The sequence below is a fragment of the Schistocerca americana genome, chromosome 8 (assembly GCF_021461395.2).
Source record: "Schistocerca americana isolate TAMUIC-IGC-003095 chromosome 8, iqSchAmer2.1, whole genome shotgun sequence".
Taxonomy (NCBI): Eukaryota; Metazoa; Arthropoda; class Insecta; order Orthoptera; family Acrididae; genus Schistocerca; species Schistocerca americana.
Window position 1 is genome coordinate 63,369,058 of NC_060126.1, and position 72,089 is coordinate 63,441,146.

Consider the following 72,089-nt stretch of genomic DNA (forward strand, 5'->3'; position numbering starts at 1 on the left):
ATTAGGAACCCATGTCCAGAAATGTACCGTTTTGATGCTACAGCTGTTTGAAAACATGTTTGCTAGGTTGGGTTTGCAACGGGGTACTCACGGAGGGGGATGCTTATGTCGGACTGCCTGACGTCATTTCACTTCTGTCCTACCTGTCTCACCCGGTTCAAGCCTCATCCACGTGTGGAAGTTACAGGTACTGGCGCCTGCCAGTAGGCCACCCCCTCTGCAGCAAAAGTGACTTTGTACGCTGTTCAGAGGCGGAATGTATCGCAGTGTTCTCTGTTATTCAGTGATCGCGACTGGTTGGCATCATCGTCAGTGGAGACTATCGAAGTAGCTGCTGTCTCCTATGAATGCGACGCTCTGCTGCCATGGTGGATGACTTTTTCCCGACACAGGTTTTCATCCACAGTTGATTTTTCTCCCGTATACCAAAAACGTAGTGCACGCCGCAGTCATCAGCCATGCCGGAGGCTGTGGTCTGACCCCGTTTGCTCCAGTGAGCTTCAAGCTGGCGTTACAGAAGCAGGCTTGCAGCGAACCGTGCCGTCCGCTGTTTATCACCAGTAACCGCAGCGCCGACAACAAAAATGTTCAAATGTGTTTGAAATCTTATGAGACTTAACTGCTAAGGTCATCAGTCCCTAAGCTTACACACTACTTAACCTAAGTTATCCTAAGGACAAACACACACACCCATGCCCGAGGGAGGACTCGAACCTCCGCTGGGACAAGCCGCACAGTCCATGAGCGCAGCCAACCAACGTCACCATAGCAACCTCCGGGCAGGCGCCTGTCTACACCAGCACGCTCCAGCGACCGTGGCTGAGTACATCACAAGAGGCCACTGACTGCCTCTCCAGCTCGATTCCGTCACTGTAACTGTTCAGTGATGGATACAGAAATGTCTTAAGGAGGGGACGCTTCAACATATCTTGAGCTATCTTTACTTATACCGTACTGGAAAATAATCAAATCACATGCAAAGATTAAGATAGTTTTATTTAAACTGATTATAGACATACACAAGACAATGCCATCATATGATATAAAAAAGTTACAATCGTGGTTCTCTTCCTTAAATGATGAATTCTGTGCGCCTATTCTTCCCGGCAAATTGGTCAACTACATCGTCAATAGGACAATCAATGTCAGGGTGAGTATTCAACAGAGCTAAGCCGTTCCTTTTTAGTGCATTCGATAGAGGGCCTATATAGTAACAATGCGTTTTTAGGAATCTTCTCGAAAGTCACTATTTCCGGAGATATTTGATGATGATGATGATGATGATGTTTGGTTTGTTGGCGCTAAACTGCGCGGTTATCAGCGCCCGAACAAATTGCCAACTTTTGATCAGTCCAATCTCGCCACTTTGATGAATGATGATGAAATGATGTGGACAACACAAACACCCAGTCATCCCGAGGCATGTGAAAATCCCTGACCCCCCCGGGAAGGAGATATACATGCCAATAGCTTCCCACATCTAACTCCTGTTTCCAGTTAGCTATGGGAAACTATTGTTATGTTATTAGCAAAAATATTGCTACGAGTTCCTGGGCCCCAAAGGTAGACCCACACTCTATTAAGCAGCTAGTCACATTATTTTGCATCGTCAGTGTTGCGTTTATTTTCGAACGCTGTCAGGGGATATTGTTACGAGTCACATAACAATATTTTTATTGAGAAATTACTATGAATTACTATTGATGACTCTCTCTCTTGACTAATCTTCACTCTTGCACTTGCTACAACTAGGACTTTTTACTTATTCATTCTTCAGTCTTAATATCTTTGCTTCTGAATGTAAACTATCGTCCTATTCGGCGAATAGTCCGTATTTATAACGCTACGTAGCGGTGATTCTCTGTACAAGAAAACAGTAGAATATTTGTGACTTTTCTCGAACAAATGCCAGACGTGTCAAGATCACTAAAGCGGCTGCGACTTCTCCCTTAGGTATGTGTTAGCTATCTATGTGCCAGGCAGAACCGTGTAACATACGACGGCACGGACGCGCATGCTACATAGGAAAGTATACTCGATAACTCGATTCAGTCGAGTCGACTGACGAAAGAAAGGAACGAATAGCGTTCGGGCTGACTGGCGAGGGCGGCGCGGGTGGCAATGCAGGCGGCGCCGCTAGGGGAAGCGAGCGCCCCACGCACTCCGGGAATGTATCCGCCATTGCAACTGCTATGAATAGACTTTCTTTCTCTTTAACCAGCGATTTCTTTACGATGGACCACCCGTGCGACTCCTGACACCATCACCACCACAACCACCACTACCAGTCCAGTCCATGTCACACCATTGTCGTTATGGACCCGACCTCTGCAACTTAAACACTGCAAAATAATGTCGCATGGCTGGTATTCTCGACGCATAAACAATCGATCTCAGACGCTGACAGTAGTGGGAATATTTTAGGGCCATTAACACTGATGGACACTATTTGTAATGTTGACTAGCCGTCAACACTCTCCAACAAGCGGTCAATACATCAACGATCTAACAATGTTATTATGCGAGGGTTGCCCAGAAATTAATGCACATCATTTTTTTCTACAACAGTTCTTTATTGAACATAATGAGAATTACACTCACGAAAGAATGGCGTTTTATATACACACACTATTTTTGCACGTAAACTCCATCCCGTTTTATGTCCTTCCTCCTGCACAAAGGAAGGACGTGTATGATTTATCCGTTCTAATCATTGCGCTGGTGGCGGAGCCAGTACTTCACTGTGACAATCACCTCCTCACCCACTCAAAATGTCTTCCACGAATGGCATTCTGTTATGGCGTCTATCCACGAACGCCAACATCAGCTCGCTGCAGCGTGTCAGGTGCGACAGCCGCGGATGGTCTCCACGACCGCTACAAATCGTGGAGCTCCGCCGAACCGCCTTCTGCTGACCTCACCCTCCGTGCCCAGCGGCTAACTGTTCTTCTGTCGACAGCAGATGCTCCATAGACTTTGCACAAACGTTTGTGAACATTCCCCACAGTTTCTCTCTCTGCAGTGAGAAATTCAATTTCGGCACGTTGCTTGTTACGTACATGACCTACAGACGCCATTCTGAAACTGTCTTGCAGCTACGCTATCTGTCGGAAGTGACGGAAACTTGGCGCGCTCACTCAGGAGACTTCAGATAATACATAAGTAACGTTTTTCAGTCGTAGTATTGATTTCGGCTGAGGAAAAAAGAAATGCGGTGCATCACTTTCTGGGCAGCCCTCGTACATTTGAGAGCCCCTGTAAACGGGCACTGGCTGGGCTTCGAACAAACCAGTGTGAGAAAACGCTTTTCAGTCACAGAGGTGCTGAGTCGCTTTAGTACTTGTTCATCAGATTCTGAGCAGCCGAGTTGGTGCATCTTCGGTCTGGCGAAAAGTGAGCTGAAATTTGGCGTACCCCTCCGTACTCTGACATCAGTATCGGGTTGCTTTCCACCACCTTGTATTTACTATGGAGACAGAGTTGGTTGTAGAGGGCAAAGCTGAGGGCCGGTGTCAGCCAGGTGGGCTTCACCCCGTAGCAGGTGCCACGGCGCTGCTGAGGTGGGCCGGTCCGTGCCTTGCGGCGACCACCTGGTGACTGGCTCCCAGCCCGCCGGATGGCCGCTGGAGGCCGCAGTCGGCCATTCAGTATCGACGCGGCGGTCCGGCCGGGCTTTACTTCCGCCGTGTCGCGCGTGCAGAGGGTGCCGGCACATCAAAGCCGGCGGCCGCGGGCCCCGCCCGGCGAAAAGCCTGCCCGAGCCTTAACCTGACCGCGGCTCACGCCTCGCTCCAGTCAACACCATCCATACAGCTTCCGCCCGAACTGCTCTTGCAGCTGAGAACCTCACGTTTGCAGGAAGTACGTTTTATGATTTACAGCTGACAGACCAAGTACCCAATACGGCATATGGCATAACATTTTAATTATTATTATTAACGTTAACTCCCTCTTGAGGAGAGCGTTAAAATACAATCAATTTTCATGGTATTTTTTTCTGTCTCTTTCTATTTTCTACCCAAAAACCTCTCATATATTCACTGAGTTTCTTTTTTCTCTTTTCTGTCCTTTCCTGTTTTCTTCTCTTCGGGTGTTTGCTGAAATGTCTGTTTTCTGATTTTTACTCTCTATTTCTCCGTGTGTGTCATGTCTTCTGTGGAGATGTTCAGCTTCTTGAGGTCTTCCATGATTTCCTTTACCCAATTGGTTTTCATTGTATCAGCTGACACTACGTTAAAAAATTTCTTGATCAATGTTTTTTTCGTTTATCTTGTGTATGTGTCCGTGGAACTTTGCCTTTCTTTTCGGTGTTGTTTGTAATCGTTTTTGTCTCTTCGTACAGTTCTTTTGTCGGTCTCTTTATCCAGATCCTCTCTTTCCGCACTAGTCCGTTGATCTTTCTCATTATTTCTCTCTCTTGTTTTCCATCTCCTTAATTTTCATCCTTCCTTTGATTGCTGTTCTTTTTTAGGCATACAAGCCCTCTGATAAGACTAGTCTACTGGCCAGCTGTTGTGGCCGAGCGGTTCTAGGCGCTTCAGTCTGAAACCGCGCGACCGCTACGGTCGCAGTTTCGAATCCTGCCTCGGCATGAATGTGTGTGATGTGCTTAGGTGTCCATAGTGTTCAGAGCCATTTAAAGTACTGTACTGTAGTGTCTTGAATTCGCATTGATCGAAATACTACTCTTGTTGTACTGGTTCCACTTAAATTTGTATGGTTCTTGTAGTCTTATGATCCTTTCATCATTGGATGCTCTGTTCAGTCCTGTTCCTGTGTTCTTTCGCAGGTATCTGAAACTATCTACTTGTGACATTCTTCCGTACTTTGTTACCAGCAGGTGTCTGTCTTTGGATCTTCTGTCCATGTGTTGCGTTTTTTGATATGAGATTTGTGGTCCTGGTTTGGCTGAGATTTCGTGTACTCCCTCTAGAGCTTTTCTGTTACTTGTTATGATGGCTATACCATCAGCAAAGGCCAGAAATTTTACGTTGACGATTCTATCCTTGTCTCTCCCCATCTTTACTCCATTAACTCCTTTCTCTGAAGGTCTGTTTATTTTCTCCAAAACTGATTTAATAGAACGGATGACAGATCATCTACCAGCCTCATTCCTGTCCAGATTTCGAATGGTACCGAGATCGCTCCCACAGACTTCATTTTGGATGTTGTATTTATTAATGTTTCCCGTATTATCTTCTGGTTTATTTGTCACCATTTCTGATAGTGTGTTGAAAAGTGTTTCTCCATCGACGGAATCGTTGGCTTTCTTGATTCCGAAAATACGTCAAGTACCGAACATAAAACTTTGTCTTGTTCTTTGTTCTATGCTACAGGTTCACCCTGCTCTTTCTCCCCTACTGTTGATCATAATAATGGACACGGTCACCACAGATCTTCAGAAATTGGCACCATGGACACTTGTGTATGCTGATGATGTCCTGCGACTTTCTGAAGACAAGACCGAGCATGGAAGAAGCGTATTCAGCAAGTCAAACTACGCCTCAGTATCTACAACTACATTAACGTCACACTCCGTAAATGTGTGTGGCGGAGGGTACTTCTGAACGGTAACTGATCTCCCCTTCCCTATTCCACTCGCAAATGGAGCGTGCGAAGAGTGAATGTCAGTAAATATGTAGATTAGTTCTAATTTCTCGGATTTTCTTGCTGTATTCATTTGTGCGATGTATGTTGAATGAAGTAATATGTTGCCAGAGTTTTCGCGGAAAGTGTTCTCGCGAAATCTAAATAGCAACGGTCTCTGGTAAAATCTGTCACTGAAGTTCTTCAGTACCTGTTAAGGGTCCCATGGTGGCGAACAATACTCAAGTATCGGTCGAACAAGTGTCTTGCGACCCACTTCCTTCGTGGATGAGTTACATTCCCTTAATGTTCTTCCCGTGAAACTCAGTCTGGCATCTGCTTTTCCTAATAATTGTTTTATCGTCATTCCACTTAAGGTCGTTCCGGATAGTTGCTCCCAAGTATTTTACGGTATACACTGTTTCCAGAAATTTGTCATCAATAATGCAGTTGTGGCTTCATTTTCCTATGTGTGCGCAATATGTTACTTTTCTTCACGTTTAGAGTGAACTGCCATAGCCTGCACCATTCATCAATCCTCTGCAGGTTATTCTGCAAATCAATACTGTCTTCTTGCGTCGCCACTATCTTATAGACTACTACATCACCTACGAAGAGTCTTCTCTCGTTCCTGAAATCAATAACCGCATTAGCAATATATCTCTTAAATGGGGGTCGCGCGGGATTAGCCGAGCGGTCGAGGGCGCAGCAGTCATGGACTGTGATGCTGGTCCTGGCGGAGGTTCGAGTCCTCCCTCGGGCATGGGTGTGTGAGTTTATCCATAAGATAATTTAGGTTAAGTAGTCTGTAAGTTTAAAGACTGATGGACTTAGCAGTTAAGTCCCATAAGATTTCACACGCATTTGAAAAAAAAAAATTTTTTTTTCTTAAATTGGGGACAGTGGTGGGTGAGACTTGTGACAGAAGATCCCGGACCGATCAAAGTCGAAAATTTAGCACTCTGCAATCCGCCAGGCTGTTTCATCCAAGCAGAAGCAGAAGTAGAGTAAAGACTCGCTGTAATGGAGATCAAAATGCTTCCGTCGACACCCAGAATGAGACATCACGATCGTGTGTGCAGTTAAGAAATTCGCAGGCGGTACGCAGTGGGAGTTATCACTGAGGAGATGAGGCAAAGCCGTCTACGGTGGTGTGGACACGTACGTGCAACAGATTACGACACAACGACAATATTCAGATCCTCTTTGAAAGTCGATGGGAAACGACTTACTGGGAGGCCGAGACAACGCTGGCTCCGTGTCTTTGATATATTTGTTTTATTTTCCTACATAACGTGGTCTAATTAGGCCCATCAGGCCCTCTTTTACACGGGTCCTGTGTTTGACACATATAGTATACATTACATCATAGTTACCTGCTACAATAACAGTTTAGTATGACAACTAGTATTAAAATGATCTGGGTGTCTGCAGTGGCGGTGTGACAAAATTATACTATGAATCAAGAAAGTTGATGCTGCCGTTACTTTTACTACTGGAGCTGCCGCCAGTAATAGTGTTGGTATTAATAATAATAATAATAATAATAATAATAATAGTAATGACAACAGCTATCGCGTTAATAACAATAACGACAGGGGCAGATAGAAGAAGAACTTATAGGTCTAAGAAATAGATGTTTTCTGATACATCGAGTTTTGGGAAGGAAAATGCATCGGCTGATAGTAGTGGGAAAAGAGGAAGGTCAGTTTGGAAATAGAGATATACAAGGGCAACGAGGGGAACGATAATCTTGTTGTTGCTTTTGTAGATATATCATTAACTGTCTTCAGCAGCTGGAGATATTATTCAATTCTCTCATATAATGCGAGAGGTTATTCCAGAGTCGGCTTCCTGCTACTGAAAAGGGCTTCCAGAGAGTATTTAAACGATGGAGTGTGACAGAACGAATGTTGCTCTGATGGGAACGGGTGTTCTTGCTGTGTTGCTCAGACAAGAGCAATAAGGTCGAGAAGAGATATTAGAGATAGGGTTCATTGATAAGACAGTACAGAAAATAGAGTGTATGAAATCTCTGCACGCAGGCAGAATAGCTCTGTATACGGAGTCCAACATCACAGATATAACGAACACAGACATTCATAAGCTGCTCCAGACGTTGTGAGCTTTCCTGAGGAAGGCTTTGCAGGACAATATCACAATAATCAGTAACTGGAAGTACAAGTGTTTGTACAAGTTCCATTTTCAGATCAAGAGAGAAGACCTTTTTATATTTTTGTAGTGCGTGGAGAGATGCTGTTGTTTTCTTACACGTTGTAGTCACGTGAACAGTCCAATTCAGACTCTTTGCTGAAGGAGGGAAGTTGATATTTCTCCCACTTACAGTCAAAGATGGCAGGTATTACCGGTATTTCGAGCTAATAAACCTAGAATAGCCAACCAGGGAGGAAGGAAGGAAGGTTACTCTTTAAAGGCCTGAAATCGGGTGCGTCTTTCCAAAGGTACCATCCCGGCATTTGCTTTAAGCGATTAAGACAAAGCACGGGAGATCTAAATCTGGACTGAGATTCGAAACGTTGTCCCCTTGAATACGAGCGCAGTGTGCGCCACCTCGCCCAGACAGTGTGAACACCATTTCTCCAGTTCGGTGGATTTTATTCGATGGAGATCAGGATTGAGCACGCGTCAAGCGGAGACAGGGAGCAGAGAGAGCGGACCCCGCCGCACTACAGGGCAAACACTGAGGGAGAAGAGCAAGAGGTACAACCTACAGTTACGTAAGGCCCAAATAATAATAATAATAATAATAATAATAATAATAATAATAATAATAATAATAATAATATCCACATGTATAATCCTTTATTTTGTCTGCCTCTCTCATACGGCGGAGACATTGAACAGAGAAATACACTACTGGCCATTAAAATTGCTACACCACGAAGATGACGTGCTACAGATGCGAAATTTAACCGACCGGCAGAAGATGCTCTGATATGCAAATGATTAGCTTTTCAGATCATTCACACAAGGTTTGCGCCAGTGACGATACCTGCAACGTGCTGACATGAGGGAAGTTTCCAACCGATTTCTCATACACAAACAGCAGTTGACAGGCGTTGCCTGGTGAAACGTTGTTGTGATGCCTGATGTAAGGAGAAGAAATGCGTACCATCACGTTTCCGACTCGGATAAAGGTCGGATTGTAGCCTATCACGATTGCGGTTTATCGTATCGCGACAATTCTGCTCGCGTTGGTCGAGATCCAATGACTGTTAGCAGAATACGGAATCGGTGAGTTCAGGAGGGCAATACGGAACGCTGTGCCGGATCCCAACGGCCTCGTATCACTAGCAGTCGAGATGACACGCATCCGCATGGCTGTAACGGATCGTGCAGCCACGTCTCGATCCCTGAGTCAACAGATGGGGACGTTTGCTAGAGAACAACCATCTGCACGAACAGTTCGACGACGTTTGCAGTAGCATGGACTATCAGCTCGGAGACCATGGCTGCGGTTACTCTTGACGGTGCATCACAGACAGGAGCGCCTGTGATGGTGTACTCAACGACGAACCTGGGTGCACGAATGGCAAAACGTCATTTTTTCGGATGAATCCAGGTTCTGTTTACAGCATCATGGTGGTCGCATCCGTGTTCGGCGACATCGCGGTGAATGCACATTGGAAGCGTGTATTCGTCATCGGCATACTGGCGTATTACCCGGCGTGATGGTATGGGGTGCCACTGGTTCTTGTTCGCATTGACGGCACTTTGAACAGTGGACGTCACATTTCAGATGTGTTACGACCAGTGGTTCTACCCTTCATTCGATCACTGCGAGACCCTACGTTTCAGCAGGATAATGCACGACCCCATGATATAGGTCCGGGTGTGCAACCCTTTCTGAATACAGAAAATGTTCGACTGCTGCCCTGGCCAGCACATTCCCCAGATGTCTCACCATTTGAAAACGTCTGGTCAATGATGGCCGAGCAACTGGCTCGTCACAATCTGCCAGTCACTACTCTTGATGAACTGTTGAAGCTGCATGGGCAGTTGTACCTGTACACTCCATCCACGCTCTGTTTGACTCAATGCCCAGGCGTATCAAGTCCGTTATTACGGCCAGAGGTGGTTGTTTTGGGTAGTGATTTCTCACGATGTATGCACCCAAATTGCGTGAAAATGTAATCACATGTCAGTTCTAGTATAATATATGTGTCCAATGAATACCCGTTTATCATCTGCATTTCATGCTGGAGTAGCAATTTTAATGGCCAGTAGTGTAGTTCTACTATGTTACTCGGCCACTCGTCTACGACTAACAATAATTTAATGGACGGAAACTATAATCTGCCATTACGTGCAACCTTGCAGATATGGTAGCATTTGCATACCTGCAAGGAAGGACATATATAGGATAAAAACAAAGAAATATCTTGCAAATACGGACTCTGAAATGCCCACTTAAGACTTATTAGCACTTGTTGAGTAGAAGAGATATATGACGCAGTAGCGAAAATGAAGAAGTACTCACTGCTCTACATGGGCTCTAAAATGCATACCTCAGTATGTTTACCAGACATTTTTTTCTGGTTTCGGTCCGCTCTAATACCTCTGAAAGTTCGTTTGATGATGATGATGACTGTTTGGTTTGTGGGGCGCTCAACTACGCAGTCATCAGCACCCGTACAAAGTCCCAATTTTTACGCAGTCCAATCTAGCCACTGTCACGAATGATTATGATGAAATCGTAAGGACAACACGAACACCCAGTCCCCGGGGAGAGAGAATCCTCAACCCGGCCGGGAATCTAACCCCGGACCTCGTGATCCGGAGGCAGCAACGCTAGCCTATAGACCACGAGCTGCGGGCCTGAAAGTTCGTCGGTGGAGTTCTGGTTCACCCTGTACAACAAAGAAAAGGTACCATCAAAAACTATTTAGTATCTCCTGTAAGTTACGAATCCATATTGAGAGTTTTGTTCCCAAACTTCCATCTCGACTATGTAAATTTCTTTACAATATTCCTCGTTCGAAACCAGAGAAATTTAACAAGCATGGTCATAAAAAAATTACTATTGCTAGAGAGAATTAAGAAATACATGGTTTAAAAAAAATGGCTCTGATTACTATGGGACTTAACATCTGAGGTCATCAGTCCCCTAGAGCTTAGAACTACTTAAACGGAACTAACCTAAGGACAGCACACACATCCATGCCCGAGGCAGGATTCGAACCTGCGACCGTAGCAGTCACCCGGTTCCAGATTGAATCGCCTAGAGCCGCACGGCCACCGCGGCCGGCTAAAAAATACATATGAGGGATATTTAGGGTATAAGTACAGATAATATGGTGATTGGTTCAAATGGCTCTAAATACTGTGGACGGTCCCATAGACTTGGAACTACTTAAACCTAACTAACCTAAGGACATCACACACATCCATGCCCGAGGTAAGATTCGAACCTGCAGCCGCGTGGTTCCGGACTGAAGTGCCTAGAACCGCTCCACCACAACGGCCGGTTGATGATTGGTAGCTTTGTGTGTTCCTGTATTAATGTGTTAGCTGTTTTCTCTCTGTGTCTCTCAGTCTTCCTACAAACACGCCACACAATTTCCTGGGTGATGTTTGTTGCACTGTCGCATTTGAACCACTAAGTGGACTACACCTGTCAGTATAGACTGACCGCTTTGCGTCCATGCAACGACAGTTCAACCCTTGACTTGGTTTCCAGGGGAAAATAAGCATGAATGGCTTACTGTTACCACATGTACTTAGAGGGGCTAACCAACCTAAAAACATATTACTCACAGTTACCATAATTATTTGTTTGCAAATTAAGTAAACAGATGTAGCGTTATTTAGTAGACTACCCAGTCACCAATAAAAATACCTGCAATAATACCACTAACAGAAGAATACGAAGAGAAAGAAAGAATATAGTACAGTAAAGGTACCCAATACGAGGGGCACTCACTATCTTCCATCATGCAATGATGGTGGTGGTATTAATCCGTTTCTGCACATTGAGCGTTTAATGTGACGTATTTTTCCCAGCGATGGAGCTCTTAATGGAGACCTTTGTAGAAGTCTGCCTTTTCGCCTTGCCTCAAAAATTACCTCATTGTCATTCTAGAAGTGGCTACCACGCAATGGTTTCTTCGTATGAGGAAAGAGGGATAACTCACTGATTGACAAGTCAGATTAATACGTGAGGGAGGACTGATACAAAATTTGACATCATCATCTTGGTAGATACCCGTAACCTCTTGTAGAGGTTTCAGTACTGTGCTCTTTTGACGTTTAGCCCCTTACCCGTACAGTCTGTACCACACCATAGCCGTCCCAAAGAACGCTCAAGACAACAATTTCCACATAGCTCATTCAATTTCAGGATAACTTTGTTGGCAGCCAGTACACGTACTTATGTTTCATCTGCAAATATGACATAATTTATGTCGGCCTAGATGTAGAACCTGTTGTTACGTGTCCTGACAAAATTAAAAGCGTCACGAGACTGTACTTAAAAGCGGCAAGCGAATGCGAACACTGGAAACGATTAATGCGGAGTGCAGCTTTAATAGACACATCAAATATCACAGCGTGCATAAAATATGACGCAGCCAGGGTATACATCCAATTTGTAGTCGAGTAATTTCTCTCGCAGTTCCCAATATTTTACGCGCAGAAATATGAGGTTCATGTAGAGCCATTCGATAGTTAATGATCACAACCATTAGCGTCATGCATTTCCTCTAACACAGAGACAATTCGAGTTTCGTGTGGAGGCCTCTCGGTGGCAGAGTCCCTAAAATGAATGTTAAAACTTTCCCGGCGAACTGAATATTCGGAGAAGTTCCGTCTTTGCGGTAGGTCGTCGCTGACATCACTGCACGACGTTTCGACTGGGTACCCGCCACTCGTCCTAAGACGTGTCATTCAGGGCTGACGAAGACTTCGTTTTTCTTTGTTTACTGATATTTCTATTCCCCTTTACGAGTGGGCTGGCAGTGGACCAAACCGATCTCCATGCAAAAGTTATACACATCTGACAGAAGTTTTAAAATATGTAAAAGAACACGTGGAAGTGAATGACAGTTTTTTTTTTACTTCGATGTACAATTTTTGTGTGTTTCTATGATTTTTAGATGGTTTTGTATTACAGTTAAAATACAACAGTTGAGGGTAACGTTAATGCTACTGTGGTACACGGTCCAGTCCAATAAACGTGACCGGGGCCTCCGTTCGGCGTGAACGTGCCTGAACCACTCAGGGCCGCTAGGTGGCAGCAGGCAGCATTAGCAGCGGAGGGCATACGACTTGGATCGGGAGGACGCGGGATAAACAACACATTAGCTGTCGTAACGCAGGAACTGTGCGATTTATCTGACGTCGAAGGAGGCACGGTCGTTGCCTTTGGGGCAAAGAGTGAAAAAATTTGCGAAACGGCTAAATTTGTGAACAGTTGACTTGACGCCGCGTTAAAAGAGTATACCGTGCACGGAAAAATTGCGATATCCAAATCAAAAGTGTAAGAGTGTACACACAAAAATTCAGAGGCATTACTTTTCAGCATGCCCTCGTAATTGAAAAATCGCTCTAAAATTATATTTTTGCTGTTCAGTTATCACAAAATTTCCTTTGGAGTGTTCTCGCTACAGGTTCAGACTAAGGGTATATAGTTCACGTACGGCGAGTGTTCGTAGGAGGGAAAGCACTTCCCGAGAGAAGTGTGGTAGAACCACTGTTACTCTCTACCTCGCACATACTGACTGATAGCTTGAGCAGGAATTTGCGACTGTTTGCTGATGGGGTTGTAGTGGACGGGCAGGTGCCGTCACTGAGCCACTGTAACAGGAGAGGAGACGTTCGTTGGTTTGGGAGAGGGGATGCAATAAAGAGGTCGTCAGTCCTATCGGATTAGGGAAGAATGAGCAAGGAAGTCGGCCGTGCCCTCTCAAGGGAACCTTCCCGGCATTTGCCTCAAGCGACTTAATAAAACTACGGAAAACCTTAATTAGGATGGCGGCTGAGACGTGAGGACTTTGATGAATAGCAGCTTGCTCTAGATGTAGAAAAATTTTAATTAACTCAGACGAGTGGGAAAACAATACTACAATATACTAATACAGTATTATTATTACGCTGCTTGACACCTCCACGGCCGACCAGTGTGGCCGAGAGGCTCTAGGCGCTTCAGTCTGGAGCCGCGCGACCGCTACGGTCGCAGGTTCGAATCCTGCCTCGGGCATGGATGTTTGTTATGTCCTTAGGTTAGTTAGGTTTAAGTAGGTCTCAGTTCTAGGGGACTGATAACCTCAGATGTTAAGTCCCATGGAGCTCAGAGCCATTTGAACCATTTGAACACCGCCACGTCGACTAAATACGTTGGCGTAACGTTGCGGAGCGATATGTAGTGTAACTAGTATGACGTAAGGACGATAGTAGCGAAGGCAAGTGCTCCTGAACACTAGCGCGACCCATTCCTGAGTACTCCTGGAGTGTTTGGGATTCCCCATCAGACCGTATTAAAAGAAAGCATCAAAACAATTCAGAGGCGTGCTGCTAATTTCTTACGGGGAGGTCCAGTTCATACGCAAGCACTGCGGACAGGTTCCAAGTTCTCTAACAGAAATCTCTGGAGGGAAGACAACCATCGTTCCGCTAAAGAAAGTTTAGAGAAGCGGCATTTGCTAATTACTGCTGGTAGATCCTAATGCCACGTATATCTCCCGTGAGGATCGCTAAGACAGCGTAAGGAAGATCAGGGCCGGCCAAGGCGGGCCAAACTTCACACGGGTCGGATGTTCGAGCAGCGTACTGGTCAAGGTTGTGGAAAGCTCCCGGTACATCGCATCATTTCATTTAATTCTGAGCTGTGGCTATTTTGGGTGGGCCCAATTCTCTCCAGTTCGGCAGAATCGTTGTGTCGGCGCACTATACCCTCCGCTATTCGTTCGTGATATGTAGGACGTTCACAGGTCCGGTGGCTGTTTAAATGAGCGATTACGGACAGCACTCACAAATACCGAGCCTTGGTTGAAACGAAGGCGTATCAAAGCAAACATCGACAAGTGCGAAGCAGTTCTGTTCACATGCAGACCGAAACTACTACGGAAAAATCAACACTGTAGACACGAAACACTACAATCACGTTCAATACGTTTCCGAGAGAAAGTTAGATACCTCTTTTCCTGGCTGGACCGGAGGGAACCACATAGAATAAGTTGCCAACAGAGCGCAGGAGAGGCTCTACTCTATTCGACACTCAACAGGGAAAGTACATTAAATAGTAGGGTATAAAGGTCCATATACATGACACTGATCGGGCCCCTGATGACGTATGCAGCCCCTGTCTGGGAATATATAGCTCCTATACCCTGCAGATCATACAAAACGAAGTGCTACGCACCATTAGGAACGCTACACGCTACACTCGCACAGCGGACCTTCACAATGAGTACCACCTTGAAACTCTCAAGGAAGTATTCAAAAAGCTCGCCACAGACTACACAGGAACTCGAGGCACTCGAACAATCATCCTTACTCTGGGAAAATACGATTACAACCACAGGTGGAAGCGTAAGTGAAAATAGACACTGCTACCTAACGCATAACAACGTATGGCGTGTTAACACAGACTCACAAGCGACAACATCGACAAGTCGCTGCACATCGGCAATACTGACTGGATGTGCCAGCTCTATCACAGCCGACCAAGAGGCAACAGCAGGGAAGCCGACAACCTCGCACACTAACGTACAAGCAAACTGCCCACACTACCCTACACTGTGAGTCCGGTGTATGACATATCGGACAATGAACCCAATTGTGACAGGTACACTGATGCCAGTACCCAGCTGCAGCCGGCGAGTAACACCGCACCACAACGTCAAAGGTATCCGCCTGCATGATACCCACCAGTAACCTAGCTCACCCTTACATGATTCATCGCAGATAGCAAGCGATCCGCTGCTGTGAGAGATTGCAGGGCACTCTCACTCCTGATTCGGTGTAAGGAATACGATCTATCGCGATTTGACTTCATACATCGTGATGAAATGGTGGGCAGCAGTTTATCATCTTGTTTGAGTGCTCTATGGAAAGAAATATGCTAACTTTACCTGCATTCAAAGGAACAGGGTGCAGACTTAAACGACTGCAGTAAAAGCACAGCATTGGTGGGCTGACAAAGCGCGTTGTTTTCTGGGGAACGATGAAGACACATTTCCAGATGGCCACGTGCAGAAGTCGCATTGTGCAAAACACATTAGCTTTGGCGCCAGACTGGGGGGCAGATGTCCAGGTATACGGCCTAGCACCGAAAAGTCGCCGACAGCACTTTGTAGGCCTTGTTAGCGAGCAAGCCGCCAAAAGAAATGTTTACGTTCTGCAAATGTCTCTGGGACAGGGAAACTGGCGCCCAGATGGCCAGACTCTGTTTCAAAACATGTTCTTGTCAATGCACCAAGAAATTTGCGTGTTTATGGCCGTTCTTTGCAAACTTTGAAATGGACACAACAGGAAAGATAACAAGCTGTTTATGGAGGGCTGTGCTTCCACCCTGTATTGTGTTAGCAAAAGACATGGCAAATGTGTGGCCGCAAAGCTGAATTCTTTCTGTTTCCTGCCAATTAACTTTAAAGTCACTGATTGGTCAAATCAGTTAGCAGTGCAAAGACTATTCTCCGCACTTAGAATGCCGGGCTCCAGCTTATGATTGGCTTATGTGAAAGTGAGGGAAGTCAAAAAGAGAAATGTGCTTTTGGGACAAAGCTGAGGACGAAACGGAGAAGAAGTAAGATTGGCTCTCTTGTACTGGTGGTTTGCTAGTAAAGAACTGCAGGTCTTTACCTAAACGGTGATACTTGTGTCTTTTGCTAGGGTGCTACTTAGAGCCTGTGCCAGTCACCTTCTGAACCATCAGAGATACTGCTGATATCATCACGGTCACAACGAGTGACATGTGCGTCTACTTATTTATCTTGAGTCGGCCGCCTAAACATTTGACGTATTCCGACATGCACATTCATGGCACGGAGTCAAACTGGTATGGCAGACCAGCGAACCGATCCACCTGCACACTGGAATCCATCGCGGTTTCAGAGGCTCTTAGGGAAGTACCTGCGTTCTTAATTAACTGAACGCGGGACCGCGTACTTGAAGTTTTCGGGAACACGCATTTAATAACAGATTGGCGCCGTCCACGACTTCAGTCGTCAAATGCATCGTGGTGTCCCGCCTTGACCAGTAGGATGGTAAAGTATTCGCTGCTGCGACGTAAGGCTATAATATCTATTTCTCAGCACCCTGTTCTTTCGAACCATATTTTTCTTTTTTTTTTTTGTATGGGAGAATATAGATGCTTGGTGGTGGCGTTGTTTGATGCCATAACCTGGATTCACGTGTATGAAGTGAGATAGAGCGAGCAGTGTTCTAGTCAGTGTTGTGTGTCGATCCCCAGCAGATCACTTTGTCCACCATAGATCCCATTTTAGTAAGGCTTTTGTCAAATAAATTTTTTTTGTATGATATTTCTTTAATAATTTGTTGTCTTGTCATGTTTGAGATCAATAAATCGATTGTGAATTAGACTACAACTTCTCCGTGAGTTCTTATTAACAGTTCCTTCGCATGTTTATGGCAGTCTAGATCTGAAACATAAGGAGTAGCTTTTTCACTTGGTGTCCACTGCGTGGATTTTTACATCATTAACAATAATCAATAATCTTCTTTCAGCTGCTCTTACTACCCGACTTGACAAACGCAGAGGTCCCCCCCCCCCCCCCCCTTGGCTCTTGCCTTGGCACTTATTTTCCTCTGCCCTTCAAACTTCGTTAAACTTTCGACCCAATCTATCTGGAGATGAGCGCGTATTAATGGTTAATCATAACCAGGGGAAAGCCAACATCGTAGTACCCACATCCTGCGGAGACCTCACTTGGTGAAAACTAACCATTAAGCAGAGATGACAGCAGATCTTTTGTGTTGGCTATCATGCGGGCGTGAGCGTGGAGGGGCTCCACTCTAGTGATCTATCGCGTTTAGAACTCAGTGGGAATGACAGGTGATGAGGGTTCGCTATATATTTTACGCAGTCACATAAGCGACGGGTACTACAAACGTGCTGTAAAAAGATATTACAATACCATGCAGAAAGAATTTGAAGGTCAGGTTGACAATGAAAAGGAAAAAAAAATACAACGATCGATACATTGTTCTGTACGTCAAGAAGCATTTTGTACTAAATTTACAGGCATGCAGCACGTGAAGAAATTTTTGGCATAAATAGTAAAATAACTGAAGTCGCACCCATTATTTCACTGTCAATTGCAACAGATTTTGATATAATCGAATGAAGAGTGCGGAGACTTTCTACATTACTGAACAGTACGTTGGTAAAGTCGAGGAGCACGCCGGGAACAAATTTTTCGATTTAAAACTCGCCAGTGTTCTGTTCATCTATGGAGGAAAAAGGAGTGCAGGAATGAAAATTAGAACATCCGGAATGGATTGCAGAGCTTGAGTGCACACCGCCCACACAAGACATTACAAGGTGAGAAACAACTTCTTTCTGACTTGATGGGTATGTATTTAAAAAGAAAAGAAGGGACAAATTGTGAGAAATATAGTCCAGTTCGCTAAACTGGCGTTGAAAGAATTACAAAGACAGTTTTCTAAACGTTTCGAGGACACTGCCAGTCTTACATCTGTTTCCGAACTCTCTTCGAGACCGTTTGCTGTTTCAGGTGAAAGCGCTCCCGTGCATGTGGAGATGTAAATGATTGACCTGGAAGGTAATTCCCACTTTAACGACAAACCATTTTATGTTAGAACTGTGTGGGACATCTACTTTGCTTCCCTCAGGTAGTGTTTCCAAGTCTGCGTAATGAGATTGCAAAAGTCCTACGGTATTTCGATCATATTTGTGTGTGAGAGAATTTTTCTCGATTATGAGACTAAGTATGTCACGATTATGTGGCAATCTGAGTTATAAATTTGTGAAAATGTCTGCGTCTGTCCGTATGCCGGCAGTTTGTACCACAAAAAATTGGCATTACACTGAGGTGGCAAACGTCATGGGATACTTCGTAAGATCGCATCGGACCTTCTTTTACCCGGCAAAGTGCAGCAAGTCGAAGCAGTATTGACTCGAAACGTCGTTGAAAGTCCACTGCAGAAATACTGAGCGATGCTACCCCTATAGCCGTCCGTAATTGAAAAACTGTCGCCGGTGCAGGAGTTTGCGCACGAACTGACCTCTCGATTGAGTACTATAAGTGTTCGATGAGCGGCCAAATCATTCGCTCGAAATATCAACAATGTTTTTCAAACCAATCGCGAACAATTGCGGCCTGGTGACATGGCGCCTTGTCATCCATCAAAATTCTGTCGCTGTGTCGAGACATGAGGACCATGAATGGCTGCAAATGGTCTCGGAGTACCCGAACATAGCCATTTCCAGTCAGTGATCATCAGTTCAGTTGGAACAAAGGGCTCAGTTCATTCCACGTGAAGACAGACCACACCATTATGGATCCGCGAGCAGCTTGCACATTGCCTTGTTGACAACTTGGATTCATGGCTTCGTGGGGTCTGCGCCACACTCGAACTTTAGCATCGGCTCTTACCAACTGAAATCGGGACTCGTGTGACTAGGCTTTCCAGTTGTCTAGCGTGCAACCGATATGGTCACGAGCCCAGCGGAGGTACTGAAGGCGACGTCCTGCTGTTAGCAAAGGCACTCGCGTCGGTCGTCTGCTGCCGTAGCCCATTACCGCCAAATTCGCTGCACTGCCCTAACAGATACGTTCGTTGTACGTCGCACATTTGATTTCTGAGGTCATTTCACGCAGCGTTGCTTGTCTGTTAGCACTGACAACTCCACGCAAACGCCGCTGCTCTCGGTCTTTAAGATATAGATGTAGATGTAAGTGAAGGACATGAGCCACTGTGCCGGCCGCGGTGGACATGCGGTTCTAGGCGCTCAGTCCGGAACGGCGCGACTGCTACGGTCGCAGGTTCGAATCCTGCCTCGGGCATGGATGTGTGTGATGTCCTTAGGTTAGTTAGGCTTAAGTAGTTCTAAGTTCTATGGGACTGATGACCTCAGATGTTAAGTCCCATAGTGCTCAGAGCCATTTGAGCCATGAGCCACTGTGTTGTCTGTGGTGGGAGGTAATGCCTGAAAAGTGGTATTCCCGGCACACTCGTGAATCTGTGGATCTCGGATTATTGAATTCACTAGTGATTTCCGAAATGGAATGTCGATTTGTCTAGCCAAAAAAAATGGCTCTGAGCACTATGGGACTTAACTTCTGAGGTCATCAGTCCCCTAGAACTTAGAACTACTTAAACCTAACTGACGTAAGGACATCACACACATCCATGCCCGAGGCAGGATTCGAGCCTGCGACCGTAGCGGTCACGCGGTTCCAGGCTGTAGCGCCTAGAACCGCTCGGCCACACCGGCCATCGATGTGTCTAGCCACACCTACCATATCACGTTCAAAGTCTGGTAGTTCCCATCGTGCATTCCTCCCCACACTGGAATCCTTTATAAATAAATCAATTAAGTAGAAACGATGGCTCTGCCGATGCACTGCGCTTCTGTAGCTTGTGAATCTGATACTACTGCCACGTGTATCTTACTTGCACATCACTATCCCAGGACTTTTGCTGTCAATTCAGTATGTGTTCAAAATGGTTCAAATGGCTCTGAGCACTATGGGACTTAACATCTACGGCCATCAGTCCCCTAGAACTTAGAATTACTTAAACCTAACTAACCTAAGGACATCTCACAACACCCAGTTATCACGAGGCAGAGAAAATCCCTGACCCCGCTGGGACTCGATCAGTATGTGTTTTCAGTGCAACAAATGTAATCAAATAATACTGAAAATTTGTTTTGTGAGTGATTTGTGTTTTTCGAAATGTGAAATATAACACAGGGTCATACACAGTGCTACTGCACTTCCATTTAAATTCAGAGCGTTCGTAGTTTACCCCTCTCCCCCCTCCTGGCGCTTCGACAGCGTGCTGTGGAGGTGGTGCACTTCTGTCAGGGCACAGCCTTGACCACAGGATTCCTGGCCGCTCCTGACACAGACAGTCTTACAATTTGCAAATGGAAAAGGAAAGGGAATGGCTGTTAGTGGTATAAGGTACCCTCCGCTGGTTTACGGTGTACGGGTACAGGTGTAATGGTACTTGAATTACGTAACCATTGCGGCACCTAACCTCAACCTCTCGATACCAGCAATATTCTACTGTGTTTCTGTAAAATAGTTAACATATTTCTGTGACAACATTCAGATTTGATTTCATTAATGTAGAGGTACTTTGATACATCGATATGATTATACTGCAGTGATATTATTCTTATGTGTATTCTTTCTTTTGTCACTATGATCTTTGACGTACTTGTAACTCTGAATTTTGGACGGTAAGCGGTTATTAGAGAGTTAAGTCTTGGTCGTCATGTTGAAAAGAAGCAAATTGTAGTCAGTTTATGAAATGTGAACTTCAACAGTGAGGAAGATATTTACAAGTATGTTTTATATTGTGAAGTGATGTTGCAACTAAAGTAATATAAAAGAAGTGTAACTTAAATTCGGAGTGCTGATTACTTTTTTACATCACCATTGTCTTAACTTTCAAAAGTGTAATCTTCAAGAATGGTTTATGAAACACATCTATAAAACTTTTGAATATCGCAGAATAACACCTAGGCCTCTTTGCATCCGAGCTTGGAATCATCACTACCTAGATTTTCGACGATTGAGCCATGAGTTCACAACGAGACCAGCGTGGGAAACACAAAAAGATGAGTGCCCAGTTTATCCATTATTTCAAGAAATGACTTTATTAACTGTGCTCTGATGACACGGGCCACATAATATAACTTTTGTTGCCCGAAAATGCAATATTTAGCAGCATGAGCAACACTACAATTATAATTAATTTTTGACCTTTGTTGTGGTAGGGTTGTTAGACTGGTACAATAAAGACACACATTCTCCGGCTGGCGACATGTACGTGTACCGTTACAACCGCAGGTCTGACGTCACCCCGCTGCGAGGCGGTGCAGCAATTAAAAACATTGACGCGTAATTTAACTTCCCTGGCTTTTTTCTCCTAACAGTCCTCCCCACCCCACCGTGGGACAGTAACTACGAGAGCTATTTGTTTTCGCGGGCTGCGTATATTACGTTTTGAAGAGGTGGCCGCGTAAAAAAAAGCAGTGCTGCCGCGAGGGTTCTCAGAAGAGACACGGAATGAGAAAGACGGGGGGAGGAAGAGGAGGCGAAAGGAAACGGGAAAGACCCACTTTGGCGGTCGCGCACGCCGACAGGGAAACCAGTGCTGCGGACTAAAATCAAAGTGGCAACCAGCCACCTCCCTCTCCTTCTCTCTCTCTCTCTCTCTCTCTCTCTCTCTCTCTCTCTCTCTTTCTCTCGCCCCCTCTCTCGCTTTCCCCTCCTCCATACCTTTTTCTCTTTCCGGCGGCAGGCTGCGACAGGACACAAATTGCATTACGGCGCCTGGCAGCCCCCTCAGACCGCGGCGACACACAATGCGAGCGACGGACGGCTGCAGCCGGCACTTGGACGCTGGTCCCCAGGGTCTGACGAGCGCCGGCGACACAGGAGGATGGCCTGCGCCCTTCACACGTTAACGTTCCGCCGCTAACCAGCTCCGCGCCCGACGCCGAAGCCTTGGCAGTCGCCACACTTCGCCCCTGCTTGTTCCTTCTCCCTTACTCTACAGTCCACCTTCTTCCACCCCCCCCCCCCTCCATGAAACTTTTCTCTTTAATATTTCCTGCTTTCGCGGTTTCCTCTGGAATTCATACATCTCTTTTCATGAGAAAAACTCGTTTTGTGCTGAATAAAGTGGTCTGCAATATAACACACACAACATCAATTGACACACATGCATAAACTCGTCGGTTTCTTTACCATATGGAAAGTACACATGCAGACTGAAGTGCCTAATGAAGATTTGTACCGAGGCTGCAATTCAAACACGAGTCACCAGCTCAATAGGTAGATGCGCTAACCACTATGCCACACTGACACAGTGACTTAAGGGGACCACACCGTGGTTCAGGACGAAAAAAATCGATTTTCGGTTTTCATCATATTTCGATAGATTAACGTTTTATTTAAGTACTCTGAAAAGGATTTTGCTGAAAAAAATTTTTTTCGAGCGTTCAAAGAGCATTTTCGCACCACGTGAGTTTACGTGCCACACCCACTTTTCTGTCACCCACTTTTCTGCATATATTTTAGATCTTTATATCCCCGACAGAACCCAAATGAATGTTTCAACAGCATAATTTGGAACCGCCTTCCTAAAACTGTACGTGGAGGCATGCATACAATGAAACTAGGAGTTCCCTACATTGCACGTTAGGGACTTTTTTTTTCTTTTTTTTTTTACTCCGGAGTGTTTTTGCTATCCTTGGAATGCAACGGTCGGTATTCTTTTGTTTCTTCTGTTTGTAAACAACACGCTTTCAAACACGCGACCGGCCGGAGTGGCCTTACGGTTCTAGGCGCTACAGTCTGGAACCGCGTGACCGATACGGTCGCAGGTTCGAATCCTGCCTCGGGCATGCATGTGTGCGATGACCTTAGGTTAGTTAGGTTTAAGTAGTTCTAAGTTCTAGGGGACTGATGACCACAGCAGTTAAGTCCCATAGTGCTCAGAGCTATTTGAACCATTTTTCAAACACGCGGTTAGTTTTGTTTAATTGTGATTGCGAGTAGTTGTTGTACTTACGTTAGCAGTGCTTGTTTACAAATGTACTCACCTCTTTCACAACTATTCATATACAAGCTCCTCCAAGTTAAGCCTATACCTAACGTCCTCTACTGATTATAAGTCATGTCATGGATTGCATCCATCAGGAGAAAATTCGTGGTGCAAATACAATAGGGCTCTGGTAACTGGAGAATCTTATTCTCACCAGCATTCTCTTCCTGCTGCTGTTATTACAGCAATTAAGCCTATTTTCAGAGACTTGGCTCATCCTGACCTTCTAAGGAAGTGTCTGCATGGGCAGGCACAGAACCCAAATGAATGTTTCAACAGCATAATTTGGAACCGTCCTCCTAAAACTGTATTTAGAGGCATGCATACAGTGAAACTAGGAGTTCATGACGCTGTTATTACATTCAATTGTGGTAATATCGGAAAGTGTTGGGTACTGAAAAAGCTGGGAATTAATTCTGGTGAAAGTATGATCACTGGGCTGCAACATTGTGATAAAATGAGGATAGCCGATGCAGACAGGTCTGCATCTAATATGGCCAAGAAAGCAAGACAAACATCGAGAATGGTGAATAAGAAGCAGTAAGACCTGCTAGAGGCCAAAGGAGGGCCATCATATGCAGCAGAACAGTTTTATTTAACTGTAAGTAACAAATTTCAAAAGTTTTTTTCTTTAAAGTCAATTTCACGCAAACTAAAATTTTCGGTACATATGCCCCATTATATCAGAAGCTATCCTAGATAAATGAATGAAATTTTCAGAGACTCTGCATAACACAAAAAGCCACCTCTGGCACTACATTGATTAATATTCCCCCATTAGGAAGTTCACAAAAAAATATTTTCTGCAGAAAGAACTTAATATTTTTTGTTAATAAATTTAAAAAAGTATTTCTTAAAAACTATAAAGTGGATAAAGTAGATTTTAGTACAGTTGACCCTATTAGCATCATGTAACATTCAGTAAAAATATTAAGGTCTACATCAAATAGTTTTTTCAGGAATGGTTCAAATAACTGCCTAAATTAACATGGGTTAGATAGGCAGGGTGTAGTCCCCTTAAAATAACTGCACGGCGTGCTTCCCCCTTCAGTCCAAATTCCCATTCACGCATCAACCCACTTGGTATTCCCGTTAAACTCGTCCAGCACTCGTCCATACACTTGGAGAGTCTCGGCAATGCTATTCAGGGCGAATACCAAATGAGCTAAGGCGTCAGTTGTACTCTGGATTGAAGTGGGAGGCCTGCTAGAGTAGTCCGTGTAGATGTGTAAAGTCATTATGCCAGGATGGCGTAGTGATTGGCACATCTGTCTAGTTAGCAGAAGAACTCGGTTCGAAAGCTGGCCTTGATATAAGTTTTCATTCGCCACTTCAGTCTGCATATATACGTCATCGTAATATACAGCGTGAAGCGAAGTTCGAGCACTCGTGCTTCGCAGCACGATTCCTCCTATGCCAGCGATAAAAAAAATGTCTCTCTCAAAATTTCGTCCGGCGAGTACATGCGGCAGAAAAAGGACGTTAAAGAGCGGCAATCTGGCAACACTGTAACCACATACACGGTAAGTACATCTGTCAGCACACGTTAGTCGCGCGGTGCAGTTGGTGAAGTAGACGTAGAATTTTGGGTTAACATATAGGAGGTCGAGGGTTCGATCCTGTGTTGGGGCGCAATTTTTTAATTTCCTAATTTCATTCTGACATTTCATACTGTAATATACACCGTTTCTAAGGTCATATGAATCCTAAATTTACAATATTTTGTAGCGCTGAACATAACAAATACGTGGTTAGACAAATAACAAATCGACAGTTGAAACAAATGAACTGTCCGAGGACAGAATAACTACAAAAACAATATCAACTTCGAGATGCTAAAGATGGTAGCACAGTACAATAACATCTACTTGTCATTTACACTACTTGTAATATGAGCGCTCGGATGTCGCACATTAGCAACCAGTGACAATAATAATGTCCATATCAATAACCACATGACCTTCAAAACAGAATACGTTGTCGTCAGATACTCAAAGAGACCTCCCTGCATGTTCAAACATTGTTCAAGCCCACCGGATCATACACATCTGGACCCTTCACAGTATCAAATAGTTCAAATGGCTCTGAGCAGTATGGGACTTAACTTCTGAGGTCATCAGTCCCCTAGAACTTAGAACTACTTAAACCTAACTAACATAAGGACATCAACACATCCATGCCAGAGGCAGGATTCGAACTTGCGACCGTAGCTGTCGGGCGATTCCAGACTGTAGCGCCTAGAACCGCCCGGCCACTCCGGCCGGCTTCACAGTATCGCAGCAGAGCTGCGTCCACAGTAACAAGAGCAGCATGAACACGCGCTACCAATTCTTCCACATTCGTCGGCAGAGTAGAGTACACGTGCTCCTTCAAGAGTCCCCACAGGAAGAAATCTAGGGTATTTAGGGCAGGCGAACGCGGTGGCCATACAACTGGATCACCACGTCCGAGACATTTCCCATAGTGCACAGAGCCATTTGAGCAAAGCAGGGAGGACATGAAAAGCAGACAATCACAGTCCAAGAGAGCGTTCCTGGGCAAAATAAGTCTTGTAATATCATACATCAGCTTCATCGACAGGAAGAAATTTCTGACACTATATGCTTGTTGTTAAGCTAGTACTGGAGGGAAGCGTGGAGTGTAAAAGTCGTAGAGGGAGACCAAGAGATGAATACACTAAGCAGACTCAGAAGGAGGTAGGTTGCAGTAGTTACTCGGAGATGAAGAGGCTTGCACAGGATGGAGTAGCATGGAGAGCTGCGTCAAACCAGTCTTTGGAGTGAAGACCACAACAACATCAACACAAGTTTGGAGTAGATTGTATGAATGACGTTGGAAAACCAGAAAAGAAGTGAATCGGAGAGACTGAGACGTCTTATATGGATATGGTGTCTGGATATGGTGTCTTTCGGACATGTCCGAAAGAACAGGCACCTTTGATGACCTGCAGCCGTCTAGAACGAAATTAGAATTATATATTAATACCTTCGGCTGCTGACGGGCGTTGATACACATCAACGGGGACAGGTGAAAATGTATGCCCCGACCGGGACTCGAACCCGGGATCTCCTACTTGCATGGCAGAGGCTCCATTTGAAACCTTAGAAAAATTATACATGACTGTGCTTAAACTGACACACAATATTTTTTTAGTGCAACGCAATCTGGCTTTCAATAATCCCTACAAAAGAATGGCCCTGACTAACATTAACCTATACCTTTCACAAATCACTTACCTCACAAAAATCTTCGTTACTCGAACTACTGCAATACAGCGAGCGCCATTACTGCCAGCTAAATAAAAGATTCTAACTACGGAAGGCACTAACTACTGATACGCATAGTTAGCAAATGAAAGTTTTTAATAGAGAATAAACAATGTATTTACCTTAATAGTCATAATACATATAGCAGTTCATGACATCCATTCTTACAAATGTACTGTTTCTGATGGACACAACTCCAGATTATCCATTCTCAAAAATCCGCCATCTCACTTCCCCACATCCACCACAGCTGGCGGCTCACCTCCAACTGCGCAACGCTACGCGCTGTTAACATCCAGCTGCCCAACACTACAATGGCAGACAACAATGCAAACTAGCCACAGACTGCACACATAACAGCCAGTGATTTTCATACAGAGCGCTATGTGGCGTTACCAATAAGAAAACCTAAACAGCCTACTTACATATTCATCTGAGCCACTGGTAGCACAGATGATAGTGCGACTGCAGGGACTATCTCGCGCACGCCTCCCGCGGGACCCACATTGTCACCTTATATGTACACACACAACATTCGTAGTGTCCCTACCCAACACACTCATTACTCGTGGAAGACATTCTGGCAATAACGGCCATGAGCTTCTTCTTCTCTGACGATGCACACATATTATCCGAACTCTTATGGGACTTGGTAAGAATGTTTTCCACGAGTAATGAGTGTGCGGATGTAGTGTATGGGTATATAAGGTGAGAATGTGGGTCTCGCGGTAGGCGTACGCGAGATAGTCCCTGCAGTCGCGCTATCCTCTGTGCCCTCGGTGGCTCAGATGGATAGAGCCTCTGGAGATCCCGGGTTCGAGTCCCAGTCTGGGCGAAAATTTTCACCCGACCCCGTTTATATATATCAACGCCCGTCAGCAGCCGAAGGTATTAATATATAATTCTAATTTGGTTTGAGACGTGATGCTACAGAAGGATGTCAAAAAGTATGTTGAGTGATAAGAATTGAGGAGGTTGTTCGCAGAATCAGCGAGGAAAGGTTAATTTGGAGGAAGGAACAGGATGGCCGGACACGAGACGTCAGGAGCAGCTTTCATGGAACTAGAGGAAACTGTAGAGGGTAACAACTGTAGGGCAAGACACAGAGTTCGATATATCCAACAATTATTGAGGATATTGAGTGCGAGTGATGCTCTGAGGTGAAGTGAGTGGCGCAGGAAAGCGTGGTGCCGTCCGAAGAAAGAGCTCCCAGGGTGTGGTTGACACTTCGCGACGGAACCACGGGTAAGTGTAGTCGCTGGCAGAACGACGATAAATGGGAGACAGCGGTGCAGACACGCGCTCAGCTGCGTTAACACGCGACCGCTGCAGCTCGCTTAGTGACGTCAGAGTGTCGTGCCGCTCAGCCCAGTCTGCAATCATTGCCGAAGACCAAAGCACCGCTCCCCTGAAGAGCCAACAGTGCTAGACAGATTATGCAGCAAATTTCGTATATTCATGACACTTCTTTCGTAATGGCTGTTTCAGAGTTAAGTATTTCAGTTTGTACAAGCTAAAATAGAGTGATATAATATTGTGCATGTGTTATAGCATAAAGTCAGCCTCCTCTAGAAGTAGATCTACGAGCCCACCACTATGCCGACGAGTGTTATATCGTCCGGCAGAACAGAGAGTAATTTATGGCGGTCCGTATCAAGCCAATCAGAACACTGATAATACACACAAAAGTGTTAAATCTAGCAGTTCCCGTGGTGATCTAGCCGTTGAGGAACTCAGTTTATTAGAAACTGAAGAAAACATAACCGTGTTGAAGACGTATGAACAACTTCGAAGTGATGTCACACATGCTGACATTTTATAGGCACATTTCAAAAAAAATTATGAACACTACGAGGAAGCAGGGACACGATCCACGTGATTGGAAGGGAATTATCATTTGCCCTATATGTAAAAACGGGAATACCAATTAAAGCAAGAGTCTACTGCATTACTGACTTCAAACACAATGAGGTATCTCGAACAGAATGACCGCCTCCATGCCAACCAGCATGGATTATGAAAACATCGATCATGCGAAACCCAATTCACACTTTTCTCACATGACATACTGAAAGCTTTCGACCACACCAACGGGTAGATCCAGTATTTCTAAATTTCCGAATAGGTTTTTACTCAATACCGCATCTACGCTTATTGTCGAAAGTACGATCACTTTGGGTAAAAAATTCAAATGGCTCTGAGCACTATGGGACTCAACTGCTGAGGTCATCAGTCCCCTAGAACTTAGAACTACTTAAACCTAAGTAACCTAAGGACATCACACACATCCATGCCCGAGGCAGGATTCGAACCTGCGACCGTAGCGGTCGCACGGTTCCAGACTGTAGCGCCCAGAACCGCTCGGTCACTCTGGCCGGCTCACTTTGGGTAAGAAGCGAAATATGAGACTGGCATCAGGATTTCTTTGGTTGGGAGGACACTGGATCATACTTTGGTGGAGAGGCATCGTCGGATGTAGAAGTAACTTCAGGTGTGCCCTAGGGAAGTGTGTTGGAACCCTTCCCGTTCATGTTGTATATTAATGACGTTGCGGACAATATTAATAGTAAAATCAGGTTTTCGCAGATGGTGCAGTTACCTATAATGAAGTACTGTCTGAAAAAAGCTGCTTAAGTATTCAGTCAGCTCGTGATAAGGTTTAAAAGATCAAAGACTGGAAAATTTCGTTAAATGTTCAGAAATGTGAAATTGTGCACTTCGCGAAACGTAGTATCCAATGACTATAATCTCAGTGAGTCAGTATTGGAATCGGCCAACTCATACAGGTAACTGCGTGTAACACTTTGTAAGGATCTGAAATGGAATGAGCAAATAGGCTCAGTCGCGTGTAAAGCAAGTGGTGAACTTCGGTTTATTGGTAGAAAACTGAGAAAAGTCAATCATTCTATCAAGGTAATTTCTTACAAATCGCTCGTGCGACCCATTGTAGAACGCTGCTCAGTTGTGTGGGACCCGTAACAAATAACACTAACAGGGGTTACTGAACGGGGATACTGAGCGTACAAAGAAGGGCGATACGAATGGTCACAGGTTTGTTTGATCCGTGGGAGACTGTCACAGAGATACTAAAGGAACTTAACCGGCAGACTATTGAACATAAATATAAACTACCCTAAGAAAGTCTGCAAACAAAGTTCCAAGAACCAGACTTAAACGATGATCTACGAACATAATACAGCCTCCTATTTATCACACTCATAGGGATCGTAAGGACAAGACCAGAATAATTACAGCACGCGCAATCATTCTCCTCGCGTTCCCTACATGAATGGAAGGGGAAGAAACCCTAACAACTCGTAAAAGTGGGAGTACCCTCTCCCATGTACTCCAAAATGGTTTGTAGAGTATAGACGTAGACGTAGATGTTAGTTCGGAGCTCCCGAAGGATAGGTCCTGCCGGCCAGTATCAAACGTTTTCTAACTCCTCACACACTGCATGCTTTATATGCTGCGTGTAGTAAATGTACTATAGAGTGTAATGGATGCTGTAGTACGGTGTCGTGTTCGTTTTGTGCGATGGTGAGGGAAGGCACTGGGCGAAACACAGCCTCTGCTATCGACTAGCACCAAGACGCCCACCGAACGCAAGATCTACATGCAACCGACGGGTCAGCTTCAGTTGTGCCATACACCTTGAGTCCACGAGACACTGCGGAGAAGTTTTGAGTGTAATTCAGGACATCAGCGCAAGGTATGGAGGTCAGGAACTTTACGCCACCACCTCTCTTTCCGGTGCCGGTCGGATACTGGCGACGAAAATTTCATCCACGACCAGGATTCGAGCGGGGTACTTCGCAAGTCGATCGCCACTGTACTGGCATATGTTAGCGGACACGGCAGTGATGGCGGACAGTTCTGTACAGGGCGTCCCAGGAAGTGTGGTCAATATTCAGGAATATGATGAGAACGGCTATTCGAAGCAAAATGATCTGGTAAACTTGGGCTCTGAAGGGCACACCTTAAGAGCTGTGACCACTTCTTCACCATCGGTACTTTGAAACAAATCTCTTATACCGCAAACTCTTTCCTGCCCTTATTTATTGGAGGACGTAGTCTGCATCAAACCAAGCAAAAGATGTCTACTACACATGGGTTCTAAAGAGGCAACATCATGAGCTATCAACATTGGCTGAGTACAAGAGATGTGTTCTATGGTAGCCAGTAGTTGGGTAAGGTTGGGCTAGATGAATCATTTCAACATTTTGGATCCCCAGAGGGGTAGTAAATATTTTACTACGCATATTACATTGTAAAGATGAATAGATCATAGTTACAAGTTTTGTAAGATGAAGATATATTATTGCTCTTCACCATAAATAGCAAAATTTAAAGTACATAAATAGCAAAATTTAAAGTATTGAAACAATGGAAAAATTAAAAATTAGTAGGCTATTTGAATTGTAAATGGGGCTACGTGAATCATTGTAATTAGATGGACTTTTACAATGTTAAACTATTGTTACACGCACTTCCCACGGCGGATTTTGTTAAGACCAGCAGCCCCCACACAACCTTCGTGGAAACACATCTTGCATTTATCGCATCAGGTCTACTCCACTTTCTTCACGGATCTACAGTCGTAATATTTGATGTTGCAGAAACCACAAGGTATATTTTATTCCTCCGACTCAGCTTCAGATGATGACGATGAAGATAAATCTTCTTCTGCATTTGAAGGTTTCTCTTGAACATCCACCGCATTTCTGCAGCATTTGTCCTTTTTTCTTTGGACGTTTGCAAAATGCTATATTCTCTTCCCTGGTGTACCGGTAAGACTGGAATAAACTGGCGAAGATAAATGACAGGCAGAATTTTTCTCCCTATTCGCACGTGTGGTGCCGATGGTTTTCATTGGTGTTGCAAAACAGAAGAGCATGATGATGCTATGTTGCTGTTCTCTGACTTTCATAATTTTTTGGTGGTTTAGAAGGAATTACAGGGCCACGGTTTCCTTGTGATTGCCGGCCGTGGTGGCCGAGCGGTTCTAGGCGCTACAGTCTGGAACCACGTGACCGCTACGGTCGCAGGTTCGAATCCTGCCTCGGGCATGGATGTATGTGATGTCCTTAGATTAGTTCGGTTTAAGTTCTAGGGGACTGATGAATGGTTCAAATGGCTCTGAGCACTATGGGACTCAACTGCTAAGGTCATTAGTCCCCTAGAACTTAGAACTAGTTAAACATAACTAACCTAAGGACATCACAAACATCCATGCCCGAGGCAGGATTCGAACCTGCGACCGTAGCTGTTTTGCGGTTCCAGACTGCAGCGCCTTTAACCGCACGGCCACTTCGGCTGGCGGGGACTGATGACCTCAGAAGTAAGTCCCATAGTGCTCAGAGCCATTTGAACAATTTTTTTTTACTTGTGAATCTGTGTTGGCACAGCGGTACTCATTCAGGAATGTGGACGGATGAAGGATTTTGTGTGATGGTATTTTGTTGGGGCGGAAGGAGAAAATTCCCGCGCACTCAAACCGCGTCACACCTTTTCCTACATTAGCTCCACGTCTCCAGGTGACGTCGCAAATTTTACAAAAAAGGTCTGTAATGGAAGATGAGTGGTCATTGCGTAAAATTTGGCTACATAAATACTTTAATAAAGAAGAAAGCACACATATTATACTCTGATTCAGAAACCCCCACGAAGGCTGAGTCACATAGCCCCACTTTTCTTGTTTTTATCCAAACAGAGCCATGATTCAGAAAGCCGCACCCTACCCTCGTTTACTGGAGTTTTTTTGCTTCTAATGATCGTTTGTGTCACGTCCCTGCATACTGACCATTCCTCCTGGAACTCTCTGAAAAGAAATGACGGAGATTTATAAAATTTTGGAAATCAGTCACTTTGTTTGTTTGTGTCATTTTCTTTAATTAATCTTATCTGTCTTGAAAGACGTCATGGTGTCCTGACCTTCATTGCTTACATATTCCGCCGTCACAATCATATTCCACACATCAAGACGCTTCATTCGAACCGAAACTCGATAAGATAAAGTCAATGTTGTATGAATTCATGTAAACGATATGCAAATAACAAGTAAGAGCACCGGTGTTGAAATACTCGAGGCTGGCATACACACATACATTCCAGACATGATGGTCACAGGAGCTTTTAGTTCAGGAGAGAAACCACAAAGCGGGATGCCGTTCCCTTCAGAGGATGACCCAGGCTATCTATGTCGGCCAGTGATCGCCCGTGGAGCGGACAGCGTGTGCCCGAGGGAAAAGAGGAATGACCCCGTGTTCAGCTTAAAGGCAAATTCGGCTACATTGTGCAGGAGCAGCCAGCCTATGAATTCTTTACACATCACACACAGTTTCAGAGATTTTCACAGGGAGACAGCAAACGCCAAACGCCGATACTACAGGTTTCCAGATTGGTCGCCTTAAACGAAACGTCATTCTCTCGTTTTAGAAGAGCAATGCTGATTGGCAGACGACATTTCTGATGCCTTGAGCTGAAGGAGTAATGGAAGAGACCGAAAGATATGCCGCTTCATGTCTGGCATGGAGAGGCGCCGTTCCGTTGTCGCTCTTGGAGCGAGGAACAAGTCTCTCCTCAGTACTTCACTGGGAGAGCGCCTCTGTCGAGAGCGAATCGAAGTGCGATTCTATATTAAGTCCTTGCGATTAAACGTTGTTCACTGTGTTGGCCAACACACTTATTGTGTGGTGTAAACGGACAGAGTTATAGTTAAACGGCTGCAAGCGAATTTTTGAGTGGCATCGTCGTGGACTGGTTATTTGACCGGTGTACCACGCCAATAGTTAGACTAGGGGCGAATAGGAGTCCTTGACTTCATCAAGGCGTAGGGAGAGTTTGATTGGCGAGGGTCAATCCAGATAGAACGAGAGTTATCTTATTTGTCAGCAGCGAGCGGCGCAGACAGCAGTCATCGCTGCTTACGGTATTGTGCGCTACAGATATTGCAAGCCCCATACTTCCTCCACAACAGTACACTTCACTGCATTTCACACGCGACAGACTCGACCGTACCTAGCAACATTCTAAAGGATAATTATTCAAGTTGAGTAGGTGCGCCTCTCAGCCATTCTACCAAGTCAACAACAATCTTAAACTTTGTATAGAAATTTCATTAGCGATTCCTATCCTTGAGAGATAACTTCACATTCCGAAAAGAACCAGGATATAACTTGTTCAATTCATAGCTAAAAGTGCCATTGTGATTTCTCAGAATTTTTGCAAAATAAATAATAACTTCCAGTAGTTTCATGTTTTTCTTACACTAACTAACACTACTCCAGTACCCAAGCATCCCACTAGATAAGTAAGAAATTTTTGTGAATTTTTCTGTCATTTCCTTACAGCGGACGACTCCAGAAGATATTTATTGCTGAAAGTTTTTCAGGCATTTCTCTTTAGAACGTTAGTAGCATCTGTCTGACTTCTGTAGTAGTGTGGGGGTGGAAATTGCATCTTGCAGGAGCCACAGGGTAAAGGGTACATCTCAGATTAATCCATTGCGCAGAATAACAGAATAGCAGATCAACCCCATGCTCACAGTGTCATCTGAAGTATGTTAATTTTACATGTGTGTATATGTTGTACACGTAAATTTAAAGCAATTTAAGCGCTGTGCTGAGAGGTATTGATGACGGAAATCGGAGAAGCGAGGGAATGGAAGGAGCTGAAAGACCGTGGAGTGGAGGGAGCTATACTGGCGCTCGTGAGACTGCATGGCAACGCGCTGTGTGACACACACACACACACACACACACACACACACACACACACACACACACACACACACAAAGATACACTGAAACAAGCTAAAAATGAATTACCACTGGGAAATTTGGTTTACAATGGTCCTAGGCTGTCGGAGTTCAAAGGAATATATTCAAAAGGAATTGCTCAAGAGTTTGTCAGTGACATAATATTAAAGAGGCGAGACTGTTAAATTACGAAACGTCATTTGCACACGTCCTGTGTATGTGAGGGTCCACGACCGCTGTGAATTTCTTGACGGACGGCATTTTCCTGCGTATGCTATTTATGTTGAAATTACCACTTTTTTCATGACTGGCTAATTTCGCCCTTTTGGGCATTATCACGCTACACCACCATAAAAATTATAATTCATATAACACGATATATTCCACGCGTCTCTGTGTAGGAAGTAACAGGCGATGGCGTCTGTAATAAGGGTTTCACACAGCGATAGCAGTTATAGGCGCCACCGTGTATCTTAAACGAGAAATCCAAACGAAAACATGAAAGTACACCACATGCTCGTTTTTCAGTGTGCCAGCATTTAATATATTAAAATGGAATGCAACTTAAATACACTAACGTATGTATGTTAATCTTTTGTGTGATGGCGCAATGAAGAAACCAGCATATGGCTCGCTCCTTTCACTTTTTACATACTTATTTCATATCTGCAATTTTTGTGCTGCAAGTACTATGATTGTGCGAAACGTTTATTATGGATCGACGCCATCAAAGAATAAATCAAGTTACATGCGTCACTGCATTTCACTGTGATGTAGCTTCATGATGCCAAGGGGCCGAAATCAAAATATTGCTAAACACTGCAATAAAGTGGTTATTTCGAAATAAAACCGTCTACGCAGGAAGATGATTTCCTCGAGAAATATATAGATAGTGCTGTAGGAAGAAGTACACATACGAGAAGTGAAATTGTGAGACTAGAGTGAGCAAAATTCGGTATGATTCATAATCAAAAACAACCACCGATTATGTTCTAATAAAAAATGAAACAATTTCATATCAAACCCGATTGAATGTTCCACCATAAACTATTCTCCACAGATTTGATTTTTAGAATTTGCCATGTTACGGTAGTGATTCACCACTGATTTACCAGCTATGAATAATTTTTACCGTAAAGTTTCTGATATTCAAAAGAAAGAGTCGCCATATTGGACTCGGAGAGAGCGGGACAAGATGTCGCATCACACATCATCAGGTACGACCAGCTCCGGTAAACACATCTTTGGTCTTTGAAAATACTGATAGCAAACTGAGGCGGACAAAACAAATTGTCACACATGCACGGAGAATGTAACAAACATGTATATCTCGAACCAACATACAGTTTAAGTGCTCCTTTTTTATTTGGGCAAAAGTCTAGTTGTTTACAGAAATGGTCGTAGGAGAGATTACATAAATATTTGTTACATTTATTCAACTGTTCTGGAGTACGAGTAAAGGGAAACATAAACCAAGCGAAGCACCCTAATAGCCCTGGATGATAGGACCCCTGAGAGCAAACGCAACCCCAGTGAGACTACCGATGGATACCCCAGACGCTTCCCCTACACAAACTTAGTATCAAGTCGCTCATGGATGACACAGGTAAGCATTACACGTGACAAAAAAGGAGTAAGAGTGCGTAATGTTGGAACAAGACACTCAGACTGGCTTCCTTTAAACAGTACGAGATTAGCAGATGTGGTAGCTGGCTACATGCCTATAACAATATAGTGCTACTGACAAGGGATCTCGAACTGATTCCTCATTTCTAGATTTGCAGAAGGCTTCTGACACTGTACAACACAAGTGGCTTGCTTGTGGAATATCGTCTCAGTTAAGTGACTGGATTCGTGATTTCCTGTCAGAGAGGTCACAGGTCGTAGTAACTAACGGAAACAGAAGTGATTACTGGCGTTCCTCAAGGTAGAGTTATAGGCACTCTGCTATTCCTTACCTCTATAAACGTTTCAGGAGACAATCTCAGCAGCCGTTTTAGGTTGTTTGCAGGTGATGCTGTCGTTTATCGTCTAGTAAACTCATCAGAAGATCAAAATAAATTTGCAAAAAGATTTAGAAAAGATATCTGTATGGTACAAAAGTTGGCCACTGACTCTAAATAACGAAAAGTGTGAGGTTATCCATATGAGTGGTAAAAGGAATCGATTAAACTTCGGCTACACGATAAATCAGTCTAATCTAAAGACCGTAAATTCAACTAAATACCTAGGAATTACAATTACGAACAACTTAAATTGGAAATAACACATAGAAAATGTTATGAGGAAGGCAAACCAAATACTGTGATTTATTGGCAGGATACTTAGAAAATATAACAGATCTACTAGAGAGACTGCCCACACTACGCTTGTTCGTCTTCTTTTAGAGTGCGCTACGTTTCTCTGTTGAGGATCCATGGCTCCTGCAGCCCCATCGAGGTTGTCCCACAGGTTTTCGACCGGATTTAAGTCCGGGGAGTCTGGTGGCCAGAGGTGTTCGCTAAACTCGTTCTGGTGCTCTTCGAACCACGCGTGTGCACTGTGAGCTGTGTGACGCGTTGCACTGCCCTGTTGGTAGGTGCCACAGTGCTGAGGAAAAACGAGCTGCATGTACAGGTTGACGAGGTCCCCGAGGGGAGATGCATACCTCTGTTGATCCATTGTGGCTTCCAGAATGACGGCATCTCGCAGGGAATGCCACGAAGCTATGCCCCTCACCGTAACGAATGCAGGGCGTTTACTTTCAGACGATTCAAGCCGTACATGCCGACAGCCACCTGTCCGATGGAGCATAAAACGTGGTTCATCTGAAAATGCCACCTGTCGTCACTCAATGGACACCCAGCTGTGGTATTTGCGAGAAAATTCCAGCTTTCGTCGCCGACGAATAGTAGTCAGCATGGGTTCAAGAACCACACGCCTTCTGCGGAGGCCCGTACGTTACAACGTTCGCTGAGGAGACGCTGTTAGAAGGCCACAGGTTCATCTGGGTGGTCGGTTGCTAAACAACTGCATGACTGTTCTATCTCCCCAGCCCTCGTTCACCCCTGTCATACGTGGCCCTTGGCGAATAGTTACAACCTTATCTGTTTCGTAAATCCTTCCACTCTTGGCCCGAAAGCCAATGATGAAGTCCTTCTGGAAATCAGATAAATCGCTCCGTTTCCGCATTACGCCCCCCGCCCTCCCCCCCCCCCCCCCCCTCCGTCCCCTCACCTCGACACGCTTTATACTGGCTGTTTATAATTAAACTTCCCCTGTTTAACACGTTATAACACGGAAACTAATTACCGTGCTAGTACCAATCTTGGTGCCATTTATCTCAAGGACATGGGGAATAGAAATAATGTAGGAACAATTCATTTGAAACATTTTCAATGTGCCGTTAAGGTTCATCATACCATTACATAACAGTATCTTTATTGCTGCAAATGGGGCTGAATATGACGCCCATCAGTGTAAAGAAGAGTCTGAAATCGGAGGATTGCGTTCTGCACAGCAGAACGGAGCTTGTCCGTAGGTATACTGGCTACTTCTCTTGGTATGATGCGCTTCAGATCCGCAAATGTGTGAATGTTCCCCTGGTAAACCCTGTCCTTCAGGTAGCCCCACAACTAGAACACCGTGCCAGCCAAGCGTTTGGAGACGATCGGCTGATAATTCAATAGTTTCCGAATGTGTGTTGGAGAAGCAGGGGAACTTCAGAATCGATGTGCGGTAGGGTCACATCTTGCATGAGGACTGTTGAGTTCAATGCATATCTCTCCTGTAGGGTGGATATGACATGCTGGGGAAGCACATAGCACTAACGCTGGTCAGTCACAGTGCACGTCTTTGCTCGCTGAGCGCCAATCGGTTCAAAAAAGAGTGGGCCAATGACGAACGTAGCCGTGAAGCCACAAAATGTGGTGACATGTTCACCATACAGTGGAGCTTCATGCACAGTGACTGGAGGTGAAGATTCCTCCACTCGGCAGTTCTGTGTGTTCACCTCACGCGTCAGAGGAAAACGAGCTTCGTCTGTCCATAGGATGGTGCAGTGCCAGCCTTCGTCAACTTCAGTCCTTACGAGAAAGTGGAGAGCGAAGTCAACATGTCTTTGTGCGTCCAGTGGAGCAAGCTGCAGTGCTAAATGGATCTTGTACGGATACCATTTGAGACTGGTTCGAAGCACCTTCCGTACAATGGACCTCGCGATGTTCAAATGTTGTGACACAGAACGCGCACTGCCTGGCGATCGGGCATAGGGCGCAGAGTTGTCCGCCGTAGGAACTATGATTTCATCAACCACCTGCGGGGCAACCGGTCGTCGGGCTGTTCCCGGAGCGACGCCCAGTTTTCCAGTTGAATCGAACATCTTCATCATGCTCCGCACAGCAGGTGGATAGAGAGGATCCTGCCGTAATCCTTCCAGCCGGCGATATTCTCGAAGTCCAGCTGCAGCACTACTGTTGTTTTGATAACAGAGATTCACCAATAATGGCCTGCTGCTTTTGTCCAAGCTCATGTTGACAGGTCTAAAAGTGCTCTACGACTGGTCAGGTTTGTGAGACTATGCAACACGATGAGTGATCACGGCACCTGGTGGTCATAGTTGGAACTGGACAGTGGCGCACTGACGCATGGAAATCATGCACCCGTACTACCAAGTTTGGTACTCGAAGGGTAATTAGTCTCCGTGCTATAGCGTGTTAAATAGGGAAATTCAATTATAACCACCCGGTATCCTCCATTACTAGTGCTATTACCTGCCGTGACGTCGAATATAGGCGGCGGTCACAGTATGCTACTAGACAGTGTATAACCTGTTTTCAAGACAGTATCCATTTCGCTCAACCGCTCTTCCAACCTCTTTGCCGCCTCTGACACAATTACAATGTCACCGGCAATATTACTTACGAGATGAGTGTAGGTCATCTTGATAGGTAGATAACAATTACACTACTGGCCATTAAAATTGCTACACCACGAAGATGACGTGCTACAGACGCGAAATTTAACCGACAAGAAGAAGATGCTGTGATATGCAAATGATTAGCTTTTCATAGCATTCACACAAGGTTGGCGCCGGAGATGGGGACGTTTGCAAGGCAACAACCATCTGCACGAACAGTTCGACGACGTTTGCAGCAGCATGGACTATCAGCTCGGAGACCATGGCTGCGGTTACCCTCGACGCTGCATCACAGACAGGAGCGCCTGTGGTGGTGTACTCAACGACGAACCTGGGTGCACGAATGGCAAAACGTCATTTTTTCGGATGAATCCAGGTTCTGTTTACAGCATCATGATGGTCGCATCCGTGTTCGGCGACATCGCGGTGAATGCACAATGGAAGCGTGTATTCGTCATCGGCATACTGGCGTATTACCCGGCGTGATGGTATGGGGTGCCACGGGTTCTTGTTCGCATTGACGGCACTTTGGACAGTGGACGTCACATTTCAGATGTGTTACGAGCCGTGGTTCTACCCTTCATTCGATCACTGCGAGACCCTACGTTTCAGCAGGATAATGCACGACCCCATGATACAGGTCCGGGTGTGCAAGCTTTTCTGGATACAGAAAATGTTCGACTGCTGCCCTGGCCAGCACATTCTCCAGATCTCTCACCAACCGAAAACGTCTGGTCAATGGTGGCCGAGCAACTGGCTCGTCACAATACGCCAGTCACTACTCTTGATGAACTGTGGTATCGTGTTGAAGCTGCATGGGCAGCTGTACCTGTACACGCCATCCAAGCTCTGACTCAATGCCCAGGCGTATGAAGGCCGTTATTACGGCCAGAGGTGGTTGTTCTGGGTACTGATTTCTCAGGATCTATGCATCCAAATTGCGTGCAATGAATACCGGTTTATCATCTGCATTTATTCTTGGTGTAGCAATTTTAATGGCCGGTAGTGTAGGTCGACCAACCCGTTTTGTTACAGAGAACAATAATAAAGAAGGGACGAATAAACAGCTCTGAAATGAAAGCGGTGTTTATAATAAGCGCTGGCCACCTTCGCGGAGTAATAGGACAGCCACACGGCGCAGCCTGTAAGGCGTCCCTTAGTTCCGCGGCGGGCAGTAACCGCTTTCCTCGGCGCCGGGACAGCCACTGAGCAATTTAGCAGCGGCTGCGGGGCGGGAGGCCGAAAGGCAGCGGTTCTAAGCGCGCACCGCAGCCGAGTTTGTGGCGCCTATTTGCGAGCGTCGCGCTAACGCAATAAGGCCGGCTCTTCTCGTCCCGACGCGACGTGACGTGACGGGACGCAGCGCCTGACACACAAGACGTGACCTAAGATGTGGCCGGCAACATCCGACACAGGTGCTGTCCTCCAGGAGGGTGCTCAGCCTCGGCACACCCGCTCCACACTGCTGCTGTAAAACTCCGGGACCGCAGCGGACAGGGGGTGGTTCCACTGCTGGGCCTGCCACTCTAGTCTCAGCTGCGACGGGGACGGTTTCGCAGTAAATTCCAAAACAGGCGGCGTGTCTAGCTACTGTCACATCTCAGGAGACACTGCGTGCCTAACCTCGCTGATTTATGCCGTCCTTCCACTTGCGAGGTGACCGTAGCCTCTGAGACATCAAATGTCACATCACATTTCCATTAATGTAGGGGAGAGTGTCATGTCTTCAACAGGTGTTAAAAACTTTGTTTCAAAGCCTGTAACACCAGGGGAGTTCAATAAGTATTGCAACGCTCTTTTCTGAAAGCTGATTGGTTTGATTCAGGGTTCCAGTTCAGCGTATTACTTCCCGAACTTTCGGCTACAAAATTATATTTCCCACCATAATCTCTGTCATTGGGACAAAAAATGGTTCAAATGGCTCTGAGCACTATGGGACTTAACATCTAAGGTCATCAGTCCCCTAGAACTTAGAACTACTTAAACCTAACTAACATAAGGACATCACACATTTCCATGCCCGAGGCAGGATTCGAACCTGCGACCGTAGCGGTCGCGCGGTTCCAGACTGTAGCGCCTAGAACCGTCGGCCACATCGGCCGGCCTCATTGGGACAAACAGATGGAAGTCCCGAGGTGCGAGATCAGGGCTGTAGGGTGGACGAAGAACATTCCAATGAAGTTTTGTGAGCTCCTAGCGGGTGTGCGGAATAGTGTGAATAGTGTGAGGCCTTGCATTGTCATTGAGGAGAAGCAGTTTGTTTGCATTTTTGTGTCCACAAACACGCTGTAAGGTGGCGTGGTCTCCTGACCTTCATCTCTTACATATTCCGTCCTCACAAGCGTATTCTGCACATCAAGACGCTTCATTCGAACTCAAACTCGATAAGGTAAAGTCAATTTTGTATGAATTCATGTAAACGGTATGCAAATCTAATAAGTAAATCGCAAGTGCGCACCGGGTTTGAAAAAGTCGAGGCTGGCGTACACAACATGATGGCCACAGGAATTTTTGTTCTAAAGAGGAAACCAGCCCGCTGGGAAGACCATCTCTTCAGAGGGCTGGGTCAACACCATACCTACTTCGGCCGAAGCGACCGCCCAGAGAAAAGACAGCTTCTGCCAGAGTGAAGGGATAACGACCCCCATGTTCGACTTGGAAGAAAATTCCGCTACATTGTGTGGGAGCGCCCAGAAGACGCATTTTTTCACGGACCGACTGCGTAGTTAGGGAGTTCTCACAGGAGGACAGTATATGCCTAACGGAGATGCTACAGATTTCCGCACTGGTCGACTTAAACGAAACGTCACTCTCCCGTTTCAAAGAGCAACGCTGAATGGCGTAATATTTCTGACGCAAACAGCCAGAGGAGTGAGAGAAGACAGCAAATGATATACCCTAGCAAGTTTTCCAGAAAAAGGGGCCGTTCCGCTGTCGCTCTTGGAGCGGAAACACGTAACGAGAGCGAGTGCGCTCGTTCGTGTAAGCGAAGAGAGAGGAACAAAGTCGGAGTGACGCTCTATATCGAGTCGCTCGCGATTAAGCGTTGTTCACTGTGTTGGCCGCCACTCTTGTTGTGCGGTGTGAAAATGGCCTGGCCTGAGTGCCCGTGCGGTTCTAGGTGCTACAGTCCGAAACCGCGCGACCGCTACGGTCACAGGTTCGAATCCTGCCTCGGGCATGGATGCGTGTGACGTCCTTAGGTTAGTTAGGTTTAATTAGTTCTAAGCTCTAGGCGACTTATGACCTCAGAAGTTAAGTGGCATAGTGCTCAGAGCCATTTGAACCATTTTGTGAACATGGACAGAGTACTAGTTAAAAGCCTGCGAGCGCGTATTGAGTGGCATTGCGGTGGACTGGTTATCTGACCGGTGTACCAAGCCAGTATTTAGACTAGGAGCGCATAGGAGTCCTTGACTTCATCAAGGCGTAGGGAGAGTTTGATTGGCGAAGGTCAATCCAGATAGTAAGAGATAGTTGTGTTTTTGTCAGCAGTCGTCGCAGCTCACGGTATTGTGCGCTACAGCGTATGCAAGCCCCATCTGTGCTCCATAACAGTACACTCCACTACATTTCTCACGCGACAGCCTCGACAGTACCTAGAAAGGTTATTCAAGTTGTGTAGGCGCAGCTCTCAGCCATTCAGCCAAGTAAATAACATTCATAAAGAAAAGGGAGAAAAGACCTTTCCATACTTTGTAAAATAATAGCATTCCTATAAGAGGCAATCTACTGTTCCGGAAAGAACCCGGAAATTTATTATTATTTTATAAGAAAAAGTTTCACTTAATTTCTCAGAATTTTTGTAATACATAATATTTTTCGTTCGTTTAGTGTTTTTCTTACACTAACTAGCAATACTCCCGTTCCCAAGTATCCCTCTAGTTACGTAAGAATATATAGAATATTTTTGTGCCTTTTCCTTACAGCGGACGACTCCAGAAGATATTTGTTGCTGAATGTTTTTCAAGTAGTTCTTTTTGGTAAATTAGAAGCGTCTGTCTGACTTCTGTAGTAGTGTGAGGTGGAAATTGTTTCTTGCAGGAGCCAAAGGGTACTTGTTGGATCAATCCATTCCGCAACTTGACAGAATAAAACCCACACACTCACAACGCTGACAATGTTTCTTCAGTTTCCTGATGGTAGCGCAACAGACATCAGTTGATCGTTGCACCACGACGGAGGACATCAAAGAGAATAACCCCTTCAGAGCCCCAGAAGACCGCCGCAACGACCTTACCGACTCAACAGTCCTTCGTGTTTATGGTGTGATCGCCTTTGTTCGCTAAAGAAAACGCTCAATGCGAAAGTATATGAACACATTCTGCGCATTGTGTATTGAGTGCACTAGAGGACCAGTTCGTAAACGTTAATTGTATCTATCAGCACGACAATGCACCCTAAAGCAGCATCTGTGAGGTAACGGTTTGTCACAACAACATTCATGGAATGGATTTTCCTAACCAGAGTCCCGATCTGAACCCAATGGAACACCTCTGGGACGAGTTACAACATCGACTTAGCTCCGAACTCCAGCGTCCGACATCACTACCTCCCCTGGCTTCGGATCTTGAGGAAGAATGGGTTGCCTTTCCTCCGCAGGCATTCAGACACTTCTTTGGAAGTGTCTCTTGGACGCTCACAGTATTAAAATCCGTAAATAATTGTCCGCATAATTTTTATCAGATAGTGTATTTACCATCTGGGTTCCCATTTGGTGCCCAATATTTTGGTTAACGACGGCCATTGCAGAAGAACATTTTTATGCTGTCAGATGCGGATTCTATGGTCGCCGTTGTGACTTTCATACTTGTAACTTAAATTATTACAAGATGTATTCAGGATATTTTGATGTTAGGCTCCTCATAGCGGTGGTTCACGCGAAACAAACTGTAACGACTTAAATTTTTACTGAACTTCCACTCTCGGTATCCGAGTACGTAAATTACATTTTCAATAAATTCAAGCAGCATTTAAAAGAAAGCGAGACGGCACGAGGTTAATACGTTATCTGAATTGTAATAGCTACAACCACCTGTTGCGGTGGGCCTAGTGACATATTCTGAATTAACAGGCTCGCCGCCAAATAAACGGAAGCTACTTTTTCCGTGCGTTTTGCGCTTCATTGTCAGTTAGATACTGTACAGTTTATGCTCGGACATAGAGTGCGAATCAATGGAAACATTTTGCAACACACGATACACAAAAACGTATTAACTGGACAAGTATTTCACTATCCAGTTAGTTGTAAGACGTTTTTAACAGTACGTCTACATCTGCATACATAATCCCCAAGCCACCGTATGGCGCATGGCGGAGGGCACATTGTACCGCTACTAGTCATATCCTTTCCTGTTCTATTCGCAAACAGAGCCAGGGAAAATCGACTGGGTGTCTGCCTTCGTGGGAGCTCTAATTCCGCTCATCCCATCTTCGGGTTCCTTACGGGAAATATACGTTGGTGGCGGTAGAATCGTTCTGCAGTCAGCTTCAAATGCCGCTTCTCTAAATTTTCTGAATAATGTTCCTCCAACAGAACATCGCCTTCAATCCGGGGATTCCCATTCGAGTTTCCAAAGCATCTCCGTAATACTTGCGTGTCGATCGAACAAACCCGTAACGAATACAGCAGCCTCCCTGTGAACTGCTTCGATGCCTTCCTTTAATCCGATCCCAAACACTCGAGACGTACACAAGAACGTATCGTGCTAGTGCTCTATACGTGGTTCCCTTTACAGATGACCTGCAATTTCTTGAAGTCTTCCAATAAACCGAAGCCGACCATATGCCTTCCCCACTGTTGTCCTTACAAACTCATTCGATTTCATATCGCTCTGTAACGTTACCCTCAGATATTTAATCGAAGTGTCTGTGTCATGCAGCACATTACTGTTACTGTACTGGAACATTTTCCTATTCATCTACATTAACTTATATTTTTCCACATTTGGAGTTAGCTGTCATTCAACACCCAAGCTAGAAATTTTGTGTAACTCCTCTTGCATCCTCTTACAGTCACTCGACGAGGGCACCCTCCCGCACACCACAGCATCATCAGTAAACAACCACAGACAGCTGCTTACACTGTCAGCCAGATCATTTATGCACATAGAAAATAACAGCGGTCCTATCACAAATCCCTGGGGCACTCCTGATGATACCCTTGCGTCTGAATCGGAGTGTGCAGTGATTTCGAACTTTTTGGCAGGTTAAAACTGTGTGTCGGAGCGGGATTCGAACTTCTGCTCTTCTGCAGCCATAGATCTTAGCAACTGAGCTACCCAGCTGCGACTTGCGACTTCCATCTATCCCTTCCCTCCCCCACCCCCCCACCTCCCACCCCCCACCCCCCACCCAGTTCTACTACCTATACTTCACAAAAGTATCTTGCGGACTAACACCATTGACAGGAAGGATACTGCGACGAAATCGGTTAACCTCTGCCTGGGAAAGACAACTTAGTCTGTCGCCGAAATATTATGAAAACACTACAATTATCAATCCGCAGGGAACCATAAAACTTGTCCTGTACATAAAATCTTCATATGAATTAATGATATTTTCTGAAAACTCTAAAAATATAAACTGTAATACTCGATATCCTAAGAAAGAAAGTCAAGAAATGAATGCCTTTGTATAAAAAATGTCTGCGAAAGTAAGGATGATAGCAAATGGAGAAGAAACATTTATGTCAGCATTTAATGTTATGTTAAATATTAAAGTCGGCACTGGAAGTTACGCCTATTACTGTTATTCAAAAGTTTGATAGTTGTAAAGAATGGGGACAAAAATATGAGCCTTCTTTTAGTATAATATATTCAAGTTGATCAGTATCAAACTATAGATTTTTAGCAGCAGTCATGAAAGAGGAAAAAGTTGTGTACACTCACTAGGTCTTGTTTGGACTATTCATAGGCATCATTGTAATAGTGTAGCAGTAGTGCTATTTACGACTAGTTGAAAAACATCCACTTTGCTTTGTCTTTTTTTCAATTTGTTTTCTGAATTGGAATTATGTGCAACTAAAGATCTCGTCTGCAAAAGACTGAACTCATTCAAAGTAATATTATAATCTATATTTGATGTTTTGATTTCGTAAGCAAAGGCGAGTGAGAAGTTTCGTGGTTGTCCAGCACGGGAACACGCTAAGTGCGAGGGAAAAGATTCCTTAAAATTAACTTCACACCAATGGTATGTTTGCCATCGTGCTCTGTTGATAATCATATTGTACGCCAATCTTACCGGAAACTGGAGCCAACTAAAACTGAATGATTGGTTAGTTTATACGAGGAATTCGTGGTATGAATAGTAATTTGCCTTCTTTCTTTCTGGTTAACGTTTTCGGTTCCCTGATGTTGTTTAGAACCTTTTTTGGGTGAGTTCATTCCGGTAACACTGAACGAATTTATAAATTCTGTTGGGAAGTTTACTCTCTTGTGTTTGCTCATCACATATATCAACGGATTTAGGTATTTTTTCTCCCCTTGGTATCACATTTTGTATGCGCTGATTTTTTCCTGTTGCTACAACTGTTCGCTCATGCAACTATTCTTCGTTTACATAGTTTCTCTCTATAAGCGAATGTAATTCTTCGATGTGCTGTGCCTCTGTGCTTAGTATGTTGCACAACTCATTTCCCAGAGTGTGATAAATGCCGTTTCTAAGTTGTATTCTAGAATATTTAAGAACATTCTATAACATTCATTAACATTAGAGGTTATTTGTAAAACCATATAACATTATAGAACAATCTCGAATTTTTTCTCTTGAAAAAGTACATTAATGCGAAAGACAAAGAAGATGTCCTTGTGCACAACACGATGTGAGGGCAACCATTCCAAACGCTCGTATCTCCTACGCTACTGCGCGTCTGTGTTTAAGGCCTCGAATGCTTTTCTACGGAACGGGAAGCACCTCATGTTGTGAAGTACTTCCTTAGGACACGATAGTCCTATGTTTAGAAAGCAGAGGTATGTGTTACTTACGTGACACTGAAACTATGACGGAGGATCCAAGTAGTTGTCTGCTTACCTGCAAAAGAGAGAACAGTGTAAAATCAATAAGAAAAATATTTCAGGATTAATACTTCGCGGCCGCCTTAAAAATTTCTTAAATCGAAAAATCTAGCTATCAATCGGCGAGAGTGTCAAAGTTTCAGTATAAGCGTCGTAAGTTGGACAAATTAACATTTAAAAAGTTTGTTTGAACTATGTTTTGTTTCTCAGGCATCAGCTTTTAAACTGTTTTCTTCATTTCTTAGAATCTTTTCATGACTACTACATCATGTGCCTATAACTTTGTGCATTACTTACGGCAATCGCCCTACAAATTTACTGCGCTAACTTTCTCTCAAGTGCCAAGCTGAATATTGCTATGAACGCTTGACATCGCTAAAAATAGTGGCAGAAAATTTCAGCCAAAATCAAATTGCATTGTACTCTGCAGACGCAAAATAAACACAACATATCATTTTTCTGGGTTACGCTGAGAACACGTGGAAGGGAAATTAGTACTTGAAATATTACCTGTGAATGATCCTGTCTATGTTATCGTCCTATTCTAATAAGGCACGGAAGCCTTCCTGCAAATACACTGGTTTGAGCTATAGATAGATGACATATATCCTTGAACGAGAAATGTTTTCCAAGTTCAACATTTTATTGGTTTAGGACCAGCAACTCTTTCATTTCACGGAGAGATTATTACAAGTCTGTCTCTGTTGCAGTACAAATACAGGGTGTACAAACACTAGGGACTGATCGATGAGAGTTTACGGAAAAAAAGAGGTCTAATGGACTTATGTCTGGAAATTCTTGGTTTCCATGCTAGAGACAATTTATTCAATCATGCCCCGTTACATAGACTGCGCTCTAATACGCGCTGTACCGTGCAGCCGCAGTTACAGTACAAATGGTTTTTTCCTAGAGTGCGGTAGCGCGTTCGTCATACGTCATGCCGTAGCGCCCTCTCCTTCCATAGTCATTGGTAATGTTGCGTCCCGGCTCACTTTTCTTGCTGACTCACTTCGTAGTGGATGTGATAAGGCGTTGTGCACAATAGTTCCGTATTCGAATCAGCAGCTTGCCGACATGGTGTTTGCTAACGGAAAGGTAAATGGCAATGGGCAGCGGGCAGCAAGGTTGTATCAGGAGACCCATCACCGTGGAAGGTGACCGTCATGTCAGTACCAGGCAATTGGCCCGCCAGTACAGGATAGGCCAGACGACCGTGCGGAACATTCTCCATGACTATTGTTACTACCCTTATCACTTATAGCATGTTCTGGGCTTTCTAGTGACAGACTTTCCACATAGGGAGCAGTTTTGTCGCTGGTTTCTTCACTAGGCCACCGCGATTTTGGGATTTGTATCATCCATCCTATTCACAGATGAGGTCACCTTTACGTCGAATGGTATCTTCAATTCTCGTCTCATCTGGCCGGCCGGAGTGGCCGAGCGGTTATAGGCGCGACAGTCTGGAACCGCGCGACCGCTACGGTCGCAGGTTCGAATCCTGCCTCCGGCATGGATGTGTGTGATGTCCTTAGGTTAGTTAGGTTTAATTAGTTCCAAGTTCTAGGGGACTGATGACCTCAGAAGTTAAGTCCAATAGTGCTCAGAGCCATTTGAACCCTTTTGTACAATCATCTGTGGGATAGTATGCAAAAATTCCATGGCATGATGACAGCGAATGATCAGCATTGGTGCAGCCGGAATGCGTGGGTCGGGGTAATTGGAGACCTATTTTGCGACCAGTCTCCCTTCCTCGTCGCCTAACAGGTCGGAACTATCGGTGCTTCTTCCGGGTGACTTTGCCTCCACTGATGGAAGAAGTGCCATTGATGATTCGAAGGGTTATGTGGCTGCTACATGCTGGTGTTCCAGCCTATATCGCCGTTACTGTCCGGTCGGATCTTTATCGTGCCCTCCCTGCTCGATGGATCGGCCGAAGGTATCCAGCTGCATTGCCTGCTCGTTCACAGGTTTTCAACCACTGCGATTTCTGATTCTGGGGCCGTCTCAAAAGTGTCGTGTAAGCAGTGCCCATTCCAGATGTTGCTCAGAGCACTGGAGCAGTGTATTCGGGCTGCCTTTGAAATCTGGAAATTTGTGGTAAGTTCTGTGGGACCAAACTGCTGAGGTCATCGGTCCCTAAGCATACACGCTACTTAAACTAACTTACGCTAAGGACAGCGCACACACACACACACACACACACACACACACACACACACACACACACACACACACACACACACACACACACACACACTCATGCCCGAGGGAGGACTCGAACCTCCGACGGGGAGAGCCGCGCGAACCGTGGAAAGGCGCCATAGACCGCGCGGCTACCCCGCGCATGCTGCCTTTGACACTGTTCGGATGCAGCCTGGCCCACATGAACGCGTGAGACAATACATATACACTCCTGGAAATTGAAATAAGAACACCGTGAATTCATTGTCCCAGGAAGGGGAAACTTTATTGACACATTCCTGGGGTCAGATACATCACATGATCACACTGACAGAACCACAGGCACATAGACACAGGCAACAGAGCATGCACAATGTCGGCACTAGTACAGTGTATATCCACCTTTCGCAGCAATGCAGGCTGCTATTCTCCCATGGAGACGATCGTAGAGATGCTGGATGTAGTCCTGTGGAACGGCTTGCCATGCCATTTCCACCTGGCGCCTCAGTTGGACCAGCGTTCGTGCTGGACGTGCAGACCGCGTGAGACGACGCTTCATCCAGTCCCAAGCATGCTCAATGGGGGACAGATCCAGAGATCTTGCTGGCCAGGGTAGTTGACTTACACCTTCTAGAGCACGTTGGGTGGCACGGGATACATGCGGACGTGCATTGTCCTGTTGGAACAGCAAGTTCCCTTGCCGGTCTAGGAATGGTAGAACGATGGGTTCGATGACGGTTTGGATGTACTGTGCACTATTCAGTGTCCCCTCGACGATCACCAGTAGTGTACGGCCAGTGTAGGAGATCGCTCCCCACACCATGATGCCGGGTGTTGGCCCTGTGTGCCTCGGTCGTATGCAGTCCTGATTGTGGCGCTCACCTGCACGGCGCCAAACACGCATACGACCATCATTGGCACCAAGGCAGAAGCGACTCTCATCGCTGAAGACGACACGTCTCAATTCGTCCCTCCATTCACGCCTGTCGCGACACCACTGGAGGCGGGCTGCACGTTGTTGGGGCGTGAGCGGAAGACGGCCTAACGGTGTGCGGGACCGTAGCCCAGCTTCATGGAGACGGTTGCGAATGGTCCTCGCCGATACCCCGGGAGCAACAGTGTCCCTAATTTGCTGGGAAGTGGCGGTGCGGTCCCCTACGGCACTGCGTAGGATCCTACGGTCTTGGCGTGCATCCGTGCGTCGCTGCGGTCCGGTCCCAGGTCGACGGGCACGGGCACCTTCCGCCGACCACTAGAGACAACATGGATGTACTGTGGAGACCTCACGCCCCACGTGTTGAGCAATTCGGCGGTACGTCCACCCGGCCTCCCGCATGCCCACTATACGCCCTCGCTCAAAGTCCGTCAACTGCACATACGGTTCACGTCCACGCTGTCGCGGCATGCTACCAGTGCTAAAGACTGCGATGGAGCTCCGTATGCCACGGCAAACTGGCTGACACTGACGGCGGCGGTGCACAAATGCTGCGCAGCTAGCGCCATTCGACGGCCAACACCGCGGTTCCTGGTGTGTCCGCTGTGCCGTGCGTGTGATCATTGCTTGTACAGCCCTCTCGCAGTGTCCGGAGCAAGTATGGTGGGTCTGACACACCGGTGTCAATGTGTTCTTTTTTCCATTTCCAGGAGTGTAGTACGCCGCGAACACGCAAGCGTTGAGGTACATGGAAACCATTTTCAACACATACTGTAAGTGTGGCTGCATGGTACAGTACGTGTTTGATCGCAATGTCTGTAACAAAGTATGACTGAATAAATGCTCTCTAGCATTGAAATCGCGACTTACCGTGCATAAGCTCATTAGACCTTTCTTGTTCCGTATCCCCTCTGAGCCGTGGTAAAAATTGCTGTTTTGAAGAGGGCGCCGCAGCGCGTAGCGTGAAGCAGTCGCCCTCCGTTTCTGGCGGTGGCGCCGCTGTGGCATTCGCAGCTTTGATGTCTCCCTCTGGTGGGAAAGGGGAAAGGTTGTTCACGTGCATTTAAGGGGCGCTATGAGCCATTCAGTCGGTGTGGGTCAGTCTCTCGTCCCTAGGTTGCTAGTGTGTCTCTCGTCCGCGTGTGTTAGGCATTTAGTGTCTGTCTGTCGTTCGTGGTGCTAGTATGTCTGTCGTTCGGATCAACCTTTAAAGCTGGCCAGTAAGAGAACTCAGCGAGTGGTCGTCCGGTCGGGGCTTAGTTCCTGCATCTGAGTCTGCGCGTTAAGTCGCCAGTCTGCTAGAGTTTGCTCAGGCAATGGTCATTGGCGGTTGGATCGATCGGTTGGTCGGTCGCGCACTGAGGCACAAGATGACTTGTCCGCCTTGAGCGTCGGCGCATGTGAGGTCACCAAGTGAGTCCAGTGGTCCGCGGCGTATAGCGAGGGGTAGTGGCTTCGCGGTCGACACGAGAGTAACAGGAGTCAACCCATGACATCAGTCTGGCCGGTGCGAGCTGCGACGCCGTGAGACGGGAGATCGGCGCGCCTTCCTGTGTCCGTTGAAGCGGCTGGCAGCGGACGGTTCGGGAGAGCGATTTGGGGGTGCAGCGCCAGGTCTTCTCGAGAAATCGCAGTTTATTAGAAGTTAAGTGATTGGAGATATTTTGTTTGATTTACTCTTGTTAAATTCTACTTGTTTTCTTGGTGAGGTCACCAGCCGTTTTGCTTTGGGGTCATCCCACCATTCTTCTCCGTTTGCCCACCCACGGGAAGATGGTTCTTTATAAATTGGGTAGTCGGTTTTTCCCTTGTGGAGTAGGGGCGGGTTAGAGCAACCTGCGGCTCGGGTTGTTCAGTAATCTCCCTGTCAATCTACCGTACGTTAGTAGGTGCCTCTGTCATGTTTGTCGAATTTGGTGTGTTAACGAATTTATTGGTTGGAGTGTAACGGCCTAATACCTGAAATATATTTTGATCTTTGGAAACTTTTATATTATTGCCTATGATCTTGAGAGGTGGTATCTGTGTACTGTAGAGCATCTTAACTATTGTTTCGCCGATCTCGTACAGTTTCATATAAGATTGCATTTCATGGGTTTTTATTTTAAATTATCATTTTATTATATAAAGCTGCCACCCTATCCCGTAAGACTTTTCTTAGAAGTTAACATCAAGTTGCACCTTCGATGGCAAGGTTAATATTTCATTTGTTAGTGTTTTGTACCATTTCCATCCCTCCTACTGAGGGTGCATAGTTTGGGTGCTTGTGTAAATTGTTAAAACTCTTAAAGTTATCTGGTGCGTTGCAGATTTGCATCAGTGTAGTCTCTCAGAGGCTGTTGTGAGCGGTCGTAGCTACGGCCATGTCAAAAGGGAGAGGCAAGGTTCTCCGCCCGAAAGCTCATACACTCAAAACTTGTTTCTTTCTGCCTCTGAATAAATTGTAACTTTGATATTTAGATGGTGCTTTCTGCTTATAATTTTAAATCTGTTTCTTTTAAAAAATGTTTTTAGGCACTATTAAAGTGAATAAAATTCCCATTTGTTAAAAGGAATTTGGTTATGATTTCCTCAGTTACTACCTGGCAACTACTTCCCTGCTTACAAAGTGTGATTAAGTGTGTTAATGTTCTTGATGAATCGCTAGTAAATAAAATAAATTCTTAAGAATATCATTTGAAAATAAATCACTGTTCACTCTCATCGATCAGTGCCTATAGTTAGTACACGGTGGAAAAAATCACCCTGTATTTTGGCGGCTTGTTTTCGAACCTGACCTATGAGGCTGCGCTGAAAGTGCCTGACCTTAATGGCAGCCGCCTAAAGCTGGCGCCTTCTGGCGCCGCAGCGTTGGGCCGGCCGGCGGCAGCCACACTGCCTGCCCACTCGCGCCCCAAACCTCTTCTCTGCGCCACGCTACGCAGGCGCCGCCTCGTCGCGGCTCCGACGCCGTCGTTCGTGCTTTACTTCAGAGAGCCGCCTCCCTTTATGACACCGACATCTGGACTCGGTTTCCTGCTGCATTATTTGTTATGAGTCTTTGTATGCGTGGAGGAATACAGGTTAAGTAAATCTTGCGTTTACTGTGTTAACTGACTCACCTATCATTTCTGCTCCTGTCCAGCTTTCCTACAACGGCAGTTGCCTCACACCACTTCTTACCACAGTGTACGAAGTCGTACGCATCAGATAAAGTTACCGAGGTGCTCAAGAAACTGCAGTGGCTGACGCTACAAAGAGATACGTTATGCATCAGGAAGAGAGGATTACTGTTAAATTTTCTACAGCGTGCGTTCCGAGTACAGCCATGTATCGTTGCATCCACGCACACTTATTACGTGGGCCGATGGCGAAAGGAAATTCATAGACATGGGAGTTCTCACACGGGATAGTACACGAAGCAGTCGCCAATCAAACAGCGAAGGCGAGAGATGCTACCCTCCGTCACACACCGTAAGTTGGGTTGCGTCTGTAGATTTGTCAGTCGGGGTTGCGTGATATATCTAGTTGTTATTTTGCTGACGGTGTGGTATTCACTTAAGCTTCCCAGACTTGTGACTTAATACATCAGGAAGGCGATGTGAAAATTCTTCTATATTTAAATTTTAAATCCTGTGTGTCTTCGAATTAAGCTTCAAAGATTACATGTTAACAGTAAGTAGTGAGAAGTTAAAAGTCGTGACATTTTTGTCTGAATTCGAACGCTCTTCGTTTGATGCAACTTGCGGAAATACGCTAACAGATTATGGGTGACGATGCCTTAAACTCTCTCCAAAATGAAATGAGAACGACCTCAGATTGTTACACGTGTTAAGCTCCGATAATAACGGCTGTCAATACTTATGATTCGTCACAGACATGCTATAACTCTGTTCGTCATCAGAGTAAACCTGATGTAAAGAAACAAAAACGTGATTATAGTCAGAAGCCGTAGCACACGGACACTGGTGTTGTAGCGCTCTCAGAAGTACGTCGTACATATGTATTACACTGAAGCGCCAAAGAAACTGATATAGGTACGCGTATTCAAATACAGAGATACGCAAACAGGCCGAATACAGCGCTGTGGTCGGCTGCCTGGTCGGACGAGTATCGTTTCAGATTACATCGAGCGGATGGTCGTGTACGGGTGTGGGCACAACCTCATGAATTCATGGACCCTGCATGTCAGCGACTGTTCAAGCTGGTGGAGGCTCTGTAATGGTGTGGGGCGTCTGCAGCTGCAGTGATACGGGACACCTGATACGTCTAGATACGACTCTTGACAGGTGGCACGTACGTAAGCGTCCTGTCTGATCACCTGCATCCATCATGGCCATTGCGCATTTCGACGGACTTGCGCAATTTCAGCAGGACAGTGCGACGCATCACACATCCATAATTGCTATACAGTGGCTCCAGGAACACTCTTCTGAGTTGAAACACGTCCTCTTCCCACCAAACTCCACAGACATGAGCATTATTGAGCATATCTGCGATGCCTTGGAATGTGCTGTTCAGAAAAGATCTCCAGCCCCTCGTACACTTACGGATTTATGGAAAACCCCGTAGCAATCATGGTGTCAATTCCCTCCTCTACTACTTCAGACAATAGTCGAGTCCATGCCACGTCATGTTGCAGCACTTCCGCGTGCCGCGTGCCGCTCGCCGGGGCCCTACACCATGTTAACCACGTGTGCCAGTTTATTTTTTGTCTTCACTGAACGTCTAGTTGTTATTTTACTGACAGTGTGATATTCACTGAAGCTTCCCAAATACCTACTTCTGCTTGTGACTTAATACGTCACGAAGATGATTGCAAAATTGTAACTCATGTGTGTCTTCGAGATAAGCTTAAACGATTACATGTTAACAGTAAGTGGTGAAAAGTCGTGACATTTTGTCTGAATTGGAACGCTACAGATGTGATATGTGTTTTGGTTGTTGTAGTCTTTAGTCCTGAGACTGGTTCGATGCAGCTCTCCATGTTACTTTATCCTGTGCAAGCTTCTTCATCTCCCAGTACCTACTGCTACCTACATCCTTCTGAATCTGCTTAGTGTATTCATCTCTTGGTCTCCCTCTACGATTTTTACCCTCCGCGCTGCCCTCCAATACTAAACTGATGATCCCTTGATGCCTCAGAATATGCCCTACCAACAAATCCCTTCTTCTAGTCAAGTTGTGCCACAAACTCTTCTTCTCCCCAATCCTGTTCAATACCTGCTCATTAGTTATGTGATCTACCCATCTAATCTTCAGCATTCTTCTGGAGCACCACATTTCGAAAGCTTCTATTCTCTTCTTCTCTAAACTATTTATCGTCCATGTTTCACTTCCATACATGGCTACACTCCATACAAATACTTTCAGAAACGACTTCCTGACACTTAAATCTATACTCGATGTTAACAAATTTCTCTTCTTCAGAAACGCTTTCCTTGCCATTGCCAGTCTACATTTTATATCCTCTCTGCTTCGACCGTCATCAGTTATTTTGCTCCCCAAATAGCAAAACTCCTTTACTTCTTTAAGTGTCTCATTTCCTAATCTAATTCCCTCAGCATCACCGGACTTAATTTGACTACTTTCCATTATCCTCGTTTTGCTTTTGTTGATGTTCATCCTATATCATCCTTTCAAGACACTGTCCATTCCGTTCAACTGCTCTTCCAAGTCCTTTGGGTTATCGGTAGTGTCGTAGACTGCTGATGTGCTGCAGTTCAGGGATCACTGGTTCGAGTCTTGCCATTGTTACTCTTTGCGTCATTCAATTTCGAATACCTACATCTCGCATTGTAAAATTCATCATCATTTTTTTATGAATAAGCACGTATTCTTGTTTCCAAACAACGGCATATTGCATGCGAGATTCCTGTTCTCATTTCAAATATAAATTCTTAATTTTCGATGTTATACGAAAGATTGTTTAAAAATGTCGCTTAAATTAAGAAAATATAAATATTTTATTTTTTAAGACAAAAATGGAAAAACGAATACTCTTTGTCAATTGTTTTATACCGCAGGTGTAGTCTCACATTAATAAGAGTGATAAGTGTCGTAGAATCATAAAAAACAATCATTTTCATAGCACTGAGCACACCATACAAATGCTGCATTTTTACATTTGCCACTCTACCGTGACAATATGAATCCAACAGAACTGATCTGGAGCCAAGTTGCGGGATTTGTCGCTGAAAATAACAAGACTGCGAAGCTGCCAGCAGACGTACTGGAACTAACGTATGCAGCTTTTTCACATGTCACTGCCGAACGCTGGCGGGTATAGGATGGCACGTCATAGAAGAGCAGGATAAAATGCGACGCCTAGGTGCCTTCGCGGATTCTGTTGTTGATCGACTCGTTATCAATGTAGCAGGGGACACTCCCAGAACTTAATTTCTCGGTTTCGGATAAGAAAGGAGTTAAGAGTTTACCAGACGACTGATTGTAATTAACACCTTTAGTGGGTTCAGTATTGAACAGTAGGGTGAAATCCGTGTAGTATGGTTTTGCATCACACACTGCTCGCTCAGAAAAATTATCCTGTGTTTAAGTTAGGAATTGTCATCACTCTTGTTTGTTCAAACGGTTCAAATGGCTCTGAGCACTATGGAACTTAACTGCTGTGGCCATCAGTCCCCTAGAACTTAGAACTACTTAAACCTAACTAACCTAAAGACATAAGAAACATCCATGCCCGAGGCAGGATTCGAACCTGCGACCGTAGCGGTCGCGCAGTTCCAGACTGTAGGGCCTAGAACCGCTCGGCCACTCCGGCCGGCACTCTTGTTTGTAATTAGAATACTATCGTACGTGAGAACGAGAGCATTTTATGTTTTCCGTCTTATCAACTAAGAAGCTTGTGGTAGTGCTGGAGTTTTCGCGAATACTATTTCATTCTCTTTAAATAATATACGAGGCTATATTATTTCTTTGCTAGTCTCTTTTTACGTCTGAACTGCAACTGCTCACATCATTGTGGGTGAATTGGACCGCTGGCTAACCAGTGCCGTCCAAGTTTAACGCGCCGGTACAACAGCTGTCCTGCAATATCGCTCAGTCTATGTGCGTGTGACACAGCATAAAACGTATCCTTATGATCGTACTTGACTGTACTGGACACAGCTGGGCTTCCGCTCCACGTGAAACGATATGCAATATGATTCAAGCAAACGCGGATGAACGCATGGTGTAACGCTTACATCAGTGATTAACACAGTAGGGCTGTTGATACTTTTAAAATGTCGGGTATCCGACGCGTCGATATTTAAAAAAACATCGGTATCGGTACTTGTATATCGAAAACCGTATTGATATATCGAGATGTTGATGAAAATTTAACGACGTACCGGCTTATAAAAATATTGGCTGCACATGGTAAATATACCGACAGTTTCAGAGCTGTATATTTAAGTATTGATTTATTCCTGGATATTCTGTACATCGACAAGCTAGCAGCCTGCCTATCCCCCCTTAGAGCAAGAACTAAAAGGAAAGCGGTGCACGTCGACATTCGGCGATAACCAGTTCGCTAACGATCGTATCTGTATTTAAGTGGCAGAATAAAAGATGTCCGTTGTTCGATTTCATTACATATCGGATTTGTCTGGAATGCTTTATGTCAGTTTCCTCCTTTTTTCATTTCTGCCAGCGCCTTCGAAATTGTAGTTGAAGTGTCAAAACTGCGCGGTGAAGCTAAACTTTGGAGTTTCTGTTGGTGACATCGACCGTCGATTATATCAGCATTTCCCCATAGCACGTCTCCGCCTAACGCAGCGCAAGGCCGATATGAAGTAATAGGACACTAGTTGCGTTAATTGTTTTCTTTTTTTCTTTACGCAACTAGTGTGCTGTTTTTCCACATTGGATATCTTGTTATTCCAGTCCCCCCACCCCCCATCCCCCAGTGCAATTGGACTACTTCTTTCTGCCATCTATACTTGCTTCATACAGTCAAACAGAAAGACTGCAAGTGATGATGGCTGAAAAAATAGTAAGACTCCTTCACACAGTAAAAGTAAAATTATATTCTACTACAATTTCAAATATTTATCGAAAATTTCAAAAATAATAACATAAAATAAAAACATCGGCACCTGATATGACGATTTCGATATTGATGTATCGGTATGTAGTGGAGATTTGTACAGCCGTCTTATATCGATATTTTTTGAAATATTTCGATACATCGATGTAATCAGCAGCGATAGAACACGGCATAGTAAAAAGTACTTGATAAACTGAGTGCATAACGCTGTTCCAGAAATCGCTCGGCAGAAAAGAAGAAGGAATTGCACCAAACCGCAGCCCTCTCTACACTATGGCGTAAACCGCGCTGCTGGGTTCACTTGACACGCTACACGTGGCGCTACAGGGCGCCGGTATCCCCGCATACGGCAGAGAGGCGCAGGGCCTTTCGTCGGGTCATTAATCTCCCGCGCTCGCCACGACGGCTGGCCGACCCCGCTCCCTGGCCCACAGGAAATCAGGCGGCACAACCCCCTTACGCTACATTTGCTCATTTTGTCCGGCTACATTACGGCGTAACCGAGTGTCGCCGCCTCTGACGTCTAGAACTGTTATCGCGGATGAAAGAAAGAAAGAAGGAAAGAAAATGAGAGGGGCAGGGGTCAGGGGGTAATGCGGAGGGTGAGGAGGAGGAGGGGGAAGGTGGGAGAGGGGGGAAGGGAGGGATCTGACACTATCACATGACTGTCCAACGACGTACCAAGTCTTCAACATTTGCTCCTAGTCCTTACACAACATAAAAACAGCTTGAATAGATATTTACGTAAAATTTTCAACTTACATAGCCCTGTCGTCCTCAGCTACCAACCATATTACTGTATCTTGATAAAACTTATTTTGGAACTGTCTAATTACTACTGAATGAAACACGATTTCTGTGCCCAACGCGTTTTGCCTTTGTTCTTTACAAGGCACCTTCAGTGGCCTGATATTTGTATATTCACTGAAGCGCCACAGAAATTGGTATAGGCAAGCGTATTTCAACACAGAAACACGTAAACAGGCCTACGGTCGCAGGTTCGAATCCAGCCTCGGGCATGGATGTGTGTGATGTCCTTAGGTTAGTTAGGTTTAAGTAGTTCTAAGTTCTAGGGGACTAATGACGTCAGATGTTAAGTCCCATAGTGCTCAGAGCCATTTGAACCATTTTAAACAGGCAGAATACGGCGTTGCGGTCATTGGTTACTGCTGCTGGAACGGCGGGTTATCAGTATTTCACTGAGTTTGAACGTAGTGTTATAGTCGGCGCACGAGCGATAGGACACAGCATCTCCGAGGTAGCGATGAAGTGGCGATTTTCCCGTGCGACCATTTCACAAGTGTACAATGAATATCAGGAATCAGATAAAACATGAAATCTCCAACTTCGCTGCGGCCGGGAAAAGATCCTGCAAGAACGGGACCAACGACGACAGAAGAGAATCGTTCGACGAGACAGAAGTGCAACCATTCTGCAAATTGCTACAGATTTCAGTGCTGGACCATCAACAAGTGTGAGCATGCGAGCCATTCAACGAAACATCACTGATATGGGCCCTCGGAGCCTAAGGCCCACTCGTGTATCCTTGATGATTGCACGACACAAAGCTTTATGCCTCGCCTGGGCCCGTCAACACCGACACTGGACCGTTGATGGCTGGAAACATGTTGCCTGGTCGGATGAGTCACGTTTCAAACTGTATCGAGCGCATGGACGCGTACGGGTGTGAAGACAACCTCATGAATCAATGGACAATGTTGAAGCTGGTGGAGGCTCTATAATGGTGTGGTGCGTGTGATGTTGGAGTGAGCCGGCCGAAGTGGCCGAGCGGTTCTAGGCGCAGCAGACTGGAACCGCGCAACCGCTACGGTCGCAGGTTCGAATCCTGCCTCGGGCGTGGATGTGTGTGTTGTCCTTAGGTTAGTTAGGTTTAAGTAGTTCTGAGTTCTAGGGGACTGATGACCTCAGAAGTTAAGTCCCATAGCGCTCAGAGTCATTTGAACCATTTTTTTAGTTGGAGTGATACGGGACCCCTGATACGTCTAGATACGACTCTGACAGGTGACACGTACGTAGGCATCGTGTCTGATCACCTGCATCTATTCTACATCTACATCTAAATGGATACTCTGCAAATCACATTTAAGTGCCTGGCACAGGGTTGATCGAACCAGCTTCACAATTCTCTATTATTCCAATCTCGTATAGCGCGCGAAGAGAACGAACACCTATATCTTTCCATGTTGTTGTTGTTGTTGTTGTGGTCTTCAGTCCTGAGACTAGTTTGATTCAGCTCTCCATGCTACTCTATCCTGTTCTTCATCTCCCAGTACCTGCTGCAACCTATATCCTTCTGAATCTGCTTAGTGTATTCACCCCTTGACCTCCCTCTACGATTTTTACCCTCCACGCTGCCCTCCAATACTAAATTGGTGATCCCTTGACGCCTCAGAGCATGTCCTACCAACCGATCCCTTCTTCTGGTCAAGTTGTGCCACAATCGTCTCTTCTCCCCAATCCTATTCAATACTTCCTCATTAGTTATGTGATCTACCCATCTAATCTTCAGCATTCTTCTGTAGCACCACATTTCAAAAGCTTCTATTCTTCTCTTGTCCAAACTATTTATCGTCCATGTTTCACTTCCATGCATGGCTACACTCCATACAAATACTTTCAAAAATGACTTCCTGACACTTAAATCTATACTCGAAGTTAACAAATTTATCTTCTTCAGAAACGGTTTCCTTGCCATTGCCAGTCTACATTTTATATCCTCTCTACTTCGACTGTCATCAGTTATTTTGCTCCCCAAATAGCAAAACTCCTTTACTACTTTAAGTGTCTCATTTCCTAATCTAATTCCCTCAGCATCACCCGACTTAATTCGACTACATTCCATTATCCTCGTTTTGCTTTTGTTGATGTTCATCTTATATCCTCCTTTCAAGACACAGTCCATTCCATTCAACTGCTCTTTCAAGTCCTTTGCTGTCTCTGACAGAATTACAATGTCATCGGCGAACCTAAGTGTTTTTATTTCTTCTCCATGGCTTTTAATACCTACTCCGAATTTTTGTTTTGTTTCCTTTACTGCTTGCTCAATATACAGATTGAATAACATCGGGGAGAGGCTACAACCCTGTCTTACTCCCTTCCCAACCACTGCTTCCCTTTCACGCCCCTCGACTCTTATAACTGCTATCTGGTTTCTGTACAAATTGTAAATAGCCTTTCGCTCCCTGTATTTTACCTCTGCCACCTTTAGAATTTGAAAGAGAGTATTGCAGTCCACATTGTAAAAAGCTTTCTCTATGTCTACAAATGCTAGAAACGTAGGTTTGCCTTTCCTTAATCTTTCTTCTAAGATAAGTCGTAAGGTCAGTATTGCCTCACGTGTTCCAGTATTTCTACGAAATCCAAACTGATCTTCCCCGAGGTCAGCTTCTACTAGTTTTTCCATTCGTCTGTAAAGAATTCGCGTTAGTATTTTGCAGCTGTGGCTTATTAAACTGATTGTTCGGTAATTTTCACATCTGTCAACACCTGCTTTCTTTGGGATTGGAATTATTATATTCTTCTTGAAGTCTGAGGGTATTTCGCCTGTTTCATACATCTTGCTCACCAGATGGTACAGTTTTGTCAGGACTGGCTCTCCCAAGGCCGACAGTAGTTCTAATAGAATGTTGTGTACTCCGGGGGCCTAGTTTCGACTCAGGTCTTTCAGTTCTCTGTCAAACTCTTCACGCAGTATCGTATCTCCCATTTCATCTTCATCTACATCCTCTTCCATTTCCATAATATTGTCCTCAAGTACATCGCCCTTGTATAGACCCTCTATATACTCCTTCCACCTTTCTGCTTTCCCTTCTTTGCTTAGAACTGGGTTTCCATCTGAGCTCTTGATGTTCATATAAGTGGTTCTCTTCTCTCCAAAGGTCTCTTTAATTTTCCTGTAGGCAGTATCTATCTTACACCTAGTGAGATAAGCCTCTACATCCTTACATTTGTCCTCTAGCCATCCCTGTATAGCCATTTTGCACTTCCTGTCGATCTCATTTTTGAGACGTTTGTATTCCTTTTCGCCTGCTTCATTTATTGCATTTTTATGTTTTCTCCTCTCATCAATTAAATTCAATATTTCTTACGTTACCCAAGGATTTCTACTAGCCCTCATCTTTTTACCTACTTGATCCTCTGCTGCCTTCACTACTTCATCCCTCAAAGCTACCCATTCTTCTTCTACTGTGTTTCTTTCCCCCATTCCTGTCAATTGTTCCCTTATGCTCTCCCTGAAACTCTGTACAACCTCTGGTTCTTTCAGTTTATCCAGGTCCCATCTCCTTAAATTCCCACCTTTTTGCAGCTTCTTCAGTTTCAATCTGCAGTTGATAACCAATAGATTGTGGTCAGAATCCACATCTGCCCCTGGAAATGTCCTACAATTTAAAACCTGCTTCCTAAATCTCTGTCTTACCATTATATAATCTATCTGATACCTTTTAGTATCTCCAGAATTCTTCCATGTATACAACCTTCTTTCATGATTCTTAAACAAAGTATTAGCTATGATTAAGTTATGCTCTGTGCAAAATTCTACCAGACGGCTTCCTCTTTCATTTCTTTCCCCCAATCCATATTCACCTACTATGCTTCCTTCTCTCCCTTTTCCTACACTCGAATTCCAGTCACCCATGACTATTAAATTTTCATCTCCCTTCACTATCTGAATAATTTCTTTTATTTCGTCATACATTTCTTCAATTTCTTCGTCATCTGCAGAGCTAGTTGGCATATAAACTTGTACTACTGTAGTAGGTATGGGCTTCGTATCTATCTTGGCCACAATAATGCGTTCACTATGCTGTTTGTAGTGGCTTACCCGCATTCCTATTTTCCTATTCATTATTAAACCTACTCCTGCATTACCCCTATTTGATTTTGTGTTTATAACCCTGTAGTCACCTGACCAGAAGTCTTGTTCCTCCTGCCACCGAACGTCACTAATTCCCACTATATCTAACTTTAACCTATCCATTTCCCTTTTTAAATTTTCTAACCTACCTGCCCGATTAAGGGATCTGACATCCACGCTCCGATCCGTAGAACGCCAGTTTTCTTTCTCCTGATAACGACATCCTCTTGAGTAGTCCCCGCCCGGAGATCCGAATGGGGGACTATTTTACCTCCGGAATATTTTACCTAAGATGACGCCATCATCATTTAATCATACAGTAAAGCTGCATGCCCTCGGGAAAAATTATGGCCGTAGTTTCCCCTTGCTTTCAGCCGTTCGCAGTACCAGCACAGCAAGGCCGTTTTGGTTATTGTTACAAGGCCAGATCAGTCAATCATCCAGACTGTTGCCCTTGCAACTACTGAAAAGGCTGCTGCCCCTCTTCAGGAACCATACGTTTGTCTGGCCTCTCAACAGATACCCCTCCGTTGTGGTTGCAGCTACGGTACGGCTATCTGTATCGCTGAGGCACGCAAGCCTCCCCACCAACGGCAAGGTCCATGGTTCATACGAGCTCTGATTTCCCTTATTTTATCGTGCTGATCGTTTCTCCCTATGCAAGTTGTTATCAACAAAATAGTTCCTCATTCGAGAGAGAAAGTTGTTGATTGGAATTTCGTGACAAGATTCCGTAGGATCGAAAATCACCTTTTTGTTTTACACCCCAAATCCTGTACCTATTCAGTGACACTGTCTCCCCTATTCCGCCATAATACATAAACTGCTGCCCTTCTTTGAACTTTTTCGATGTATTCCGTCAATCCTCTCTGGTAAGGATTCCACACAGCGCAGCAGTATTCTAAAAGAAGGCGGACAAGCGTAGTGTAGGCAGTCTCCGTAATAGATCTGTTACATTTTCTAACCGTCCTGCCAATAAAACGCCGTCTTTGATTAGCCTTCCCCACAACATTTTCTATGTGTTCTTTCCAATTTAAGTTGTTCGTAATTGTAATTCCTAGGTATTTAATTGAATTTACGGCCTTTAAAGTAGACTGATTTATTGTGTAACAGACGTTTAATGAATTCCTTTTAGTACTCATGTGGATGACCTCACACTTTTCGTTATTTAGGGGCAACTGCCACTTTTCGCACCATTCAGATATGTTTTCTAAATCGTTTTGCAGTTTTTGACCTTCTGATGACTTTATTAGTCGATAAACGACAGCGTCATCTGCGAATAACCTAAGACGGCTGCTCAGATTGTCTCCCAAATCGTTTATATACATAAGGAATAGCAAATGACCTATAACACTACCTTGGGGAACGTCAGATATCACTTCTGTTTTACTCGATGACTTTCCGCCAAATACTACGAATCCAGTGACGTAACTGAGACGATATTCCACAAGCACGCAATTTCACTACAAGCCACTTGTGTGGTACAGTGTCAAACGCCTTCCGGAAATCCAGAAATGTGGAATCAATCTGAAATCCTTTGTCAATAGCACTCAACACTTCATGCGAATAAAGAGCTAGTTGTGTTTCACAAGAACGATGTTTTCTGAACCCATGTTGACTGTGTGTCAATTGACCGTTTTATTCCAGGTAATTCATGTCCAATGTGCACTTCGACGGCCTTGGACAATTCCAGCAGGACAATGCGAAACCCCACACGTCCAGAACTGCTACAGAGTGTCTTCAGGAGCAGTCTTCTGAGTTTAAAGACTCCCGCTGACCACCAAACTCCCCAGATATGAACATTATTGAACATACCTGGGATTCCTTGCAACGTGCTGTTCAGAAGATATCTCCACCCCTCGTAGTTTTACGGATTTGTGGACAGCTCTGTAGGATTCATGGTGTCAGTACTATCCAGCACTGCTTCAGACATTAGTCGAGTCCATGTCACGTCGTGTTGTGCCACTTCTGCGTGCTGGTGGGTGCCCAACACGATATTAGGCAGGTGTACTAATTTCTTCGGCTCTTCAGTGTATGTATTTGTTCATATTGTATAGTTTACATTTAGCACGTTGAATTTGTAGACTATAAAAAATTCTGGCACTTTGTTTTTCTATGATACAGTAATAATTTGAAGTTATATTTACTGATTTCGTGCATACTTGTTGCATGCTGTGTTTTCCTTCCGTTGTAATGGTTTTTCCTCTTCTTGTAAGTGCCATTTGACTTTTTTTTCACACTTCACGGCACTAGAAACTGAAGACTTTTTTGATGTTTTATTTTTGTTGATGTTGGCAACTGCTGAATTTTATTGGCAGCTATCGAATGTGTTTTTCATGTCTGGGATCTGTGTGTGTGTGCGTGTGCGCGCGCGCGCGTGCGCTTCGTGTGTGTGTGTGTGTGTGTGTGTGTGTGTGTGTGTGTGTGTGTGTGTGTGTGTGTGTGTGTAAATGTAATGGTATTTGTTTTGGTATGATTAGGTGTCTTTTTTCTGTGTGTCATTTTTCTGCACTCGCATGGAATAACGTGACCTAAATTCTTAATTCATGGTACGAGTCACTACAAAACTCATAGATTACTGATGGAATCACAAACACAAAAAGTGCAAAAGCAAATATTTGCGATAATGTATCCAAATACACCGTTGAGCCAAAATGTTACGACTACAGCCCACAGCGAGGCTGACAAGAGAACGGTCCAAACCGACATGTGGAAACCTGCCCTGAAATTTTTACACAGCAAGAATACAGCCAAATAAACACCACGTCAAAGTTTTAGCTGTTCAGACAACTGCCAGAACTTTTTATAAAACGTTGAAAATTGCCAAATCCGTAGCTCGTTGGGTGGCTGGACAAATGTGAATCTCTAGTGTAGCTATAGCAAACAGCGCACGTGGAAAACGGCAAGTGCCGTTGTCTGCGCATCGGTAAACAGGTAGCACGACACAACGCGATCGTAATTTTTAAAGCGAATATCAGTTTCCGTTCATAGTTTCTCTGACAACAGTTTTCACAGTTACTATTCACTCGAATTTGCAATTCGTTTAATATCCTTAACAATTGGCAGATGCCTTTGCGATATCGCTAAGTGTTAATAACGGAGATAAACTGAAGTAATTGTCTTTGTGTTTTCTTCATATATGCTATATAACAGTATCTCTCTTTGTGCAGGTTCCGGAGTAATGTGGAACCCAATTAACGTTTTCAACTCGCAAAGATGAAATATGAAGTACGCGCTATACAATCGAAATCACTTATTTCTCCTGAAGACCACTTATGTGTTACTTGGTAATTAATTTCTTGGACATTCTTTTGAATGATGTGGACATTTCATTAAAAATTGTGGAAACATTAGTAGAAACCGGAAATAACTCTGACGATTCCGCCAACAGTGGTTCAAATTAGAACTGTTTTGCTAATTTAAGTCCAGAACAAAAATGCAGTAGTGCCTTCCCAGTCCAAGGAATACATTACAGTAAAAGCTTTCTGCGACATTAATAGGCTGCAAATTTTCTTGTTAAACGAAGAAGATAGAAAACGCTTATAGTTAAGTAGTGTGCAAAGCCGGATTCGTTTCCTAAAATCTGAACGTGAATTACATAAAATTAATGGAAGAAAGGTGATACGAACTACAAAATATGCGCCAAAATGAAACTCGCAAAACTGAGAGTGGAAAACTGTTCTGAAGGTTCAGAACTGCTCGTGATGGTCAGTGCACCGTTACTAAGGGCAGATCTGCGAGGCTGTCTCTGAATTGTAGCTGAAATGGACGTTACTGACTTCCAGGGTTCTCCGATCTAGTTAAACAAATTCACGAAATTATACGGAATAGGAAGTCGCAAATAGGTTTACTTCAAGTTCAAGGGCTCTGAGCACTATGGGACATAATTGCGAAGGTCATCAGTCCCCTAGAACTTAGAACTACTTAACCCTAACGAACCTAAGGGCATCACACACATCCATGCCCGAGGCAGGATTCGAACCTGCGACCGTAGCGGTCGCGCGGTTCCAGACTGAAGCGCCTAGAACCGCTCGCCCACAACGGGAGGCATTAGTTCAAGTAGAGGTGTAAAGAATGTGTCATCGACAGGTGATACTAGTCGAGTTATCTGTAAAGTAGAATTCTATTTACACTCGTGATATTTCGTAACTGTTCGTACGTTTTCGTTTGGTAAAACATTATTCATTTATTTATTAAGATGATAGATTTATGGCGCTGTAATATTGTTGGAGGAAAGGAATTATGACCTGTAGACTTCTCCTATTATCTGTATTGGTAAAGCGACTTCTATTAGCAAGTAATTATTACGTAAGGTCACTTGCTTAGCGCCAGAATAACTGTGCTTTCCCTACGTACCTCACTCCTGGCGTAACGGTCCATCTCGTGTCTAGCGACAGCGCCTCAAACCACCGACCACTGGCAACGCCATGTGGTCAAACGGCTCCTTCAGCCAGCGTGCGAACTCAAATCTTATTGATCCACAAAATTTCTGGGGTGCAACGGCATACATTTGACTTCTTCTTCAAATATTTCGGCTGAATACCGTCCAGCTGGAGCGTCAGTCATCTCGGCTCACTCTGAAGATGGCTGGACGGTATTCAGCCGAAATATTGGAAGAAGTAGTCAAATTTATGCGGCTGCACGCCTGAAATTTTATGGATCAGTATTTGCGCCGCGGGAATATGGAGATACACATCGAATCTTATTCATTACTGCACGCGTTCTGCACTACCGCTTTCCTCACTGAATGGTATATGATAACTGCAGAAGCGATACAAAGATGTAAAACTGGAAAATAAGGAAATAAAACGTAGTGTGTACAGAAGGGGTACCTTACAATTATTGTCAGCACACATTTGTGTATTGTCAGTTTGCATCAGTACGTATTAAGAGTTTGAGCAAATATGCTTGGTACGCACGACAATACGTGGAACAACAGCACGACTATTTCTTCCTCCGTTCCAGTTTTTCCGACATAATTACGTAAATTGAAGGTGGAGGAGGCAGAAAGGGAAGGGAAAGGAAAGGAAGGAACTGATGATACCAGCTAAATCCGGACTCCATGCGAAATCAGCGGAGACGAGTGAAAATGAGTGCTGGACCGGGAATCGAACACAGGATCTCCTGGTTAGCAGGCAGGTGCGCTAACCGCTGCGCCAGCTACACACAGTATTTACCGAAAATGCGCAGACTGTCTCGTCACGTTCCCCGGCCGACCCACAGTCCCACCAAGCGCCACCTGTCCTCTGCCCAGAGGGCGCAGTGGTTACCGCAGTTGCCTAGTAAGCAGCAGATTCCGGGTTCGAGTCCCTGCACAGCACACATTTTCACTCGTCGCTGCTGATTACGAATCAAGTCCCCATGCAGCTGATACTCTCAGTTCCTTCCCTTCCGTTTCCCTTCTCCCCCCCCTCCCCTCCACCCTCAATTTACATAATAGTATCACAGCTGCGGATTTCTGACTTGCCCGAAAGAACAGTCACTGCCCATTCATACAATTGTCTAAATTAAACCAGTAATTATTGTTAAGTACATGATTGCATTAATTTTTTATCATAAGGGTCTGGTGGAATGAAAACGCTTGTTATCGTCATCCAGCTGGTACTTAGCATTTTTATGACGAATACAGGTAATCAATAAGGGACTGTTTCGTTAGTAGTAAAACATACATTACTGAAAAATTATCATAACTGTGCTACACGAATTGTTCTAAAATTGTTGGGTGAAAATATGTTTCGACATGTCGGATTGGACCATTCCGTTGTGTGTGCAACCTCTGTGCATATGCGGAGCAGAGACGAATGGGGTGACAAGCTGCGAAGTACAGAATTTGACATATCATTACAGCCCGGCGCGGCGCCTGGGAATGAGCAGACACTACTTCTTCTCTCACACGAGGTCTGACGATAGTTCCGGCATATTTGACCCGCTTTGTCAGCGTTATGTAAGGGAATAGACATTCGGTGCAAGGCTCTCTAAGACCTTGTCCACTTTGCCAATTACACGTCTTCTGGTACCGTTCCATTTCCATCCATCTCCGTTATTCTTGTTATGAAAAACGTTGTGCGGCATTACAACGGACTGTCCGCTACTCGAGGCTGTCTTCGGCACGTGCACGTCATGTGGCAAGACAGAGTCATTTTGTGTTGAGGTAGGATAGCTGTGGGGACGGCGTTTATCGCTGAAAGTAAGTTTTTTATCATATCGGCTATTTTCAACACAAGTTTAATCTGTTTGTCAAAACCGCTCAAAATAACCTGTTTATAAACTAACCGATTTTCGTTTTTTTAAATTTTTTTTATTCCTATTACCCGCTGGAATAAACGTAGAAGTCGAACACAGACTGAAAAAGTTTGACTCCCTCAGTTTGAAGGTATGCAGACTCAAAATATTAAATTAAATAGGCAAATAAAAGAAAACAGTCCATGAACCATTCGCTGCTTTTATTGAAAAGTCATGAGTGGTTGACTGCTACAAAAAAAATTACCAGTATCCTCCTAATGATTGCAATTTTTTTTTAGTTCTACTCAAAAATCTTGTCGTAATCGGGGATTTTACCACGGCTTGGCATTACGAATAGTCAGTGCTAAAGAGTGAAAACTGAGGCTGAGTTAGGTTGATTGAAATGTTGAGTTGGAGGAGGGGACGAAACAGCGAGGTCATCGGTCCAATCGGATTAGGGAAGGATGAGGAAGTAAGTTGGGTGTGCTCTTTCAAAGAAACCATTCCGCCATTTACTTGAAACGATTTAGAGAAAGCACGGAAAACCTAAATCAGGATGCCCGGACGCTGATTTGAACCGTCGTTCTCCCGAATGCGAGTCCAGTCGAGGTTGCAGTTAATTTGTTCGTTTTCATGGGCTACAAGCACATAAAGGCATGTTATGTGGGCACACGAATCACATCAGCTGCTTTCTACTTTTATTGTAAAGTTTGCGTGAACTGTTAAGTTTTAAGTTTTCTCTTTATAATATCTCGCAAGCTGCTTTTCACAAGTTTTAATCTTTTAAAGCAAATGGAGCATTGTACTTCACTGACACCGCACTTCGTAAAATACTTCCAGACTAGGGATGGTGCCATTCTGTAATGCAACTGATATCCGCCTACGACACCGAGACCAGGTGGGGCACCTTTTGCAGCGTGTCACCCCACATGCTCACAGTTATGTGGTGTCACCGCCAGACACCACACTTGCTAGGTGGTAGCCTTTAAATCGGCCGCGGTCCGGTAGTATACGTCGGACCCGCGTGTCGCCACTGTCAGTGATAGCAGACCGAGCGCCACCACACGGCAGTTCTAGAGAGACGTACTAGCACTCGCCCCAGTTGTACAGCCGACTTTGCTAGCGATGCTACACTGACGAAGACTCTCTCATTTGCCGAGAAGATAGTTAGCATAGCCTTCAGCTAAGTCAATTGCTACGACCTAGCAAGGCGCCATCACCAAGTTATATTGAGATGATAATACTGTATCAACAAGACCAATGTTCACCAATTGTGGATTAAAGTTAAGTATTCCAGAAGCTACGTACTTTTCTTTATAGCATTCATTACGTATCCTGTTTCAGACCTCACGCCAGCCTGCGTGAGTTTAAGCGCGTGCCTTTCGGCTTGCTCTCATTGTGTCTACGCTGTCTTGTCTAGACACAACAAGTTATATTATTGTCTCAGCAATGCTGTACCAGTTCTTATGCGGTGTGTTTGTTGCTCGTATTTGTCAACATTATTATCAGAATAGCACTGATGCCTTTATAATAACGCACGAATAAATATTAATCATTCTTTAAAAAAGATTCACTTAAAATCGAACAATTTTAGCACTGCTGCTGTAGGTAACTGATATTACGGTTTTTTACCCGGTTATTAGCAAAAAATAAAAACATGTGTTATGACGCAGATCAAATACCGAAGAATATCGGTTATTGAGAAGGAAAATACCGCTAACGGTATTAACTGGTCGGTTTTTCGATGCGTAGCTAACGTATAGTGTAAGTGAAATTAACAAATTGTTGAGGCTTTCGTGTCCACTCGTCGACTTCTGCCTCGATCTCTACGGCTGTCGTTTGCTTAGCAACTTTTCTGACCTATCGCCAGTAATTGAGTCAGTCATTGATAAAGGTTCACCTTCCATTGCTTGTGTCGCACTGAGGTAGAACCAGCGACCGCAGTTTGTCAGTACAGTACCTGCCACGCCAGCGTCTGATACCCTTTCCCCGGTCATTAGATGTGACGCCCTCCCTTTGTTATCTGCGATGATTGTTCACTGCAGCACACGGGAATCCACAATCCTTTAACCTTGAAACTTCCTTCTTTCTTGTTGAAGCTATTGCCAGGTTTGTGGATTTCTGTGGCTTTCCCGAACAAGCCGGCATTCTTCTCCACAGCGAAAAAATGCCCGTCGACGAATTGTATTCCGTGGTCGGTCTCACACGCAGAGCGTGTTCCGCCACGGCAGATTTCTCCACCTGTCCCAACTTGTAATACCGTTTATGTTCGGTGATCCTGGTACTGATGGATAATCTATTCACTCCACCGTAGATTTTTCCATATGTCCGTCGTATGCGGTATATTGCCGAGACTGTGACTGAGTCCCGTTCACCCATTCTGAATCTGAGGCACTATTTGACCTACTTGGTCGGTCTGCGAAGAGTCCTTTCCCCGTCTTTGTGTAATATACAGCCGATTCCGTCCGCCACGCTGGAAATATGTGGCAAAAAGGCCGCACCCAACATATCTACTTCCGTCGTGTCACTTCGTCGA